The sequence below is a fragment of the Artemia franciscana genome, chromosome 10, assembly GCF_032884065.1.
Source record: "Artemia franciscana chromosome 10, ASM3288406v1, whole genome shotgun sequence".
Classification (NCBI taxonomy): domain Eukaryota; kingdom Metazoa; phylum Arthropoda; class Branchiopoda; order Anostraca; family Artemiidae; genus Artemia; species Artemia franciscana.
In genome coordinates, this window is record NC_088872.1 from 20,776,752 (window position 1) to 20,838,241 (window position 61,490).

The 61,490-nt window shown below is 35.6% G+C and overlaps 2 protein-coding genes across 3 annotated transcripts; both read left to right on the top strand.

Annotated features, from left to right (window-relative positions):
- The first annotated feature begins 1,842 nt into the window (after nt 1-1,842).
- LOC136031901 (uncharacterized) lies at nt 1,843-13,068 on the top strand. The gene is made up of 3 exons (XM_065711890.1): nt 1,843-1,987; nt 5,879-5,944; nt 10,648-13,068. The coding sequence occupies exons 1-3, from the start codon at nt 1,961-1,963 to the stop codon at nt 12,916-12,918; spliced, it is 2,364 nt and encodes a 787-aa protein (XP_065567962.1). The 5' UTR covers nt 1,843-1,960; the 3' UTR covers nt 12,919-13,068.
- Nucleotides 13,069-19,657: 6,589 nt separating this feature from the next.
- LOC136031902 (nociceptin receptor-like) lies at nt 19,658-57,097 on the top strand. Of its 2 annotated transcripts, none has more exons than XM_065711892.1 (5): nt 19,658-19,813; nt 40,364-40,518; nt 41,806-41,923; nt 50,885-51,074; nt 56,199-57,097. In XM_065711892.1, exons 1-5 carry the CDS (start codon nt 19,811-19,813, stop codon nt 56,921-56,923), a joined length of 1,191 nt encoding a protein of 396 aa, XP_065567964.1. In that variant the 5' UTR covers nt 19,658-19,810; the 3' UTR covers nt 56,924-57,097. The 2 variants fall into 2 exon arrangements, with proteins under 2 accessions (XP_065567964.1, XP_065567963.1); XM_065711891.1 differs by lacking the exon at nt 19,658-19,813 and adding an exon at nt 38,222-38,378.
- The last annotated feature ends 4,393 nt before the right edge of the window (nt 57,098-61,490 follow it).

The window sequence follows — 61,490 nt, forward strand, 5'->3', positions numbered from 1 at the left end:
TTTAGTTTTACTCATCAAAAGTTACGAGCCTGAGAATATTTGCTTTATTTTAGAAAATAGGGGAAAACACCCCCTAATAGTCATAGAATCTTAACGAGAATCACACCATCGCATTCAGCGTATCAGAAAACCCCACTGTAGAAGTTTCAAGCTTCTATCTACAAAAATGTGGATATTCGTATTTTTTGCCAGAAGACCCATCAGGGGTGCGTGTTTATTTGTTTTGTTGTTTTTTTCTCCCAGGGGTGATCGTATCGGTCCAGTGGTCCTAGAATGTTGCAAGAGGACTCATTCTAACGGGAATTAAAAGTTCTAGTGCCCTTTTCAAGTGACCAAAACAACTGGAGGGCACCTAGGCCCCCTCCCACGCTCATTTTTTCCCCAAAGTCACCAGACCAAAATTCTGAGATAGGCATTTTATTCACCATAGTCGAAAAACACTATGTCTTTGGGGACGACTTACTCCCCCACAGTCCCCGTGGGAGGGGCTGCAAGTTACAAACTTTGACCAGTGTTTACATATAGTAGTGGTTATTGAGAAGTGTACAAACGTTTTCAGGGGTATTTTTTGGTTTTGGAGGGGGGAGAAGTTGAGGCTGGGTTACATGGGATGATCTTTCCATGGAGAAATTTGTCACAGGGGAAGAAAATTTCAATGAAAGGGGCGCAGGATTTTCTAGCATTATTTAAAAAAAACAATGAAAAAATAAATATGAAAAGTTTTATCAACTGAAAGTAAGAAGCAGCATTAAAATTTAAAACGAACAGAAATTATTACGCATATTAGGGGTTCACCTCCTCGTAATACCTCGCTTTTTACGCTTAAGTATTCTTAGAAATTTCAACTATTTATTCTACGGTCTTTGTGATTCAGGGGTCCTTCTTAAGGAATTGGGACAAAATTTAAGCTTTAGCGTAAAGAGCGAGGTACTGACAAGCGGGTGAACCCCCTCATAGACGTAATAAAAACATACGAATATAGAAGTTCGTTACGTAAGTTAATTCGTAAGTTACGTATATTTTTTACTAATGAAAACGTTCGTAAAAAATTAAAAGTTCTAGTTGCCTTTTAAAGTAATCAACAAATTGGAGGGCAACTGGGCCTCTTCCCCCGCCCGTTTTTCTCAAAATATTCCAATTAAAACTATGAGAAAGCCATTTAGCCAAAAAAATAATATGCAAATTTCGTTTTAATTATTTTTGTGCGGAGAGCCAAAATCAAAACATGCATTAATTCAAAAACGTTCAGAAATTAAATAAAAAAAAACAAGTTTTCTTAACTGACAGTTTTTTACTGTTTTAAAAAGTAGAATTAAGAGAAAGAGTCAAACTTTAGCGTAAAGAGCTGGGCGTTGAGGAGGAAAAGCCCCTTTCGTATACGGAGTAATTTCTGTTCGTTTTAAGTTTTAATGTTGCTCCTTACTTTCAGTTAAGAAAACTTGTTTTTTTTTTATTTAATCTCAAAATGAGGCCAATAGCGTTGTTTTCTATTGTAAGTGATCCATATATGAACTTGTTGAGAAGCTAAACATTTACATTGGAGCACGATAAATTAGTAACCTGAAAAAGCCAGTATCACGTAATTTTTGTTTATTTCGTAATTTAATTATTATCGGCCACTCGTGAAACGAGAAAATAAAATTTCAGCATTTTGGTTGTGGGAAAGCCAGAAAACATAAAATTCGGAGAAGCAAAAAAGTGATGATGACCTAAAAATGAAATGAACGTCCTTGATCCCTTGCAAAGCAGTGCACCCCCATAGGTTAGTATTACCGTTGAGACAGGTTTTTTCTTCAAAAAGCATTTGATGCTTCACGGGTATATTTCTGGAATGACGAATGACTGGTTATATATTTTTACCGACCCGTGACGTCACAAGTTTCTTTGCAACATCTGACTAGTACTAATAGAAGGGATCACGGTTGAACTCTAGTTAGTTCTTAGTCGCTAGACATCTGTGATGATTATGATTGGAAAAAACATTTTGGTAAGACAGATCGATCTATTGTCAGGTCTCTCTCTATGCGGAAAACTTTTGAACATTCTAACTATGTCAAATAACTAATAAGAAATGCTGGGAAAGAGACCCTCTTCATTGAGAACAGCTGTAGATACTCTAAAAAAGTAAGGGCACACAGGTCAAGATTGTTGGGTCTGGCATCAGACAATAATTTTTCCCTGAAGGGGTCTAATGCGTCACAATACACTCTGTCGTTACTTTTCCGACGAAGGGGGAAATGACTATTGTAATGTGTGTTCCACAGTACCTCTTGTGCAGCTATGGTAATAAATACACATATGAATGGGGTAATCTACTTAATATTGTTCCCAAACTCCCCTTTTCCTCTGAAAAGTTGGATACTTTGGGGATAAAAAACCCTGATGAAAAAACTGCTCGGAGTTTTTTTTCTAAATGGAACTTTAAAAAGAAATATATTCTCTGAAATTAGTGAAAAGCATTTGAATATGTTTACAAAGTCAACATTTCTTGAACTTCTTAAATAAACTAGATGTGGGACAGTCAAAACAAACATGTTACTTAAGCATTAACATTTAAGTTTGTCAATACTGTTTTCGTTTTGAATCATACCCAAGACAGAGCCAATGATTTAAAGAAGGATCTCAATCTTATTTAAAAAAAAAGAATGAATACACAACGTAAGCCATGAAAACAAGCAAGTTCTTTTAATCTGACCAAAAAAAGAAATAGCTTACTGAAAACAAACGGTGCCGAAGTAAATAAGGTGGGTATACAATTAAGCACAAAAATGGATTATTTTCAATGCTTTGATATTTAAAGCTGTAGAATTTTTATGACACCATATTAATTAACAACTATAATTTTGAATTTCATAACGAAGCTTAAATTGCCACTTCCACCTTTATTGTTAGAGAGGTGCAGATATTCCTGTACATTGAAACAACAGATATTCCTGTTATTTGAAGCAACTTAGAACTTTAAAAAATAGACGTGGAAAACTGATAATCGGACGGGCTATTACGAATTTTTCGGATGTAGTCAGGATTGAAATACTATAGAAAGCAAAACTCTGACCGAAAGGTTATCTTGGTGCTTTAACCATCTAGAAAGGAAAGCGAAATAAAGGCCAGATTAGAAAGCACTATGTCGTTAATCCAGAGTCATGCTATTTTTGTAAGTTTTGATAGACGTGTTGGAATTCTACAGTTAAGCAAAAAGAAGCAAAACCGCTATTGGGTATTTTCCCTAAACCATAAAAGAGGAGAACAGGCAGTAAGCTAGTCTCTTACGACCATGATATTAAAATGCAAAAAGTTAGGGTGACTCTAGGTTAGCGACAAAATCTGATCCTGGGATTTTTGCAGAATCAGGCCTCTATCTTAGTGGCTTCAAGCTTAAACAGTTCTCCTCATCTCCTCATCTTATCCAAGACATCAACTCTTGCGCTTAGAGGAAAGCTGCTAGAGCAGTTCCAGAGCTTTTGTGGATATTTTTGTCATGTTTCGACTGTGAAACTACACCCTAATTAAAAGTGAACTTGGTTACTGCCGTTTCGTCTGTGTTTTTATTACTTCCCTTTTGAGAATATTACATTTCAAACTAAAACAAATCAATATGCACTTGCTGAATTGTCAGAAATTGTCCGAGTTCAAGAACATAAGAGAAACATCTCCCGTTTCATCGCAATCAAAATCAAAGTTAGCTCTTGCTTATCTCACTCAATTTTGTTTTATCCAAAAAATTAGTGGCACCAGTTCACGAAAATACAGATTGGGGAGGGTTGTAAGAATGTTTGGTACTTGTTAATTAAAGGGAATTCACTTAAAAATTTTGATCTGACCAAAGCCGGTTTGTCTCTCTGCAATCGATTACGATTTGCTTATTTTGAGTTAGAACAATTACTATGTAGGTATACTTTACTTAAATATTTAATATATAGAGATGGTAAGGACTTAGGTATTTGATATAATGCGTTCTGGGAGGACTGCTTTCCATAATTTTTCTGCTATAGTTCCCAGAATTCTCTTTCTAATTATTATATTTTTCATCATATTTTGGCACATTTAATTGGGATTAACCTAACCTCACTTCTTGGGTGTGCTCTGTATATTTAGCAAGTGCCACCTGTTTTTTTTTGTTTTTTTCATTTCATCTAAATAAAGGTACGAAAAAGATATTTTCCCAAGCCTAAGGATCGATTTTTTATATATTTCAAATGGAAGTGTTAGAAAAAACATTGTCTTTCAAAACATAGACCCCTTTCACACACCCGGTAAATGATACTCTTGCACAAAATTCAGCTGAAACAGTGTAAATTGTAAATTAATCTTTGGTTTTGGGTTTTTCCGATTTATATTTTTCCATTCGTTGTTGATGTTTATATCTAGCAGACACCGATTAATAAATGGGATATATTGTTTGAACTTCATTATGTTGCCCCTATACTTACTTTCTTTTTTCACACAGTTGTATTGACATTTAGCTAGACACTTGGAAAATATAAAACAAACAGATAAGTTACGTAGATAAAAAAAAAATCGACATCACTCTAAACAGATGTATACATATATTAGTTATATAATTTTTTTTTTTCATAGATCTCGTAATCATTTCCTGGACCAAAGATTTCCTCCGTCAGAGGAGACGTAGGATCGGTGGTGGTGTTAGCCCTTGATAGGTGGCAGCTGCCTCCCTCCCCTAGTTTTTCTGATATATGACATTAAATCCCTTTTCTTTTAAATTTTGACTCCCCCCCTTATGACGCCTAAAACCACTACCCATAGTCCTCAATGCTGGTGACTATACAATAGAGTAATCTTTTTTTCGTCCTTTTGTATTGTCTGTCAAGCATCTCTTTTAAAATTGTTGTACTAAATATGACAGCACTTTGTCACTAATATCTTCTCTTGCTTAGTAATAGAATTATCCAGCTTGTGGGCTTAAAAATTCCAAAAAGCGAGACATTTAAAATTGAAGATGTTCAATATTTCGTTGAAGTTAAAACGTGTATCTAGTAATTAGCCATTATTTTATCCAAAATTTCAGAAATAAGTCTTTTTCGTTTATCATAATAAATGCACAAACTACGAAGAAAATTCAGCTCTATATTTTGGAGGTTTTGCTCTCGAATCATTTTTGTTTAAGCAACATATTATACAATACCCCCCTCTAATTTTTAAAAAGAATCAAAATCAAAAACCAGCATATCGATTTTGTCTCCTTTTCTATCAAAACCAAGATTTTGAAAAAACCTTGGTTACAAGATAAACGAAAACTGTTAAACGAAAACGATATGTATCCTCTTACCCTCCCTTTTCTCGTTGTTCAAAAGGATCCCTGCCGGATAGATTTAAAACAACTACCTGAAATATACATAGTTTACTACCCTTCTCCCACACAAAATTACAGGACTGACTGCAAAACTGGCTCTGTACCAAAAACTATGTGTGTACTAAGATCTTTGACAAAAGACAATAGCCTGAATATTTCGTAGTTAAACAAGATAGATTCCCAAGAGAGTTTTTAGTTTAGAAGACTTATGGTCAGAGCTCACGATTTAGTGGCTTATAATTAATTAAGTTAAGGATAATCTATTTGTTTAGACTAGATCTAAACTGCTACTAAATAAGTTTCTTGTATCGATAATTTTATTAAATAGAAAAATTGAGAAAATATGCTTGTCCATTTTTGAAATGTTTGAAAAGAATCTAACTACATTCAAAAATAATTAGAACTTCCGAGATTTTAATCTCTAAAGCCTTCAAATAGGGATTCAAAAATTCTTCCTTTCTCGGAAAAATGAAATTATTTGACAGTTAATTGGTGACGTAATTGATTACTGCATAAGACTTTGTTGGTTCTTTTTTTTCTCAATGTTTACAGTTCGTTTCTTTTCAGGTATTTGCAGCACTTTGTGCTGTCACACTCCAACATCTTAATGCAGCACCTCAATATCGATTTAGGGTGAGTATGGAAGTTTTATTAGTGTTTCTTTTATGCCAAAGCGATATAAAATACTTATATTTTCATTTTTTTAGAAACAGGATAAAAAATAGTAAATAGAAAGATCTTAGAGAAAATGGATTCCTCAAGTAGACAAGAAAGAAAGAAGAATATATATAAACATTTGATATCAAACGAATTAGATTTACTAATTTTATTTTTAATATATTGAGCTGGGTTTTCTTGTCCTTTGTCCTCAAATAGCACAGCTTAGGTATACAATACAGTTATGAAAATCGATTTATTTTTGGGACACAGTACGCGGTAGCGATCCTAGCGGCTGGAGACAAGAAACTGGCAGTCTGAATCTAAAAGTTGGAGCAATTCACAGCTTAGATACCAATATTGGGTTCCCGCCTATGGTGTTGTAGTGCGATCTACGCGTGCGCCAAGTTCAGAGCTCTGTACCAAAAGCTTTTCATGGGTAAGATAGGAGTTTTCATAACTGTATTGTATACCTAAGCTGTGTCAAATAGACTATAAGACGTTTTCGTAATCTCACAACATCAGTTCCTCACTTTGCTACATTTTCTATATCTCATTTGCTGTTTTACCCCAAAAAAATATATTGCTTTTAGACAAACCATTCCTATTCAAAATGTTTACCATAATTGGTATGATCCGTCTGCGAAACGAGCTGTTTTACTATAGCCTCCTAAAAACCATAACATACTTGCCCGTTTTTGGGCATACAATATAACGAAGAATATTATATCTATTAAACGAGAGATAACTCTATTTCTTTTGTTTTGCATATTTCTGTGTTATGCAACCAGCATTGGGGACATTTCAAAACCATGGAATAATGACATATTATAAATGATTAAAATCTCTAAAGTTCTGTTTGTATTTATTCCATTCTGATTCTTCAAAATAACCAAACATGGATCAAAGTAAAAATTGACTAAATAATGTAGCAAGCCCATTCTCCCACTGCATGCTATTTTTCAAATTTTAGTACTAGTCTTAAAACCAGTATCACTAAGTCCTGAATGGTGACTTATAACTGCTTGAAAAACCTTTTTAGTCACAAAACATATCTATATTTTAATTAAATGTTTACTGTTTCCCTGAAATATATAATTCTTCTAATTCCACACTTTGTTATGCTTTCTTTGATTGCGGGAGGCTGTTAAGTAGTTTCAGCGCTATTACATTGAAGTAAAATAGATAGAAAGGATTAACTTAGTGTAAAAAGAAAAAATTATATAGAAAAGGCGAAAAATTTTAATTAAAAGGATTAAATTTGTCAGAAGTTTCGAATTTCCAAAAGGGTCTTTTATGTTCAGATCTTATTAACCTTTTGTGCAAAGTAATTGCCTTAATTTCAATAAACATTCCTGTTGCTACTATTGATACTTTTATATACTGAGCGTCGTAAAGAAGTATGAATCAACAGTAAAAAGAAAGATCCAATGTAGACAAAGCATGAAATTTTAATTAAACAAATTAAACTGCCAGTTGAGACTGTCATTGATACCGGAAGCAAAATAAATCTTAATTAAAAGCTATTAACCTTGCTGATGCTGTTGATGAGAAATGGTCAGTCAAGTAAAAATTGATGAGAACCGAAGTGGTATGTCGCTCCTAGCGGAAATAAGCACGAAGTTTAAGGATGACACGTCTGTCCTTCATACATGCACTTAAACCCTATTTGATTTTTAATGCACGACATAAGTGGTGGTTTTTAAGGAATGACAAATTCATAGTTTTGTCTCCTGTAGAAACCGCAGTTTTGCACCGACGAGAAAACACAAGAACCAATTAAATTTAGGTAAAAGACTTATCCTTTTTGTTGTAACCAAACCGTTCATGATGATGAACAAAAAGTAAAGTAATGAGCAATAATAACACAGATTAAACAACCAACGTTTAAATAAGATATATAAATTAGATGTATCCATGTTTTATACAGATATCGAATCTATGAATACCAGATATGAAAAAAAAATATTCCGCCAAAGTATTTCACACAACAACAATATGCCATTCTTTGCCATTTTGGGCCACAAAATGTCAATTTTAGTCCAAACATGGTTGATTCTAGGCGAACAAAGACCCCTAACTAGGCAATAATTACATACAGCCTAAATAGCTTTGTAGAAAATCTCCCAATTTTGAAAGATATGCTGTCACCCCGTTACACATTTTACCCCTAAATATATAATATCGGCAGTTTAAATAATTTCATGGCTTCATCTGATGGTGAATATTTATGCATAGTCTTTCATAAGTCTACTTCAAATTTTGAAGTAGTAGGGTCTAGATTACGTTCGCTTGGAGGAACCAATCATATTTCTTAGTATTTTATAATATCACAGACTGCTCAATTTACCCTAAAAGTTCTTAGCACGTTTACCCTCTCCCCTCAATTATTTTATTTCCTATATAATTTTCATGTGCTTTGCTTGTTTTATATTTTTCCAATTTTGCATATATCCCACATATCTATGCCCATATACCTGCGTTTGAACCTCTCCTTTCCTAAAATGAAGTATTGCGTACTCACCTGAATTAAGCTTCTGCTAAGTACTGGAATCTGTTTTCAAATTTGGTGTTATAGTAATTTTAGCACTTTAGTACTTTATCCCGCTTTTTTCTTGAGACGTGTGTGATTTTTATTTGACCCAATGCACACTTGACTATTAGTGATACTTATTCATTTACTAATTAACTCAATTCTCGCAGTTCTACCGAATTTTGATGCAGATTACTGACTATTCTAAAATTCTGGAGTCTCTTGGCTAAAATTTCAAGCGTATACATATCAAATAAATAACATTTACTGAACAAAACTGTGTTTGGCTCAATAAGTGAAATATCATATTCTAATTGAAATATTTATGCTGATTAAGAAGAGGCATTAAGAAATGTTCCGTTATGCGCTTTGCCGCATATTAAGCTGTCAGGTATTTCTTATTCCGTCATTTAAAACTATAAAGTGCATTTGTTAATAATAAGTCCAAGACAATGTTTTACAGCACTAACCTCATTTGTTTTCTAATAAGTCCAAGTAATAATAGTCCTCGTTAATAATAAGTCCTCGTTAATAATAAGTCCAAGACAATGTTTTACAGCACTAACCTCATTTGTTCCCTAATAAGTCCTCGTTCCCTAATAAGTTCTCTAACTCGTTCCCTAACCCGTTCCCTACTCGTTCCCTAATAAGTCCTCGTTAATAATAAGTCCAAGACAATGTTTTACAGGACTAACCTCATTTGTTTTCAAATGAAAAATGGAAATTCCAACATAGTACTTTCTGAAACAAGTAAAGTAATTTTATTAAAGCAAAAATCTCTCGAAGTCAGTATGGGAAAAAAGAAAGGAACTTTTTATATTTGATAAGGGTAATTTTTATCGATGGGCAACTTCTGATTTATACTTTCTGATTAGATTAAAAAATTTTATGAGAATTGCATGTCTCTGTTCTTAAACCAATAATGATTTTGTTTCAATTTATTATTCTTAGGATGGTTTATATCGTGATTTAAAATTTCGTTTTGCTTTGCACATTGCTCGACTCTAAGAAAGCTCATTTGTAATCAACCGCAAATCACGCTGTAAACCAATTAATGAAAGTTGAAATTGACAGGATAGAAGCCTTTTTTAGTTGACCTCTTAAAAACATACCATTGTCCTTTTGATGACACTTAACTACAGGACATTGTTGTTGTTCAAACCGTTCAATGACCGACTGTTTAAAAACAACTTTTTATAATCATTCCTTCAAAATAATTCGCTGAATTTATTTGAACAAGATAACGGTTCTAAATTGCCCTGAAACCTTTCCAAGCCTAAGACTGTAATGTACTGGTGCAGTTAAAAATTGTCTTCAGGGGCATGCATGCATCTTTTGGCTCGTGACTTCAAAGTTTTTAAAGGTGTCTGATTTCAGGCAACGCTAAAAGTAACTCAGCATTTGAGCATTTGAAATTTTTTAGTGCGTGCAGCTGATTAAACAGAAAATAATCCGTAATAGAATGTACAATCAAACTAAAAAGTGTAAATAAATGACATAGTTGTAGGCGAGAAATCAATTTTCTGTTATTAAAGTAAAATTTAGGCAAAGCATGAAATTTCTGGGGATATTTCATTTCCTCAAGTATAGTTGCAGTTTTTCTAGACCTTGCATTGTTTAAAAAAGTACGTATTACGAAACTTAAAAAAAAAATAGTTGTTTAGCTTAAAATGGAATTTAATGCCTGAAACATTTTACGTCTATCAAATCTTAAGATCCCAATTGTTGGCTTCTTAATAAAGTGTGATCTCGTGCCATCATTTTCATTATAACATCTGGCAAAAGAGGTTATCAAATCTCAACTAAACTTGGTATGGAAGTAGGATTAACTGTCATGTTTGGGTGTTTTGGGAGTTGGTGCTCAATCTAATATATGTGGAGGAAGAAAGTCCCTAAATTCTAGTCATCAGGAAACAAAGGGCTGTCCGATCGTAACGGCATTTGGTGGGAAAGGAGCGCTAATATTATTTTCAGGAACTTTTTATCATTATAACTCAATCTGACTTTTGTAGGCAAGACAAAGGCAAAGGGCTACTAAATTCAAGTCATCAGAACATATAGAAGGAGTTCCTTCTAGAACGGGAGCACTAATTGTTAGTTTAATTTTATTATAACTCACAATTTTAAGTTTCTTTTCCTTTTCTAGCCCCAATGGAGATACGATGAAATTGAACTCCACTATAACAATCCTAGCCCATATAAAACAGGTGAATTTGATCCCTTGAACATAAATCAAGACTATGGTAGTCGAGTATACCAGCCTCCTTATACACCAGTAGAAGTGGACTCTAATGAGAACAATTTGGATAACGATATTGCACATGGCTTTGATACAAACGAAAGGCCAGCTATTATTCCAGCTGCTATTCCTGAACGAGTAGACGAGCAGCAAATGGAAAATGACACTCCAGTTGTTAATCCAGCACTTATCCCTGAACCTAAATATGAACAAATTGTAGGTGATACTGATAGACAGAAAGATCTTTTGGAAAAAAATGCTTTTGATAATGCGCCCATAGCGGCTTCTGCAGCTATTGTTCCTGAACTGGCTCTTCAAGAGGATGAAACAAGTGCTGGAATTACTTTCTCTGAAGAAGATACTATCGCACATGAATTTAACATAAATAATAGCCCAGCTGCTGTGCTAGCCACTCTTCCTGAACAATTTGATGACCAACAAATGGAAAATGACACCCCAATTGCTGTTTCAGCACTTGTCCCAGAACCTATTTATGAACAAGAAGCAGTTGATGTTGATCAGCAGAAAGATGCTATGGAAGAAAATACTTTTGATAATATACCTGTAGCAGCTCTTGCAGCCATTGTTCCAGAATTGGATCTTCAAGAGGATCAACCAAGTGCCAGGACTACTTTTTCTGAGGAAGATGATTCAGACGAAAGTGAAGAGATAGATCCTTTTGCAATCTTTCAGCAGTCTTTTGAAGACGTTGCAGCTGACGACGTTGCCAGAAGTGGTTTCGTAGCTAACGAAGATGAAATAGAGGAAGCAGAGACAAAATCTAACATTGTTGTCGCAGCTGAAGCAAACAACAGTAAAAAAGTAACTGAAGCAGAAAATGATGAAAATCAAGTTAACGATGTAACCAAAAACATCGAAAGCATTGCAGACGCTGAAAAAGAAGCTGAAAGTAATGTTCATGAACTTCCTCTTCAAGAGGATGAACCAAATGCTGGAATCACTTTCTCTGAAGAAGATAATATCGGAAATACCTTCAATACCAATGACAGTCCTGCTGTTATGCAGCCCACTCTTCCTGATCCAGTGAATGAACAACAAGCGGAAAATGACCCACCTATGGCTGTTCTTGTGCTTGTTCCTGAACCTATAAATGAACAAGAAGAAGCTAATGCTGATCAACAGAGAAATACAATGGAAGGAAATGCTTTTGATGATATACCTGTAACTGCTCCTGTAGCCATTGTTCCAGAAATGGATCTTCAAGAGGATGAACCTAGCACCAGGACTACTCTTTCTGAAGAGGATGATTCAGACGAAAGTCAAGAAATATTTCCATTTGCAATCTCTCAGCAATCCTCCGAAGAAAGTAATGAGGTTGCAGCTGACGACGTTGCCAGAAGTACTATCATAGCTAACAAAGATGAAATAGAAGAAGCAAAGACAAAATCTAACATTGCTGTCGCAGCTGAAGTAAACAACATTATAAAACTAATTGAAACAGAAAATGATGAAAATCAAGTTAATGATGTAACCGAAAACGTCGAAATCAGTGCAGACGCTGAAAAAGGTTTTGAGCCCATAGATGAAGCTAGGCTTGCAGAAAGCCAAACTGAGATCTCTTTTAACGAGGAGGCTATAAATGACTTTGACGCTACGGAACCTAGTAATGTTTTTTCTCAAGTAAACCTTGATGAAAAGAATAGTGAATTTAATATTAATAATTTAGAAGAAGGTGCTGAAAAAATATCCGATTTATCACCTTTAAATGATGCACAAATTAACATTGAAAACGTTGATTTATCATCTAATATAGCTGAAGACACTACTGAAGCTGATGAAAGTCTTTTAATGAGATCAAGTATTAAAAATACTGATGCAGAGCCTGAAATAGACGTAAACCAAGATGAAGTAGCTGCGGATGAGACATCTGGAGACAATGATTTTGCTGTAGAAGAAGCTGGAAGCTTCACATCAGATGCAATACTGGCCGACCAAGGAAGTGGAGATGCTGCGATTGCTTTTGACGCGGTGGAAAACATGGAGGATTCTACTGAACTCCCAGACACTTTATTCCGCAAACAAAACAGTGAACAACTTTCAGCTAATGATGCTACAGAAACCACTGTTCTATTGAGCCAAGATGTAGCAGATTTCGAATTTAACCCTATTAATGTCAATGCAGATGACGGAACAGAGAACGCAACTGAAGCCGTTTAAATTGCCATTGGTAAGCACTCAGGTCTTCTATAAAATTTGAGTGAATACTGTGATAGCTACGCTAAAAGCCGATTGTTTCCTTTTAATACTTGAAGTGAAAATGATTTTATACGATGCGCCTATGTAATTAAAATTATTTATTTATTGTTATATTCGTATTTACGTCGGCCTATATAAAATAGTTTCAGGTTCTCCTAATCCACAAAATAGGATTTTATTGTCATCATCTATAAAGTTTCGTAAAAACAAAAAAAAACAACTAAAAACAAGAAGTTAGGCAGAGTGGGGACTTTTTACGACAACAAGCATTAAAAAAAACCTAATCAAATATATCAGGTATATACAGGACTATTATATTAGTCCAGCATATTGAAATAGAAGAAAGATTAAAAAATAAATAAGAAATCTAATTGACCATTGAGCTTCGTCACTTCACAAAAGTTCAGCTAAGACTGGTAAAAAAAAAACTTTCGTCAATACACTAGCTTATTAAAATATTTGCTTTTGGGCAGCTAATATTATATTATCCTGATCTTACACACTTTCAGGAGCCTATTTTATTACTTCCGTCGTTATCGCAGATTATATGATGTCAAGCTGTGTTAAAAATCAGTGATTGAATAATAGCTTAATGCAGGGTTGTCTTAATCTTGAATTTTTGTTGAAGCTTAAACTTGGCTGTAGTGGCAAAAAAAAATTGATAGGGGTGTTTGAATTTTATTTGGATGATATAAAAAACATGTCTTCTATAATATGCAAGTAAAGAACAACACTAAAACTGATAATGAAAATATAGTATCCTACACATAGGACCCAGATGGTAATTACAAGGGTTCTATTTACGAGCTGCCTTTGAAATCTTTAAACTAAGAATGTTGTCGTAAATTAAGCAAATGAAAATAAACAAGGTGTTTCACACTTTAGATAATATGGGAAAAAACGTAATGTTCGCATTTCTCTGGACTTAAAGCATCAGTATTCGAAGTAATGAAAAAAAACTTAAACTTTAGCGTAAGGAGTGGGGAATTAGGGGTGGCATCCTTCCTGATCTATTGGTTAATTTCTGTTACCTGGGGCTTAAGGGTCTTAAAGTAAAATTTGCGCTTAATACAGATAATAATCATGCTCCCAATAAATCATAAACAAAACTTTAGTGTAAAGAGAGGAGGATTTGTATGAAAAAAAGCTCTGTTCAACTTATCTTGATAACGTTTCTATTTGTTTTGATAATTAGCAAGAAAAAACGTTGTTTTTAATTTCGTGTATTTATAATAAAATGTAGGGAATCCTAAGAATTAGGGAAGTTGTCGCTCCTCAAACCCTCAGCCTGGGTGCTAAAGTTTAGCTTTTCCTTAGCTTTGCCACAAAAATGAATGCCATCGCTTCAACGAGTGTACTATTTAGATTTTTCTAAGGAATTTTGAGGAGTCAGGAATACTAAAAGTTATATCATGTTGTCATAATGTCTAGATTTTTTAAGAAGGGCTTCATCGAACCAATATTTCTGTTGAATTTTGCCACGTACCCCCTCAACTTTTGTGCAGGTAAGCAGGTAAATATAATCTTTTATTGGACTCCAAAGATACTTCTGGAATTGGAGGAGAGCTGTCATAGATTAGCAGCCATATTGCACGCTTAGTCCTAAAATATTCTTCCAAGTACAGAATATTGGATATCTGTCTTTTTCTTGAAGGACTTCTCGTGGAAAGTTAAAGATTCAGTTGTTGAAATATCCCCCAAATTGTTTATATTCCACTATATAATATTTTATAACGTTTTATAACCGAAATATGTCTTTTTTTTTTAAGGACTTCTCGAGGAAAGTTAAAGATTCAGTTGTTAAGATATCCCCCAAATTGTTTATATGCCACTATATAATATTTTATAACCGTTAGTAACTCTGCATATAGGCTCTGTGTAATAACCGTTCATCTTGTAGGAACAATAAATATGTCATGCGTAACCTAGGCGAAATGCAACGACGTGAGTCAGCTGGGTATCGGTGGTTAGAACTGTACCATCTTTGTGATGGGGTGTCCACCCTGCAATAGGCTCTTTCCCACAATCCCTATCCCCAGAATGGAAACCCTACCTGTGCCACCCCTTAGTAGCGTTTGGATAGAACTTTGCAAGCTTGACTAGTCAAGATCGTGACTATTAACGCTACTAGGAAGTAACCTTGAGAGGCGGCATCCCTTGAGAAAATAGTAGCCTAGTAAACGATACAGCATTGCACAAAGATGGGCTTTTGTTCTTGAATAGTTCCTTCGGATTTTGTTTGTTTTGGAAGGATTTTATTGCCCATTAACAATGTTCCTGTATGTATCAATGGTTATGGGTTCCCTGTTCCTCATGGTATATTTATGCAGCTGTAAATACGCAATGATTGGAAACAACGGGCTATATAATTCTTTTGCAGGATGTCAATCTTTGTTATAGGATTGCATCGTCAATTGAGAACAAGAGCTAAGAGCTCATATGGCACTTGTGACGAGGCGAGAAGAGCTAAGAGCCAAGAGATCATATGGTATGAGCTCTAACAAAATTCTATGAATCAATAGATTGATTTAAAAAGGAAAATAAGAGGCTTAATGCCGGTCAGGATTTAAAATAAGAGCTCTGAGTCACGATGTCCTTCTAACTATCAAAATTCATTAAGATCCGATCATCCACTCGTAAGTTATAAATACCTAATTTGTTCTAATTTTTCCTCTCCCTTTAGCCCCCCAGATGGTCGAATCTGGGGAAACGACTTTATCAAGTCAAATTGTGCAGCTCCCTGACACGCCTACCAATTTTCATCGTCCTAGCACGTCCAGAAGCACCAAACTCGCCAAATCACTGAACCCCTCCCCCCAACTCCTCCAAAGAGAGCGAATCCAGTACGATTCTGTCAATCACGTATCAAGGACATTTCTTTATTCTATCCACCAAGCTTCATCCTGATTCCTCCACTCCAAGTGTTTTCAAAGATTTCCCCCTCCAACCCCCCCCCCCCCCCAATGTCAAAAGATCTGGTCAGGATTTGAAATAAGAGCTCTGAGACATGGATTCCTTCTAAAAATCAAATTTCATTAAGATCCGATCATCTATTCATAAGATAAAAATACCCCAATTTTCACGTTTTCCAAGAATTCCAGTTTCCCCCTCCAACTCCCCCCAATGTCATAGGATCTGGCTGGAATTTAAAATTAGAACTTTAAAGCACAAGATCCTTCTAAATATCAAATTTCATTAAGATCTGGTCACCCTTTCGTAAGTTACAAATACCTCGGTTTTCAAAATTACCCCCCCCCCCTCCCCAATTCCGCCAAAGAGAGCAGATCTGGTCCAGTTATGTCAGTCAGGTATCTTAGACAGGTTTCTATTCTTCGCATCCAGTTTCATCCTGATCTCACCGCTTTAAGTATTTTCTAAGATTTCCAGTCCCCCCAACTGCCCCCGCCCCAATTACGCTTGATCCAGTTGAGATTTAAAATAAGAGATCTGAGTTACGAGGATCTTCTAAATATGAAGTTTCATGAAGATCCGATCACTCCTTCGTAAGTTAAAAATACGTAATTTTTTCTTATTTTTCAGAATTAGCCCCCCCCCCCTAATAGAGCGGATCCGTTCCAATTATTTAAATCACGTATGTAAGACTTCTGCTTATTTTTCCCAACAAGTTTCATCCCGATCCCTCCAATCTAAGCGTTTTCCATGATTTTAGGTTCCCCCACCCCAAACTTCCCGCAATGTCACCAGATCCGGTCAGGATTTAAAATAAGAGCTTTGAGACACAATATCCTTCTAAATATCAAATTTCATTGAGATCCGATCACCCGTTCGTAAGTTAAAAATACCTCATTTTTTTCAAATTTTTCGGAATTAACCCCTCCCCCAACTACTCCAAAGAGAGCGGATCCGTTCCGGTTATGTCAATCATGTATCTAGGACTTGTGCTTATCTTTCCCACCAAGTTTCATCCCGATCCCTCTACTCTAAGTGTTTTCCAAGTTTTAGGTTCCCCCTCCCAACTCCCCCCAATGTCACCAGATCCGGTCGGGATTTAAAATAATAGCTCTGAGACACGATATCCTTCTAAATATCAAATTTAATTGAGATCTGATCACCCGTTCGTAAGTTAAAAATACCTCATTTTTTCTAATTTTTCAGAAATACCCCCTCCCAACTACCCCAAAGAGAGCGGATCCGTTCCGTTTATGTCAATCATGTATCTAGGACTTGTGTTTATTTTTCCCACCAAGTTTCATCCCGATCCCTCCACTCTAAGTATTTTCCAAGTTTTAGGTTTCCTCCTCCCAAATCCCCCCAATGTCACCAGATCCAGTCGGGATTTAAAATAAGAGCTCTAAGACACGATATCCTTCTAAACATCAAATTTCATTGAGATCGGATCACCCGTTCGTAAGTTAAAAATACCTCATTTTTTCAAATTTTTCAGATTTTTTGCAAATTAACCGGCCCCCAACTCCCCCCCCCCCAGATGGTCAAATCAAGAAAACGACTATTTCCAACTAATCTGGTACGGTCCCTGATACGCTTGCCAAATTTCATCGTCCTAGCTTACCTGGAAGTGCCTAAAGTAGCAAAACCGGGACCGACAGACAGACCGACAGACCGACAGAATTGGCGATTGCTATGTGTCACTTGGTTAATACCAAGTGCCATAAAACCCGGTAGCAACCAAGATGGGTCACGGTTTGAACAGAATCACTATTAAACTGAACATCCAGAGGATTTCTTGTTGTCCATTTGGAAGTTGGAGTAAGCGGTTTTTACAGACTTGAGATAAAGCGATTGGTCCCTGACCTATGCCGGTGGGACCTACTGCTTTTCTTGATGCTATAAGAATCATAATTATTTCAATAAATTGAAAGTTGTTGGTAGTTCCGGAGCCTCATCTTCCGGGATTTGGAAACATGCAACTAGGTGCTAGAATATTGCTACACATTTGTAGCAATTATAATAGACTGCTACAGTTTTGGAATTACAATTATTCATATATAACCAACACGATATTTGATGATAAATTGGCCGATCAAACAGTTCATGGTGACGAACCAAACAGTTCATGTTGACGAATCAAACAGTTCGTAATAACGAACAGTAAGTAAGGAGCGACCCGTCTCAATAGTAATGGAAACTCTAAAAAACAGAATTTGAGACTAATAGATACATCAAAAGAATCGGATTTTAATGCTGATTTCATCACGTTTAGTCATACCCATCCAAAGTTACGAGCCTAAGAAAATTTTTCTTATTTTCGAAAAAGAAGGAAACATCCCCTAAAAATTATAGAATCTTACACGCCATCAGATTCAGCACATCAGAGAGCCTACTATAGAGGTTTCAATCTCCGATCTGCAAAAATGTGGAATTTTGTATTTTTTGCCAGTATAAAGATCACGGATGTGTGTTTATTTGTGTTTTTTTTGTCTTTTTGTCTTCCCAGGGGTGATCGTATCAACCCAGTGGTCCTAGAATATAGCGAGAGGGCTCATTATAATGAAAATTAAAAGTTCTAGTGTTCTTTTTCAGTGACCAAGTACAGCGGAGGCCAACTAGGTCCCCTCCTACGCTCATTTTTACCAAAGTCACCCGATTAAAATTTGGAGATAGCCATTTTGTTCAGCATAGTCAAAAAATATAATAACTATGTCTTTGAGGATGACTTAATCCCCCGCTGTCCCCTGGGGAAGGGTTGCAGGTTGTCAACTTTGCCCATTGTTCACATATAGTACTGGTTATTGGGAAGTATACAGACATTTCAGGGGGGATTTTTTCCGGTAGGGGCCGGTGGGAATAGATTACGTGGGAGGATCTTTTCAGGGAGGAATTTTTCATAGGGAAAGGAAATTTTCCATGAAGGGGGTGCCGGATTCCCTAGGATTTTTTTTAAAAACCAACTGAAATTAAATATAAGAAAACAAGTTTTTTCAACTGAAAGTAAGGAGCAACATTAAAACTTAAAACGAACAGGAATTATTATGTATATGAGTGTGTTTTTCCCCTCGTCAATCCCTCGGTCTTTACGCCAAAGATTTTTTTTAGTACTTTCAGAAGAGCTATTTATTCTAACTAAACCCTTTGTGATTCAGGGGTCATTCTTAAAAAATTGGAACAAAACTTGAACTATAGCGTAAAGAGCGAGGTATTGATGAGGAGGTGAACCCCTTCGTATACGTAATAAAAATATACGAATATAAAAGTTCGTTACGTAAGTTAATTCGTAAGTTACGCATATTTAGTACCAATGAAAACATTCTTAAATAAAATTTAAAGTTCTAATGCCCTTTTTAAGCGACCGAAAGAATTGGAGAATGACTGGGTCTCCTTCACCGCCCCTTTTTCTTAATATTGTCCGATCAAAATTTTGAGGTACCCATTTTGATACATGGGATACCCATCAGGAGCTACCATCAGATACATTGGACCGACTGTCTGGAATCCATTCCCATAGCAAGTTAAGGAATCAGAAAGTCTGCCTCAGCTGTAAAGTCGCCTCAAGGCCCATCTTCTGAACAATTAGTAATTTTATTTATTTATTTTTTGATGATAAGTAAAATAATTTAAAGAAATGGATCGTATTAGATGTCAGCTATGATTACAGGCCATCATGGCCTTTTTTTTCGATGATGAATATAAAGTTTACAGCATTTTTTCGGATAAAGTTTCCTACCTAAAAAATATAGACATATTTATTTACGACTTATTTTTTTTATTTGGATAGCCCCTGCCTCCTAATAAATATTCAGAGGATTGTATTTTTTCAGGAATGATCATCTTTCTCAAAGCCGTCTTATATGAATATTAACTTGAATGTAACAAGAGCTAAGAGCTCATATGGCACTTGTGATGAGGCAAGAAGAGCTAAGAGCCAAGAGATCATATGGTATGAGCTCTAACAAAATTCTATGAATCAATAGATTGATTTAAAAGGAAAATAAGAGGTTTAATGCCGGTCAGGATTTAAAATAAGAGCTCTGAGTCATGATGTCCTTCTAAATATCAAATTCATTAAGATCCGATCACCCGCTCGTAAGTTATAAATACCTAATTTTTTCTAATTTTTCCTCTCCATTTAGCCCCCCAGATGGTCGAATCTGGGAAAACGACTTTAACAAGTCAATTTGTGCAGGTCCCTGACACGCCTACCAATTTTCATCGTCCTAGCACGCCCAGAAGCACCTGACTCGCCAAATCACTGAACCCCTGCCCCCAACTCCCCCAAAGAGATCGAATCCAGTACGGTTCCGTCAATCACGCCTTAAGGACATTTGCTTATTATATCCACCAAGTTTCATCCCGATTCCTCCACTCCAAGTATTTTCCAAGATTTCCCCCTCCAACTCCCCTCAATGTAAAAGATCTGGTCGGGATTTGAAATAAGAGCTCTGATACATGAATTCCTTCTAAATATCAAATTTCATTAAGATCCGATCACCTATTGGTAAGATAAAAATACCACAATTTTCATGTTTTCCAAGAATTCCGGTTTCCCACTCCAACTCCCCCCAATGTCAAAGGATCTGGTCGGAATTTAAAATTAGAGTTTTAAAGCACAAGATCCTTCTAAATATCAAATTTCAATAAGATCTGGTCACCCTTTCGTAAGTTACAAATACCTCAATTTTCAAAACTAGCCCCCCCCCCAACTCCACCAAAGAGAGCAGCTCCGGTCCGGTTATGTCAGTCACGTATCTTAGACAGGTTTTTATTCTTCCCATCCAGTTTCATCCTAATCTCACCGCTTTAAGTATTTTCTAAGATTTCCTGTCCCCCAACTGCCCCCCCCCCAATTACGCTCGATCCGGTTGAGATTTAAAATAAGAGATCTGAGTTACGAGATCCTTCTAAATATGAAATTTCATGAAGATCTGATCACTCCTTCGTAAGTTAAAACTACGTCATTTTTTCTAATTTTTCAGAATTATACGCCCCCCCCCCAGTAGAGCGGATCCGTTCCAATTATGTAAATCACGTATCGAAGACTTCTGCTTATTTTTCCCACCAAGTTTCATCCCGATCCCTTCAATCTAAGCGTTTTCCATAATTTTAGGCTGCCCCACCCCAAGCTCCCCCCAATGTCACCAGATCCAGTCGGGATTTAAAATAAGATCTCTGAGACACGATATCTTTCTAAATATCAAGTTTCATTGAGATCCGATCACCCGTTCGTATGTTAAAAATACCTCACTTTTTCTAATTTTTCAGAAACCCCCCCCCCAAACCACCCCAAAGAGAGCGGATCCGTTCCGGTTATATCAATCATTTATCTAGGACTTGTGTTTATTTTCCCCACCAAGTTTCATCCCGATCCCTCCACTCTAAGTGTTTTCCAAGTTTTAGGTTTCCCCCTCCCAACTCTCCCCCCCCCCCCAATGTCAACAGATCCGGTAGGGATTGAAAGTAAGAGCTCTGAGAAAGGATATCCTTCTAAATATCAAATTTCATTGAGATCCGATCACCTGTTCGTAAGTTAAAAATAGGCCTACCGCATTTTTTCTAATTTTTCAGAATTAACACCCCCCCCCCCCCTAACTACGCCAAAGAGAGCAGATCCGTTCCAATTATGTCAATCATGTATCTAGGGCTTGTGCTTATTTTTCCCACTAAGTTTCATCCCGATCCCTCCACTCTAAGTGTTTTCCAAGATTTTGGGTTTCCCCCTCCCAACTCCCCCCCCCCCAATGTTACCAGATCCGTTCGGGATTTAAAATAACGGCTCTGAGACACGATATCCTTCCAAACATCAAATTTCATTAAGGTCTGATCAACCGTTCGTAAGTTAAAAATACTTCAATTTTTCTATTTTTCCCCCCAGATAGTCAAATCGGGAAAACGACTATTTCTAATTTAATTTGGTCTGGTCCCTGATACGCCTGCCAAATTTCATCGTCCTAGCTTACCTGGAAGTGCCTAAAGTAGCAAAACAGGGACCGACAGACCGACAGAATTTGCGATTGCTATATGTCACTTGGGTTATACCAAGTGCCATAAAAACGTGTGTTAAAGAAGGCAGTAGTGGCCTCCGTCATATTTAGGAGAGTCTTAGATCAGACACCTCGTAGTAAAAAACTGTAAGCAAAGAGCAACCATATCAATAAAAACCCAAACTCTAAGAGATGAAGTTCTGATTATAATATATGCAACAATAAAATATATTATTCATACTGATTCTAAATGTGCAAAATGTTTATGTTTTAAAGATCATCCTCACTGATATTTCATTGTCGATCACTGAAAGCACACAAAAAATTGATATAACTTACATCTATGAGAACGCTCAAATTTAATATCTACAAAATATGAATTGTATTAATTTTCCTGTGATTTGAATGGATATCCAAATGATTATGGAATTCGTTAGAGATAGATGTGAATTAATGCTGTGAAAAACTTACCTTTGATTAAAAGAATAGTGTTTCAGAGGGAGGTAGCAGGCCTTGTACTTAGTGCAACGCCAGACATGGTATTAAAAACGAACAGAAACTAAATAATAAAGCAATACTTTCCAAATAAAAGTGAAGTACAAGATAAAAAATTACACAAGCAGAAATTTTTCAAAACATGAGAATGGTTGCTCCATCTTCACTCAAATCTCCGCTTTTTATGCTAAGGTCGGACTTTTGTCCCAATTCTTTCAGAATGACTGATCAAACGCAAGGCCCCTTAGATTAGAATGAGAAGCATTTTTAAAGCACAGAAATTTTTTTAGTGTAAAGAGTGAGTGGCTGATTAAGGATGGGGCATTCGCCCTCGTATAAGGAATAATTTCTGTTCATTTTAATTCCGCTCTTTACTTTCTCTTTGTAAGCTCTATTTATGCAATAAATTAACATAGTACTCATATTATGGGAATACAACTAACGCTACTGACTACGAACTGATAATAGAAAAGTCCTCTTTCTGATGTTAAAGTTAAGGTCCACCATCTACTATCATAAGAAAATTTAAAGTCGCAATTTAGGAAGAGCAATAGAACTTAGTACTAGTACTCTTTCCTGAATTAAAAACTACCCCAAAAAGAGCGGATCCGTTCCGGTTATGTCAGTCATGTATCTAGGACTAGGGCTTATTTTTCCACCAAGTTTCATCCCGATCCCTCCACTCTAAGTGTTTTCCAAGATTTTAGCTTTTCCCCCTCCCTACTCCCCCCCCCAATGTCACCAGATCCGGTCGAGATTCAAAATAAGAGCTCTGAGACACGATATCTTCCAAACATCAAATTTCATTAAGATCTGATCAACCGTTTGTAAGTTAAAAATACTTCATTTTTTCTATTTTTTCCGAATTAACCGGCCCTCCACCCCCCAGATTGTCAAATCGGGAAAAGCGACTATTTCTAATTTAATCTGGTCCGATCCCTAATACGCCTGCCAAATTCCATCATCCTAGCTTACCTGGAAATGCCTAAAGTAGCAAAACCGGGACCGACAGACAGACAGACCGACAGATGTTGCGATTGCTATATGTCACTTGGTTAATACCAAGTACCATAAAAACGAAGTTCAGTATCCGATAATGTAATAACACTTTTTGAGAAAAACCTCTCAAGTGAGAAAAATTTGCCATTTAAAGCTGGTTTAGGAATATAAACTACAATTTCGATTAATCTTAATGGTAAGAGTTTATTGAAAAAATAAATGTTATGGAAACTAAAAAAATACAATGAACACCATGAAAAATAGTGTCTGATCAAAATAAAACTGCACCATTGAAACTGTCATTGTAGGAAATAACAGACAGGAAAGTTGTAGTCCCCCAGATTGAACAACGAGAAAAATGACTTGTATGTGATTTTTCTTTTTCTGTTACTGCTCTGGCTTCTATGTATTCTCATCTCTCCTCCTTATAGCTATGAATTATAATGAGCTACCAGAACTAGCTAAATAGCAATTGAGGTGCCACTTCTGGTTTTTACTATTGTACAATTATTTTAATTTTTCCTAGTTGGTCAAACGTGAACTTTGTATATGTTATTCAAATCCAACTCATACTCATAGTTGAAGAGCAGTCACAGGAGACAATAAGAAATTGCGCATCTGGCTCACTGACAGAATATGCTTAATTTTGCCAGAAAATTTCGCAATAAAGTATGAGGTTATACTCATATGACTAGATATATACATCTCTAGTCTTCTGTTCTGCAACTCAGTTTGTCTTTCAGTCAGCGATCAACAACAGCAAAGCAATATATGCCTTGAACTGTAAATCTATATCCTGTTATCCAGTCATTAAGAACAATTTAAAAGACAAATAAACCTTGATATTTTTCTTCTTCAAGTCCTTAGTACGTTCAGTTTCATAATTCGCTTCACAGACAAGTTGTTTACACGCATAAATTTGAGATTTATCTGTAGAATCAGGATAGGAGTTATTATCATATGCATACGGGATCCCAGATGAAAAGAACTACCAATGTTGATGGGATTTTTATTTTTTTTTTTTTTTCATCTCAAGATTTTCAAAAGTCACTTGACATGCAGCGTTAGTTTCCTTATTTTTAGATAAATAATTTTACAAATAAATACAAATTTCTTTTTTGAACCTACTGGATTTTTAAACATAAGCCGAATATCTACCAAGTGGAACTTTGATACAACCATGCAAAGTTACAGAATAAAATCTTACCGACAAATGTATGGTAAAGTTTAAACTCTTAGAAGAAATACGCTGTAAACTATTAACTTTTGTTCGAATGAGCGCTTTTCTGATCTTCTAGGACCCTTGATTTGATACGATCATCCCCGGGGGAAGCAAAATCATAAACAACACACATCCAAGATTTTTAAATAACGATGAAGACCATACTGCCTTTTCTTCATAAAAACAACAAACTTGGGACTGTTCTAATTTTTAAATTTCAGTTTTAAGGATCTCATTTTATTGTAAGTTTTTTTTTAGTTATATGCGTATTTTACTGTTTACGGCTCTTTGATATAGAGCCAAAATATTTTAAAAGTCTAAACAAATTTCACTGTTTTAGGTAAGTTCCCTGTTGTTTTATTTGCTTTTTTTTTGTCCATGATCATCCTTTGCTAAAAAATACATAATTCCAAATATTTGCATATACGAATTTTGAGCTTTTGCAATCAGGTTTTCTGATTGTTTTGTAAGAGATAGAGAGAGAGAGAGAGAGAGAGAGAGAGAGAGAGAGAGAGAGAGAGAGAGAGAAAGAGAGGGGGGAGAGGGAGAGAGAGGGAGAGAAAGAGAGAGAGAGAGAGAGAGAGAGAAAGAGAGTGAGAGAAAGAGAGAGATCGCTTCTGACTATATTCATTATATTTTCATGAAAAACGCCCCTAAGAAAATCTCATCAATTTTTGCGTTTGGGGTAATTTTTCGTGGCGGGGAGTTGCTGGGAGGGAATTTTTGCAGGGTTATTTTTCGGGGGAATTTTCCGACGGAGATGTAAACGCCAGACCACCCCTTTATCTTCTCTTATTAAACTCTAAGGATTAATTTGTTCTGAACTAAAAGTAGTATTTGACCACTGCTTTGAAATCTTAACGCCGATATTTCTTAATGTTTAGCATAATTTTTAACAAAATGTTGAATGGTGGTCTACTTAATGCTCATTAGTAGGAGAGATTCTGATTGCCACAGGAACATTCTAAGAACCTAAGAACAAAGTAATGCTCGCTGAGTAAGGAGTTTACTATTGTGAGAATCCATAATTCATTTATGAAGCATCTAAAAAAGGGTAAAATACTCATTAGCAGTAAAATGAGCTTTCTGCTTAGTCACTCATGTACTTCAAGTATATAGCTGCTTTGACGCATCCTACCGATGCTGATTTGGGATGTTTTTTTTTTTCAAAAATCTTTTATTGAGGCCTGAACCTTTAGAAGAAAATACGGCGTCGCTCTACAAACGGATTGGTTCCTACTTTTGGAAACACTCCATAGAAGAAATTATTTCTTTTCCACAGCAATAGTTGACGATAATCAAATTCGTATTGCTATTAAATAAAAAAGCAAGGTTTCTCAACTGAAATTAGGGAACAACGTTAGAACTTAAAACAAACAGAAATTATTCCGTATATATTGAGAACTCCCCGTTCCTCAGCCCTCACTCTTTACGCAAAAGTCTTAAAGTTCTTTAAAAATGCTTTTGATTCAAATTCAACGGGCCTAGTGTTTGAGCAGTCTTCCAGAAAGAACTGTGATAAAAAATGGAACTTAAGCTTAAAGAGCAAGGTTTTAGGAAAGGATAGCCTACAGAATAATTAATAATAATAATTAATAACAGTAAATATTAATAAATAAATAGACAGAACAATTTTGGTTCGTTTTAAGTTTTAATTTTGCTCCGTACTTTCAGTTGTAAAAGCTTTTTTTTACATTTAATTTCTGATTATTTTTCAAATACTGCAGGGAGATTTTCTTCCTCCTCCTCCTCCTCAACAGGAAATTCGCTCTCTTACCACAGAAAATTCATCCATTTAAAACTCCCCCCGCGTAAAATAACCCCCCTCCAAAAAATAACAACAACAAAAAAACACGCATCTCTGATCTTTCTTCTAGTTAAAAGTAAAAAAATCCACATTTTAACAGATAAACACTTGAAACATCTGCAATACGGTTTTCTGATATGCTGAATATGATAATATACTTTTCATTAAGATTCTTTGGCTTTTGCGAGGGTTTTCCCCCTTTTCTGAAAATCTAGCAAATTCTCTCAGGCTCGTAGGTTTTGATGGGTAACATTAAACTTGATGAATTTAAAATATTAAGAATTACGATAAAAACCATTTCATTTGATGTATCAATTGTTCTCAAAATTACGTCTTTTAGAGTTTCGGTCACAATTGGACCGAGTGGCTTTTATATATTAATTTTATATATTAAGAATTTACGATAAAAACCAATTCATTTGATGTATCAATTGTTCTCAAAATTACGTCTTTTAGAGTTTCGGTCACAATTAGACCGAGTTGCTCCTTATACAGTTCCTTACCACAAACCGTTGGCAGAAACTGTCTTTGCATACCTATTCATAACTAAGGAGATTTTAAAGAGCTTTTGAACTATATTGTTACCAACCACGAACTTTTTGACAATACAGTTCGTTACCATGAATTGTTTGACGAAAAGAAACCTTCTTTCCAAACACTTGATTCCAAATAAAAGTAAACCCACGCCAGCTCTGGAATTCTGCTGACTGAAATCTTCGCTGGTAGCCTACCAAATTGTTTAAAGAAATATTAGGCTAGCTTAATGATGATGGACAAATTGGATGTATCTTCTGCTTGACAACTTAGTCCCCTACGTATTCTAGTTTTGACAACTTTTCTCTCAAGAAATAATCTTGATAAGAACATCCACTGGCTACAAGATTGTTTACTTATTCCCGAAATGTGCCAAACATCTTTTACGGACAGAAAATTCTTTTTTCTTTCTTTTTTTTTAGCATAAACGGGGGGTGCTCTTTAAATACTCTCCGCCACAGGGGACAAAAAGAGAAAATGTATTTACTCGTAAAATCGGTTCAACAAAAATTAGATGAAACAAAAAACAATGCTTTTTTCAAATGAAGGCAAAGGGTGACCTTAAAACTTATAAGAAGTACACTAAAATAAACAAGCATAGATAGGCCCTGACATATTTAAGGTTTTATATATTTAATGTTGTTTGATCTTGATATTCTAAACAGGGAATCCTAGAAACGAGGGTAAAAGCTGCAAATAGCAATTAGTTGCATATGAAGTGATTATCCGGAACATGGGTTCAAAATAAAAGGTTAGACACAATAACTTTTAATGAAACATCGGTAATGGTTATTAGCCTATATAGGAAGTAAGGTATTCTTGACGACACTAGAAATTTCAGACGAAACACAGTTTTATACTAATCTTCAGGGGGCATTTGTACCTTAAGATGGTCTGGGGCCAGTACCCCAAAACATCTACGTCACTGAATTTCATGGGGTAGGATCACAAAACCCCGTACAGGGTGCTAATGCATTTATTATAAAAATATTTTTTGTCATGAGTTAAAAATATTTTTTTGTCATGGAATCTATGGCTATAAAGAAGCTACCGTACTAAGTTTAATTTGTCAAGTGAAGAAACCAAGGTAGTAAAGTTTCTTTAGGAGCGAAATATAAATTTTATACACCCGAAATCTCCCGAGGAACAGGTATATAAAAACATGCATATATGATTAGCTTGTCTTGGACTAAGTTTACATGTAATAAATCCACAGATATTTCAAGTTTTTCTAGAAAGACCGTTATCTCGCAATTGACAAATAAGCTGTAGCACAAGTTTTTTTTTATATATACAGGTTTGATTCGACCCATAAAGGCGTGTTGCCAGGCGATACGCAGTTTACTTAGGAGAAAGCACATAAAACAATTAATCACTTTTTTGGATAAGTAAATAAGAAGAAACGCATTTCAATGACTAATCTCACTGTTTATTCTTAGCAGCCTGTCTTGCTATAACTGTATGATGGTTGTTTTTACATTAAACAAACAAATGAATCAGCCGTCGTAACTTGTTTAAACAAAACATCACTCTGAACAGCATAATACATCACTTTCAATCAGCAGAAAAAAATAGATAAAAGAGGGGAAATATATGACAAATGTCAATGTCCACCCGAAGAGCTCCGGTAATATAAGGCAACACCATACTGCTCCAGTGATGCATTTGAAACTATATCAGTTAGTGTCACTTGGGCCTCAAATACAAACTCCTATTTCTAAGGGAAGGAAAGATTTGTTGCGCAAATCAAAGCAGTATCTAGAGGGATCGCAGGGGTATTTTGAATCGGGGTATGCTGTCAAAATCGGAGTTGGGTACAAGGCAACCCTGTCCGTAATTCTAAGCCCGAAGGCTGAAGAGACCTGGAGAGCACATGAATAATGTTGAAACTTTATTCATTGATTTAATGTGGTAAAAAGCTGAGGAACAAATCTGGTTGTATTGATTCGTAACATCCCATTTTGTAGTTATTGAAATTTTGCTATTTTGGTTTATTTAAATATACCACGAAAAACTTCTTTTAATAAAACGGTGGACTAAATATTAACCCTTAAGAATGTCTACAGGATGAATGAAAATTGATAAGAATAATGATTGGGCTCTAAGCGTTTAACCACCCACCCCGCGGAAAATACCACCTGGAACCCCTCCCCCAAAAGAAAATACCACCTGGAACGGCCCCCTCCCGTCCGTGGAACACAGGGTTTTCTAAATTTTAGAATTTTATTTGTGTTGTGTTTTATTTTTATTTTTTTCCTTGACAAGATCTAAGGAAAGTGAAAAAGAGAAATTTACACACCATAAGTATCTTAAAAACTTAGAAAAAATTCGCAAATCTATTTTATGTTGAATCTGAATTTTCGGGATTTTTGGCAGTAGTGGGTGCCAAATAAAAAAAAGACGAACAAAAACTATAGGTGAAAAATCATTAAAATTAAGCTAAAAACCATAAAGTCTTAAGAAGGTTTAGCTTTCCTTTGAAGGTATTCGAGAACCTTTTCCTTTGGGAACCAACACAATATTATTGTTTAAATTTTTACGGACAAAAGCATCGTCAAATTTTACGAGTTAATCTTCCCTATCTTCCAAGGGTAGAACTACCACAAATCGCCATTAATAAATAAATGAAACCCAAAACGAACAGAAATTGCAATAGATAACCTAATCAAACTCAAAACGCGCAAAAATTAAAAGGATTGGGCTCGAAACCCCCAGGTCTTTTAAAGACCAGAACATAATTTGCACTTTATTAAAAAAAAATAATCGTGGATTGTCAGTTTAATATACAGATTCTTCTGTTTAGTTCTTAAAGTCTTAATGCTTCATTATTTATTAGAAGTCAAAAAAGTGAAAACATATAAAATGTATCTTGTTTCTAGTTATGTGAAAATTGTGTTCTGGTCTTGAGGTGTGGGGATTGGGGATTCTTTTTGCTGGTTTTGAGTTTTAGTCGGTTATTTATTGTTATTTCTGTTCTTTTTGGGTTTAGTTTATTTTTTATCGTGATTTGTGTCAAATATGCTTCTGAAACTTGGTATATGAGTAACACACAAGAAAGACGAATTCTAACTTTCGAGAATACATGTCTCCGGAAAATACTAAATATTCATTGATCACAAAAAATCTCTAATGAGAAGGTGAGATGGATGACCGGACAACCGACAGTGACAGATGTCATTGGGACACACGTGGGTGGAATTATCTGGAGTGTGTATTTCGTATGAACAAATCCCGGATCCCAAAAGTGACGTTCCAGAGGCAACCAGAAGGAAGAAGGGGAAGAGGCAGGCCGCACAATACGTTGAGACGCAACTATGAGACCGACCTGCGAAAATAAATGCTTCCCTTAAGCCGGCGTGGCAAGATGTTCTTGCTGCGGCGCACACGAGGGATGACTGGCGGCTTCTAGTGGATGCCCTGGGTGCCTCTTGAGGCACAAAATGATGTAAGGTCTAAGATAAGGTAAGAATTGTGGTAGTTTTACGCTTAGAAAATTATTTGAATTTATTTCTACTCATTTTTGGCTTGATGTAGCTCTTCACTTTGCTTTCACAAACTTGTTTTTGTTGAAAAGTCCCCAGACAATTTCATTCTAGCTGAAAATTCCACCAAGAAAATTTCTTGTGGACGGTCTCGGGCGAGAAATTTTTCTTAGAGTACTTTTATTTGAAACAGACTTTAATTTCTGATTCTTTTAAAAATAATGCCGGTAATCCCTTCTTCCGTGGAAGTTTTCCAGCAAAAAACATTCTCCCTCACCCATCCCCTAGTTGAAAGTTGCTCCTGCAAAAAGTTTTCTCTGGAAAATACATCCCATGAAAAATATCCCTCCCACTTACAGGAAGACACTATGCAATCCCGACCCAGTGAAAGCATCCCCTGAATGATTTCCCTTCATACTTCCACATCTAAAATTGAGTCAGTAAGATGAATAAAAATAGTTTTGTATAGGAATTTTAGCAAATTGCCCGCAGTGTAAAATTTTACCTGGAAAGTTTGGCCCCTAGAAATTTCCCTCCCACGAAGAATTCTTCCTGTGGAAAATCTCCATAGCTGAAAATTCACTGCCTCTCCTCGAAAAGTGTCTGTCTACTTCCCAATAACAAACGCTATGCATAAACAATGGACAAACATCCTGACTTACAGACCTTTCTCCAAGGACTGTAAGGGGTCATGTTATCCCCATTAATGGCAATCCATCTGCCTATTCACCAATAACTATATTGCAACATTTTTGTTAAACATTTATTATAAGAAAACTCTTACTTTTCGGAAAATTTGAATATTCTAATTTTGTCCTAAATTCCAGTTACAATCCAACATCTTATTTCTTAACTAGAGAAAGTGAAATTCACTTTAAAAGTACGGCTAATATTAATCAATGCTATAGCTACGATATACGAAATCGAACTGTAACTATTAAAAAAAAAAACGCTACAGATCGAGTAAAGGTGATTATGAAAAACGGTGGCTGGCGTTTACTCCCTCCTCCCCACTCCGCGGAAAATGCCCCCGATGTTTATCCCACGGAAAATTATCCCCCCTCGCTTCGATAAAAATATTCCCCCTGATGACAATTCCCCCAGGCGTTTCCCCCGGAATATACCCCCTCCGCGGAAAATACCCCTCTGGAAAATACCCCCCATGGAAAACACACCCCCCCCATTGAAAATAAGGCTTTTTAAATTTGAGACTTTTATTTAAGTTTTGTTTTTCTATTTTTCGTAGGGGGAAGGAAATTTGGCACTTTTGTATTATACGCTACTCAGTCAAGTTTACTCTGTGTAAAACTCGAGAGCAAACCAGCTTCTTCGATATTTTCTTTCAGCTTAGCGTGAGACAAGACAAAGACAAGTAACAGAATAGATGGGAAATATATAGTTGGGGCTATATATCTGGACATAAGAGGGGAGGGGCTAAAGAATTTGGACATTTTGAAGTCAGAAAACAATTCTTACATAATAATATACAGAATAATCATACCTAATACATTTTGCATGCAGACCAGCTATACTATACCCTAATGTGCAAACATATAGCCCAAATTTGTCTCTAAATTAACGAAGAAACCGGTTTGTTCTCAGCTTTTACATATCATAAATTTGAGTGGGTGGCGTATAATACACAAGTAACGGAATTTTTCATGGAAAGAAAGCTGGATTTCCCAGTATAATATAAAAACGATCAGAAATTACATTAAAACACAAGTTTTTAAATAGAAAGTAAGAATCAATATCAAATCTTGAAATGAACAAAAATTATTACGTAAATGAAAGGAGTTGTCCCTTCTACAAGATGTTGCTCATTACGCTAAAGTTTTGACTTTTTGTCCTAATTCTTCAAGAACGATTCCTGAAGCATAATGGCTGTTTAATTAGAATAATATGATTTGTTTTAAATTGTATAAAAAAGAGCTTTAGCGTAAAGAGTGAGGTCTTGAGGAGGACGCAACACGTTTTATATACGTAATAATTTATGTTCGCTTTAAGGTTTGATGTTGCTCCTTACTTTCAGGTGAAAAACCCTGTTTTTTATATTTAATTTCTGATCATTTCTAAATAATACTGGGGAATCTGGCTCTATCTCCATGAAATATTCTGGTACTTGTGTATTATACGCCACCCACTCAAGTCTACGATATGTAAAGTTCGCGAACAAACCTGTTTCTTCGTTAGTTTCTTCTTTACTTTAGTAATAAATTTCGGCTATATATTTGCACATTAGGGGGGGGGGAGGGTCAAATATAGTGGGTCTGAACGGAAAATGTTTCAGGTACGATCATTCTGCATATTATGAAGAAAAAATTGTTTTCTGACTTCAAACTGTCCAAATACTCCCCCCCCCCGCTTCATGTGCAAATCCAAATTATATATTTCCCATATACTCTGTCACTTGTCTTTGTTTTGTCTGACGCTAAGCTGAAAGAAACTAATGAAGAAACCGGTTTGTTTTCCAGTTTTACACGGTGTAAACTTGAGTGAGTGGCGTATAATACATAAGAATCAAAATTCCTTCCCATACGGAAAACAAAAAAAAATCTCATATAAAATTTTCAAATTTGGAGAGCCTTATTTTCTAAGGGGGTGGGGGTATTTTCAGGGGGGGGGGGGTAAATGCCTGGGGTATTTTCCGCAGGGGGTATTTTCCACGGGGGGAATTATACGGAAGGAAGGGTATTTCCGTGGGTAAAAGCGAGGAATCGAAAAAACACAGAATAATTTTCATCGTTTTAAATTTTAATGTCACTTTTTGATATCGTTTGAAAAATCACATTTCTTAATTTAAGTTTGTTTTAATTGTGTCGCAGATTTGAACTGTTGGGATTAATTCGCCCCCGATCATTATGATTCTATGCAAGTACAGAGGTTGAAAGATATTATTATAATTCTGGAGTGCATATGATAAATGCCGTGGCGTTTTACAAACGAAAAGAAAATAAGCATGAATAAAAATTTCTCCGTCATCAGAAACACATATTTAAAAGAGTGTTCTGTGATGTGTTATGGAATAGCTTATCTTTTGTACAAAAAAATAATATGAAAGATAAACTTATTAGTCGTTAATCAGATTCCGTTTAAGTTTGCTTCATTATAAGACTTTATTTCTGCTAGTCTTAAATTTTGATTAATAAAAAAAAATCAACAAAAGAAGTTTTCAACAAAATTCAACAAAATTCAACAAAGAAAAGTAAAGAGCTATAATAAACCCAAAAAGAGTTGACATAAAGTCAAACAATTTTCCATACGTAAAACCACCACAAATCACGGTCAATAAATAAATGAAACCCAGACAGCAAGTAACCAAGTTGACCTTAAGATAATCAGATACTAGATGATTTGGGCTTACGATCTCCATGTCTTGTAAAGACCAAAAAATAATTTGCACTTTGAGCGACTCAGCCAAATAGTAACCGAAACTCTTAAAAAACGGAATTTTGGTAGCAATATATACATTGAAAGAACTGGCTTTTTAAGCTGATTGCAAGTATATAAAATTCATTAAGTTTAATGTTACCCATCAATGGGTACGAGCCTGTTAAGATCAGAATCATCCTATAAGATCAGAAAGGAGCTCTTTTGAACGGAAAACAAAAGTTTTAGCGATCTGTTTTAGTGACCAAAAAGATTGAAGGGCACCTAATCCCCTCCCAAGTCCATTTTATCCCTAATGACATTCGATATAAATTTCTAGATAGCCATCTAATACAGTTTAGTTGAAAGTTCTACTCTATTTTTTGACCAAATGGCTATCTTAAAACTCAAAACAAAAAACAACAAAGGAAAATTACAAATCAAACCGAATAAAAATTATTCTGCGTATGAAGGTTTGCCCCCTCCTCGATATCTTGCTCTTTACGCTAAGACTGTTAGTACTTTAAAAAAAGCTTCCTATCAGAGGCAACGCTATAGCATTACCCATAGTAAAGGCCATAAGGCTCCAATGATTTTTTTTTTCCACAGGCACTTCATATGGAGGAGGTCGTCGCACAAATTTTGGAAGGGGCTACTTCTATTGGAATTCGGAAGCTCTAGTGCCTTTTTTAAGAGTTAAAAGTGATCGGAGGGCAACTACGCCCCCCTAACGCCCTTTTCCCCCAAATAAATTCTATAAAAATTTTGGGATAGCCATTTTTTTAAAAAATAACTCAAAGATTATATAACAAGAAATCCGGTATCAACACAATCCCCCACAGGGCCTGGGGGCAGGCGCAGTAAGCTATTCCGTGGGGGCGTATGCAGTTCTTATGGAAGGGGTGCTCGTATAAACTTCAGAGAAGGCTCATTTGATTGGAAACTGATCCAGTTCAGTTTTTAAGAGTCAAAAGAGATCGGAGGGCATCGAGCCCCCCTCCACGCCCTTTTATCCTCAAAACCATCTGATAAGAACTTTGAAACAACCGTTTTTTCAAAATAGTTCAAATATTATATAAAAAAAATCCCAGGGTCGACACAACCCCCCAGAGCCCAGGGGCAGGTGTTGTTAGTTATGCCCTGGGAGCATATATCGTTTCATGGTAGGGATGCTCGTAAAAACTTCAGAGAGGGCTCATTTGATTGGAAATTGAAAGTTCAGTTTTTGAGAGTCAAACGAGATTGAAGGGCAACTAGCACCCCTCCACCATGCGCCCCTTTTACTCCGAATGTATCCTATAAATATTGGAGATAGCTATTTTGCTATAAATAGTTCAAAGGTCAGATTACAAAAACTCAGGTGTTGACAGAGACTGGGGGCAGGCGTTGTAAGTTATACCCCGGGGGCATGTAGGGTTCTTATGGAAGGGATGCTCGTATGAACTTCAGAGAGGGCTCATTTGATTGGAAATTGAAAGTTCTAGTTCACTTTTTAAGAATCAAAAGAAATCGCGGGGCAACCAGCCCCCCTCCACTCCTTTTATTCCTCAAACACATCCGATGAGAACTTTGAGATAGCCATTTCTTTAAATTACTTCAAATATCATATAAAAAACCTCGGAGTCGATGAAACCACCCAGGGACCGGGGACAGGTGTTGTTAGTTATGCCCTTGGGGCATATATCGTTGTTATGGAAGGGTTGCTCGTGTAAACTTCAGAGAGGGTTCATTTGATTTGAAACTGAAAGTTCTAGGTCAGTTTTTGAGAGTCAAAAGAGAATGGAGGGTAACCAGCCCCGCCACACACCTTTTTCTCCAAATGCATCTGACCAAAATTTTGAGATAGTTGTTATTTAAAACAGAAGGCATTTAGGACGGGAGGATTTTATGTTTATTTTCAGCTTTCTTTTTATTACTTATGATTATTTTTCAAGGTTGTTATGTTTTATCATGAGATTTACGCACATGTTGCCAGAGATCCAATCCTTTTCCGGGTACTCCGAGGGAACGCTCTGCGGGAACCCGCCACTTCAACCAGTCTATAAGGGGGGTGTTTTAAAGAAATAAGAAAATCATTTTTTTAATGTCTTATTATAATGAATTTATAGAGCATTTTACGAGAGATTTTCGAACCCCCTTCCCTTTCACTCAATTTCAGAAGTCTTTTAAGACAGGAGCAATTTATGTTTATTTTCAATTTTTTTTTCCTTCCATATTGTTTTTTTTTTCAAGAGTGTTATGTTTTATCATGGGATATAAGGGGTATTTGGAGGGGTCTAAAAATTTATGATGCCCCATGGGCATACTAAGTATATAAACGGGATTTTCTATGGAGAGCCACTTTCATTCTGTACTTTAGTATTTAAGGGGGATATTTAGTATTTAGTATTTTTAAGGGGAGTGTCTATACCCCTTCTTCGGTCTTTCTGGGGATTTAGGGAGGATATACAGTTCAATTTCATTAACACATCGTGCACTCCTTTAACACTCCTAAGCTTAGTCTCAACTTTACTTACATTCCTACACTGAGCTAAATATATCGAAAACTTTGTAATGTTAATATCCGATAATTCATTCTTTTATAGCTCTTTAACCTTATTTTTTACATTTTCGTACAAATGTATTTTCACTCCCAACATTATTTTTCAATTTTATGCGTGCCCTTCTAGGGCTTGGGAGGCCAACGTACAGTTCGATTTCTTTAACACATACCTTATAGTTACATTTTATCATAAATCAAGATGATCAAAAAGTATTTATTTTCCGATGCGAAAGCATTTCAAGATATACTTCGAAGCCAAACAGTACTTTGAGACGATGCATTTTCATTTCCATTTATTGGATTTTTAAAAGATTATTTTTCCATATTTATAAGCCTTTTTCTTAATTTTTATATTTTCTCGGGTTTATTTGGTCAAGCCCATGAAAAAATTCAACTTCAAAGGACAAATCGGCAAAGCACTAGAGTCCTCGTTGCTAGGCGTCTCAATTGGAATTGCTTGCTAAAAGTTCCCCCGTTGGATTGGTTGCTAGGGCCCCCTCATGGCATAGGATGCTAGGCCCCCTCTTCTAGTTGAATTGATTACTAGGGGCCTCGGTGAAATCAGATGGTAGGAACCCGATGGAGTTAAGCGTTAGGGCCCCTCCTGTTGGAATGGAATCCTAGACCCTCGGTTGCATAGGTTTCCAGGGCCCCTGGTGAAATTGGATGCTAGGACTCCGTTGGAATTGGTTGCTAGGGATACCTATTGGAATTGGATGCTAGAAGCCCTTCCAATTGAATTGGTTGCTTGGGGGCATGGTGGAATTGGATGCTAGGGGCCCAGTGGAATCACGCTAGGGCCTCCCCTCGCCACTGGAATTGGTTCCTAGGGTCCCTCGTTTAAATTGCTGGATATGGCCCCCTTATTGAATTGGTTGCTAGTCCCCTTAGAATTGGTTGCTAGGTCCCTAAGTCAAATGGGTTGCTAATGTCCCCCCGGTGGAAAAGATTGCTAGGTTAGGTTAGGGGCAACCCCCGATAAAAAAAAGTTGCTAGGGGCCCGGTGGAATTGCTCGCTGGGGTTTGGGGTCCCCACTAGCAGGCCCTGAAGGTTTTTTCTGGTCCTCTTAGGTTCTTAAGTAATTAAAACATGCATCGTTTAGAAAACACTCTCTATTACGTTAAATCTTAGGAACGTTTACTATGCCGTTACAGGTGTGCTGTAGTATTGCGTAAGACCCAGGTGTGCATAATAACGTCGTGAGGGGCTAGTAGTTTCATTTGTACGCCCCGTATGGGTGTCATGGAATCCAAAAAGGCATCACTACTACTAGGAAACTAGTATACAATATGAGGCGGCTCTCACCGCATCAATTTTTTTTCTCTATGAGCTAAATTATAAATTGTTTCCTCAATTCTTCAAGAATCGATACCTTTGCACAAAACTGATTGGATAAAAATTTAAACTTCTAAAATTTATGTTATAAAATTTCTTTACAACACTGGGTGAGTTGGTAGCCGCCTCATAAACAAGACAATTTCTGTTCGTTTTCAAAGTCAATATTTATTTTCATTTAAAAAAAATGATTTTTCAATCTGAAGTTAAGCAAAGATCTGTTTTTAAGACCATTTAACATTGTTTTAAACTTAATATAAATTATTTAGCAGCTGTATTTATGAAGAAATTTTGTGTAGTTTTTTCAGTGACTTACTTTGTGAAGAATTGCTAAGAATGACTTGGCTCACGTTTTGACAATGGGCACAAATTTTCTAAAAAAATCTATTGCCATCAACCGTCAGGTTTATATTCAAACTTTATCAGAAGGCTTCTTTGATTGTTTTCTGCGTACTAAAACGCTAAAATTAGAATAGGCTTCATGAGTTGGGAATTACATAGAATGTTTAACTTCCGGGGATATTACATAGCTTATCAGAGTGTAAATAATGTTTTTAGTAATTAGCTAAAAACATAAGGCTCCTGACAAAATTGCTTACACTTTGTCCAAATAACTTTCAGAAAATGCTTGTTAGTTATATGCCTATTTACCACAGTCCGGTGGAGACTTATGGCCAATTTGAGAATATATCACTTGACGACCTATGCAGCTTGCAACAAAATTATACTCTCTTAGAGGTATGTTTTTTTTTTCTTTCATTTTAGTGACTGGTGCACTTTCCTTTCTAATGCAATCAAATAATAAATAAAGAGATTGGTAATCCTTTAAATTCTTGGTAGCTTACGGATAGGCTACTTTTGATCGTGTTGACGACAGAAATGAATGATTTAGTCTAGTCTTTAGATTCTTAAACATTACTTGATTCGTATACCGACTTACTAAATCGTTTAGCAAAAATTAAGGCAATTTCTTTCATAGGCAGCGCAACAGCGTGCCTAATCAAAGAGCGAAGTGGGCACAATATACGATTTTTTTTCTGACCATGGCACTTCGTATAGAAGGAGTTATCGTAGAAATGTCGAAACGAGCTCATTCGATTGGAAATGAAAGTTATAGTGCCTTTTTTAAGAGTCAAAAGTGACGGAAGGTAATTGTTTCCACCCCCATCATTTCCCAAAACACATCAAGTCAAAATTTTGAGACAGCTATTTTGTACAGCATAGTCGTAAAGTCTAGTAATTATGTCTTTAGGAATGTTAACCCCTCGAGCCCTCAGGACAAGGGCTGTAAGGAATGTTGTGCTAGTTACTCGTTATTAAAATTTTAAGTTTTTATGAAAGCGCTGGTCATATGAGCTTCAGAAGGAGATCGCTCGATTGGAAATCAGGAGTTCTAGGGCCTTTCTTAAGAGTCAAAGGTGATATGATGGCAAATAGTCCCCCACGTACTCTTTATCACAAAGTCATCCGACCGAAATTTGGAGATAAACATTTTGTTCAAAATAGTTCCAATATTATATAAGAAGGCCTTTGGGGCTCTAAAACCCCCAGAGCCTGGGGGCCAGGGTTGTAAGTCATTCCCCGGGGTCATATAAGATTATTATGGAGGGAGTGGCTATATAGCCTTTGGAGGAGGCTCATTGGGTTGGGAACTGAAAGTTTTAGCTCCCTTTTAAGAGTCAAAAGTGATTGGAGGGCAACAAGGCCCTCCCCCACAACCTTTTTTTCAAATTCATTCGATAAAAATGTTGAGGTAAGTATTCTGTTCACAATACTCTAAAGATCAGATAATAATGCCTTCAGGATTGACAAAACCCCTAAAACCCTTGGAACAAGAGTTTTAAGTTGTACACTGGGGGCATAAGAAGTTTTTCTGGAATGGGTGTTATAAACTTCCGAGGGGACTTATTTCATTGGAAATCGGAAATTTTAGTGTCTTTTTAACAGTAAACAGTGATTTGAGTGCAACTAGCCCCTCACGCCCTCTTTTCTCCAAATACATCCGATCAAAATTTTGAGATAACTATTTTCTTCAAATAGTCCAAAGATCATATAATAATGCCACCAGGGTTGAAACTATCCCCTAGATCTGGGGGGTAAGGATTGTAAGTTATGCCCCGGGTGAATACAAGGTTTTTATTGAAGTTGAAAGTTCTAGTGCTCTTTTTAAGAGTCAAAGCGACGGGAAGGTAATCAGCCCCCCCCCCTCCTGCGTGCCCGTCATTTCCCAAAACACATTCAGTCTAAATTTTTAGACGGCTATTTTATTTAGTATAGTTGAAAGGTCAAGCAGCTATATTCTTGGGGATGTCAACCCCTTCACAACCCTTAGGGTAAGGGCTGTAAGTTAGCCCATCCCCCATTGTTTACACATAGCATATGTTATTGAGAAAGGTGGGCATGTTTGACCCTTACTTTACAAAAAGACTAAGGACATTCAGGTGAGCCTTTCAGAGAATGTTGAAGCGAGTGTTGAACTAAATCGAAACACGTTATGTTGGAAGGGCATATGATGTTGTATTTTATTTTGTTTTGTGTTTGACCTCTTTTGTGTTTAATATAATTCTTTTGTAGATTTGTTTGATTATCCCTCCTCAATATCATGCTATGGCATTTGGAGGGTATTTGGTTTGTTATTTTTTTTAATAATTTATATTAAATAAAAAATATCATCAGTGTTCCTTTGAGACTTACTACGTTCTTAATCATATATGTTTATTTAGAGTGAAGATGATTATGGGCTTATCATCCTTTTACCTGCTGGAGAAAGAGTCGTACCTACATGGTTCAAATGTTTGCTTGGTTCACTGTATATACTTTGCATTTTATGGGCGGTACCTGGTAATCTACAAACAATCTATCGAGCTATTTCAAATTCGTGAGTAATTCTTACGTTTACTTTATTTTATTATGTCATCATTACATGTTTCACTTCTGAACTAGGTCCCCAAAACACTAGATTTGCAATAGGGCCGATCTAAAACATAATATAATGTGTAGATGATTTGCGATTCGTGAATCTGGAGTTAAGCGTATTTTGTATTGTCAAGACCTATTTTCAACGATTAAACAGATTTTAAAGGATACTAAATCTCAAAATCCTGAGTTTCATCGTCTGTTAAAAAACAAACATGTTTCCTTTTTGCGTTTTCAGTTTTTCCAGTATAGTTACTTTTTTCTTCTTCTCCCTCCGTGGTACCGTAATAGGAAGAGAATGTGAAACTTCCGATGAATGGTGTATTTAGTAAAGGTCTTTAGCAAACATGTTGTTTTGTAAATTGTTTGATTGTTTAGTAAAGGCGTTTAGTAAGCTTTCTGATGTCAGTAAAAATAAAATTCCATCGTTCCACTATCTTGAAGGTATGTATTTTCATAGTTTGCGTTTTTCTTGTGTTTGTCAAACCCATTGCGATTTTCTGTGATTTCGAAAGAAAGAAATTTTGAGGAAAATTTCTTTCAAGGAAAATTTCACCCGTTCGGCAATAACGATCGTATTTTTATATTTATAAGTATTTGGGAAATTCCTCTTGAAAATTCCCTCCACGCAGAGTTCTCCCCCCAATAAATTCCCTCTGCAGAAAACTCATGCCGCAAAGGACACTCCCTCCGAAAAACTCCCCGCGAACAAATTTTTCCTAAGAATCCCCGGGGAAATTTTCACCTGGAAAATTTTCCCTCGTGTACAATATTGATGACAAATTTTGAAAATTTCGAAAGTGTTTCAAGAAAGTGATATTTAATTTCTAGAATAACATGAATAAGGTCAACGAAAGCAACTATCAATTGTTTCTCTTAGAGCATTTCAATTTTCAATTAGCACAAAAAGTCATCAAAGGGTCTGGGGGGGCAAAACAAATTTATACGCAAAACCATCGCAAGAGTGTACTGAAATACTTCTGAAAGTTTCTTGACTATCGGCTGAAGAGTATACACACACAAATATTCGATTGTATGTATAAAGAATAATGATTGTATTTTTAAGCGTGAAACTTTGCGATAAATTAGAATTATTGATTTACCCATACGTTTTTGGATAATAAATATCCAGAAAATGTGAACAATATCACAGAAGTAAGTGCCAAGCAGTTTTGTTCAGGGGTATTTAATTTCAGTAAGCGCAAAAGCAGTATAATTCTATTACAAATTACAAAGAAATGTTTTGCAGAAAAAAATGGACGTCTACCAATATTTTGGTTGCAACTCTTGCAGTCACTGATCTTCTCACATTGTGCAGTACTGTTCCCACAGAGATGACATATTTCTTAACAAGATATCAAGCATGGGTAAGAAATTTCTTGATTTTTGCTACGCGAGCTGAGATTGATGTTTACATTCTTGTAAATTCCCAATATACGAGAATTACAAGACTGACAAAATTATTACGGTTTTAAAATATATAAGGAATTGAGAGTTTTTTTTTCAGAGTTCTCAAAAGTAAATTTAACTTTCTAGAATTTTTCACCCATACACTTCTAGGGAATATCCCGAAGGGCAACCAATTGCGAGGGGAAATCTATAAACACACACATACGCAATTATTACTTTTTTTTAATTAATTTAAAAAAGACTTATAAATCGAACAATAAGACGTTTATTTGACAGTTATCAGGGCTTCCTTCCACACTGCATTGTATGTTCATCATTCATTTTCATGTGGTAGCAAAACTTTTAAGCTACGTTGTCTTTTAACACGAGAAAATGTAAAATACAACATACAGTGATTAAAACAGGAGAACGGAGTTCGACTCCAACAAATTCAGGTGTCGTGTGACTTATGTATAGCCATGACAAATGCAGGCCGAAGTAGAAATTGATGTCGTTAAACAGCATATCCCAGTTGACATTTACTAAAGTCGAGCGTAACTCGGAAAATGTGAACTTCGTTTCCTGATCTTTCGCCAGTGATCATCCGTGAATTTACATTCTTCATGTCGTCCTCTTAATCTTGTCTTGTTTGATGGTCCAGTTTGTTGATCTTGAGCAATTTTTTAATTTATATTTTTGTCCTCTAGGCATTATGAAGCTTTTTAAAAATCTTCTTTGTTCTTCAAATTCACTTTTGATTTTCTCTTATCCTTGTTATCGCACGTCTTGCAACCGTATATTCCTTTGTCCTTCGCAGCTTTAACTCATTGTAAGTGTCGTTTTGCAAGTATTTTAACTGCAAATTTCTTTGTTCTTTTTCCGTTTATCATTGCTTCCAATAATTTTTCAATGCCCTTTGCCCTAGCTGCTTGGATTGGTCTTGCCATGCTTGATAGTCACGGCCAAAAAAGGATGATTGGAACAATTGGGTCCAATCGTGCCCCAAGTTTGAAAGAGCCCCGAGCCACCATCAAAATGAACAATTGATTTTCGGAATTGTGTGATGTTCTTAAAAATTGCAGTAAGTGTTGATTCTGGAGAGAGATCATTCTGATTGATTCTGGAGAGAGTCCTTTTTTGGCCGTGACTATCAAGCATGGCAAGACCAATCCAAGCAGCACTATTGGAAACACATGCGTGCGTTGTCATGACAGTAAGCGATTAGATTCATTTCCACGACCGAAACAATTCAACATTGCTGATGGTTGGATATGCAGGAGTAGTACTTATAGAGAAGTTAATACTCAAAGTGAATGCAAGCCCAAAATTAGTAGTTGATGATGAGGGTAGCTTCTTGCTAGTGGTTCTGGAAACACCTTATCTGTTGACAGATCCCATCGCCATCTTTCTGGTATTAGTATTCAAATGAAAGCAGACCAATACCATAATGCGTATCTTGTCTTTGTGCCAAAACTGTATTCTTTGTAAAATAATGTGGTAATAGACAGTGGAATCAAAAGCAAAATAAAAAGGTTATGGGTAGAATATAAAACAGCGGGGATATAAAAATGAATCGAAGAAAAACAAAGTTCATTTGAATATTATTTCTACCATTGATTATACAGTTTGGGACAGTTTGAACAACCAATTGTTCAGTTTGGGACGGTAGTCAGTGGTGTGACTCTATAAGCTTAGCCAGAGTCGACCCAGCTTTAAATGGGTACCTGGAGAAATCTGGGGAAGGTAAACAGGAAGGGTGTGCGAAAGCACAGGATGGTTGGCCCCCAACCCCCCATTACACTTCCTGGCTGAAGGGCCAAGAAACGGAGATCAGTACCGCCGGTAGGGACTGTAAAGTCTAATGCCGTATCCTTTACCTTTTTTTATTGATTATACATCAAGAGATATAGTTAATGAATCCGATGATACCAATGAGGAAGTGTGTGATGTCATTTCTGCTGAAACCATGTTAAAACTCGTTTATGATCCCAAAATGGAATAAATGCCATGTCAAGAGAAAACGTAATGAAGTATTTTATGGAATGGATTCAAAGCATTTATTTTTATTTTTTATGATGATATGCTGCATGTCGCTATTTCAATAAGAATGTTTTATTCATTTTTTCGTCATGTTTCTATTATTTTTTGGGGAGGCTAGATTGTCAAAACTTTAAAAAGTTCATTAAAAAGTCAGAGATGTAAGAAAAGGGATTTTCAGAAACATATATAATACTAGCGGGCTTCTAGGGTGCTTATTAGAATAAGGGATAGTTTAACAGGGCTTTTACCAAGTCTGAGAGAGATGAGTTGCATTTTTTCCCAAATCAATATAGACTTGCTAAGCACCCACTCTGACATACGAAAATAATTAAACAGCCGTTCAGACAAAGATGAACAGTGAGAGAGAGAGAGAGAGAGAGAGAGAGAGAGAGAGAGAGAGAGAGAGAGAGAGAGAGAGAGAGAGAGAGAGAGAGAGAGAGAGAGAGAGAGAGAGAGAGAAATACCCACAAACACACAGGGTTGAACACACAAACATACAAAGATAGACACGGGGACAAACAAACAACTACTCAGAAATACAGGCAGAGAGAGATAGAAACGCATACAAAGATACAGAGTCAGACAGACAAAGAGACAAAAGCAAACATCCACTCAGACACACAGACACAGAGAGTGAGAAAGTAAAAAGACGGAGAAACACACAGATTCAGACACAGAAGCACACAAAGAACGAAAAGGGGACAAACAAACACCAACGCATACATATAGTCACAGAGAGAAAGAAGTAGTATTATAAATATATGTTCTGAACCACTCCTCGTATCAACTAAATTTACCCCTTTTTCAGTCGAATTTACACTATTTTAAACGAAAATTCGAAATTTTTTTATAATTTTCCATTCCTAATTTCAAAATGAAAACATATCTTTGGAAATTTCGTCTCATTTTTTACTTTTCACAATGTGAACAGAGGGTCTAGACCCCACCTAAATCACCCGTTCAATTCAACCTATTTTCAATTGAGTTCACACCATTTTAAATGAAGATTTCTCACATTTTTACAATCTCGCATCCAAGGTTTTAAGATCAAAAAGGTTTTGTGAAATAAAAATCTTAGATGTAATTAGAAAGATAGTTTAATTGAATTCTATTATTCCTATACTACTGTTAAAGTGTAATAATTTAATATGGTATAATATTTAGTGGATATTTCGATATCAATATCTAAATAATTTATAATATCTTTATTTTTTTCAACAGCCTTTAAAATCATATCTTTGCTAATTTTTTTATTTCTTTTCAAGATCAGCTGCTATAGAATCAAAACGCTTAGGTTCAAATAGATAAACCATTTCACCTTTCAAAAATAATATTAATAACGATTTTCCTGCCATATTTATTTGTAACATATTTAATTCCTTTAATCGTATATTCCATTCCAATGTCTAAATCTTCTTTCCTAATAAAACGATTATATTTATTTTCCGCTTGCATTTGCTTAAAAAATTTATCATTGGTTAGTTGGTAATTTTATTAAACAAATTTCCAAATCGAAAATAATTTATAAATTAATATATTACTTAGTTTAATTAATTTAATTACATTAATATATTACTATCAATAAGTTCCATGGCTGCTTTTCTTTCTGAAAATATAACGCAGTAAATTTTATATGGATTTGGAGACACTAGATCTAATAAAAGTTTTATTTCTATGTAAGCAGTTGATCCACTTTGATAAATTTCGATTCATGCTTTGAAAAATCAAAATCAAATAAAGAATATGCTGTTTCAAAATCATTGTAACTTACAACTGTTCCAATATCAACATTTTTATGTTTATTTCCTAAATGTGAAAATCGTTGATAAATGTTAGAATAATCTCCATTAGTATTATTAAAATCACATTTCAAATCTTCTTGTGGATATTCATATCAATTTACTCTCACTTCAATTCTATCAGTGTTCATATGGTCAACTGTCATCTTTTTTAGATTTCTGTAACGTAATAGCAATTTTAGCTGTATTATAGTGTTCACTGACTACCCTTCATGTTAATTCTCTATCTGTATTATTATCACTTTTATAGGTATTATACGCTTCCCATCTGAAATCAAATGAGCTATCCTTTCCTAATACAGCGTTTAATTGTTCCGCCTTCTTCGTTAATCCGGCTTCTAATTGAGTCACTATGGGTAAACTGGGATGTAATACTGGTAACATCCATGATAAATGAATTACATCAACTTTAAAATTTTGAGCTCCAGATTTTATAATCATATTGGAAAAAATCGTTTCTTTTTAATACAATATTATGTGTAAAACCACTAAAAACGCGATTAATATTTTGACAAAGTCAAAATAATCGTGATAATGGTAAATGCATACAAACCACATGACTTTCTTTAGTTTTATTCTATCTTTTAAATAGACCACTATTAAAAGTGTTATTTTATTTTATTGTAATGGTTCCACCACCTGCTGCAGCAGGTTTAAAAGTGTTTTCAAACTCATTTTCTTTTTTAAAGGAAAAGGTTTACTCTAGTTCGGCATTATGGAGTGACATGCAAAAGAGGAAAATTTTCAAGTACAGTTGAAAATTTTCAAGTATACTACTGTCAACCAGCGTGTTTTCCCCGGGGAGACCCTCCCAAAAGCTTGACTCTAGTTTGGCATTGTGGAGTGACATGCATGAGAGGAAAATTTTCAAGTATACTTGAAAATTTTTCAGTATACTACTGTCAACCAGCGTGTGTTCCACGGGGAGACCCTCCAACAAGGTTGACTTTAGTTCGGCATTGTGGAGTGAAATTCATGAGAGGTATAGCATAAGTGGAAGACGGTAACAACGGCAATGAAAGGGGTAAAATTAACCTTGACATGATGCCCACCTAATTGGACTACCTGTCTTGGCTTTTTCTACAATCGAACACGACTTGACTTTTCCCACAAATATTCCATTTTTAATTCAAGGTTAAAAATTAATATACCCAACAATTTTAAACCTCAGAGTTTTACCAACAATTAAAAGTTTACCTTCAATCAAAAATGAATAAGGATAATGTAGGAGCAATTTACGAAGTGTATTTAGAATATTCAAGACAGTTACACAATTTACATAAAGATTTACCACTAGCTCCCGAAAATTTCAAAATAAATTAAGTGCTTTAAATAATAAAATTTATTATGTTGTTCATTATAAGAATTTAAAATTTTATTTAAAATATGGCTTAGTATTAAAAAATGTACACATAATACTAGCACTTACTCAGTCACCCTGTTTAAAAGGATATATCAATCATAATAGTAAATTACGACAAAAGGGAACGAATGATTTCAAAAAGGATTTTTTTAACTCATGAATAATACTTGTTATGGGAAATCCATGGTCAATGTTAGAAAAAGAACTAGCAGTAAATGATCACTTGTGATGAAAAAAAGACAAAAAAGTTAAAAAACATAACTTTAGATCGAAAAAAATCTTTAGCAAGAATTTCTCTATAGCCACAATGGCCAAGTCAAAAAATAAACCTTGATGAACCTATTTATACTGGATTTGCTGTATTAGAGTTATCTAAGTTACTGACGTATAAACTTCATTATGAATTCATTTAAATTATTTTAAACGAGTACCACGAGGGCAGCCACATAAAAAAACTAATAGAACCATGTTCACCAGTCTAAAAAATTCTATGTCACAAAAATTATAACTCCCAATAAAAATTCTTAAGTCCAAACAAATCTAGGTCGAAGTCCAAAAAAGTGGTGGGGGTTAAAAATTGGAGGGAGGGGCATTCGGGCCCTTGGAGTAGGGACATGGATGACCACAAGTTCTTTTGAAAAGATGCATTGGGGAACACAAGTTTACTTGTTAACTATACCCAAGCGCGTGTCATAATACCAATTTCATTCCACCCGAAATAATAATATTTGTTCATTTATTGTCATGGGTTTACTGAATATTAAGTATTGTAAAAACTGCTCATTCCTCTTATTCGGCGAAGATTGAAAATATGTTAATCATGTTCTGACAGGTATAGTGGGTGATCCTCCCTTCAGTCATAATCTGGCTAGTCTGAAATTCACAAAATCCCTTGCAAGAAGATAGTTTTGAGCACGGTGACAAATCATAAGGCCGACTCCTTGGTTACCAGATCCATCATACATACTAGTGTTGAGGAAAAAGGGCAAATTTCGGACTCATGGACTGGCATAGTTTCTTCAAAACGACACTGTTTAATCTTGTTTCTGAGAGACAAAAAATGTCTGCTTGGTTACAATACATTGCCATAGGCATCGCTTCTCTTTTTGCATATTTCATTCTAAATATTTTCAATGATTACGACTCAACCATTTATGACTATTTGTCCACCATCAAACAGTTCGTGGTAACGAACTGTAGTAAGGAGCGTCCCGGCTCAATAGTAATCGAAACTCTAAAAAAATGGAATTTTGATACCAATAGGTACATCAAAAGAACTGCATTTTAATGCTAATTTTAAATATATAAGTTTCATCAAGATCACTTATACCCATTAAAAGTTACGAACCTGTTTCTTACTGTTTTAAAAACAGAGTTAAGAGAAAGAGTCAAACTTTAGCGTAAAGAGCGGAGCGTTGAGGAGGAAAAGCCCCTTTCATATACGGAGTATTTTCTGTTCTTTTTAAGTTTTAATGTTGCTCCTTACTTTCATTTAAAAAAACTTGTTTTTTTTATTCAGTACATACTAGTGTTGAGGAAAAAGGGCCAATTTCAGAGTCATGGACTGGCATAGTTTCTTCAGAACGACACTGTTTAATCTTGTTTCTACAATACATTGCCATAGGCACCGCTTCTCTTTTTGCATATTTCATTCTAAATATTTTCAATGATTACGACTCAACCATTTATGACTATTTGCTATATAAACCTTGAAATATTATGAGTCACAAGGGGTGCATTATGCCTATAAGTTTGAAGCTTGGGAGGGGGGAGGCAATAGTCAGAGTACTGACCTACGTCCCCTATTTTTGGGCCTTGTCTCTACAGATAAAAAAAAAACTCGCAAGACTCGGAATGAAATGACCGCCATTTGTGAAGTACGGATTTATCATGTTTTAATACTAAACATTCATATTGTATCACAAGCTTAGGATTCGCAATCACCAAGATCAAGATTCTTACGAGCAAATCTTGGTGGATTGGTTTAAACTAGTATTTGTGAAATATGTAATAAGAGTATTTTGATTTAGCACAATCGAATAGCTGTCTTAATTGTTTCGATGATTACCATTTAGCCATTAGGGACAATTCCTTAAATAATTCCTGAAATATATTCGGCCAAAAGAGGCACGGCATGTCTATATGTGAGAGAGGGTATGAGGTATTCAAGGGGGCAACACTTGCTCAAGTGGCTTTTCTTTAGTTCCTCTAATCACGCAAATCAAAAATCTATATAGGACTCAATTTTTCAGAAAGGAGTCACATACACATTATTGTTAAATCAGCCTGTGAGGAGGAGCAATCGTTCATACATGGAATAATTTTTGTTCGTTTCGAGTTTTAATGTTGCTCCTTACTTTCAGTTAAAAAAAACTTTTTTTATTCAATGTTTTCTTTTTTCCATTAATGCAGGTAAATATGACCCCCCTCCATGAAATATGCCCCCCGCCCCTACTCAGCAAAACTCCTCCATGAAAGTTTCGTCCTACATAAAGTACAACCCTCCGTCAAGTTCCTTCCAGACATTTCCATTCTCGCTGAAAATTCCCTTCCCCGTAAAATTTCTTGCGGACGATTCAGGCTGAAAAATCATCCTAGCATACGTTAGTTTGAAAAAGACTTTAATCTCTAATCGTTTTCTCGATTACACCAGAAATGCACCCTTCCGTAGATTTTTTTTTCCGGAAATTAAAACTCGTGGAAAACAACCCACGGTTACCTCCTCCGGAAACATGTCCACATGCAAAGTTGAGTTGGCAAAGAGAATGTAAGATAATTAAAGAATGTTGAACTGAATTTCTGTCAAATCTCCCCAGTGTAAAATTTTCGATGGGAAATTCACCCACATACCCCCAGGAAATTCCCCCCGGGGAAGATTGCCTCAATAGAAATCCTCCTCAAGCCCAAAATCTTCCCTCCAAAAGAAGATGTCTGTATACTTCCCAACAACAAATACTATAATTAAACAAAGGACAATTATCATAACTTACGGGCGTCTCCCACGAGCTGTATGGGATCATTTTACCCCTAAAGACATATTTTTTTTTATCTTCAAACTATACTGATCAAAAGAATTATCTCAAAATTTTGATCAGATAGCTTTGGAAATAAATGGGCGTGGGAAGAGGAGGAGCTGCCCACCAATCTTTTTTTCACTTATTATGGGCACTAGAGCTTCTAATTCCTGTTCAAATGCACCCTCTCCTGACCTTCTCGGACCATTATTTCAATACGATCACCCCTGGGGAAAAAAAACACGCATCCATGATCTGTCCTCTGGCAGAAATGGCAAATTCCACATTTTTGTATGTAGGAGCTTAAAACTTCTACAATAGAATTCTCACGTACGCTGAATCTGATGGCGTGATTTGTATCAAGATTAATTTACTCATAGGGGTATTTTCTCTCTATTCCAAAAATCAGGCAAATTTTATCATGTTGATAACCTTTAATGGGTAGAACTAAACTTAATGAATTTTATACATTTAGAATCAGAATAATAAGCTAACTCATTCGATGTATCTAATGACATCAAAATTCTGTTTTTTAGAGTTTCGGTTACTTTTGAACCGAATCAATCCTTACTTACAATTCGTTACACGAAATGTTTGATCAGCAAGCAGTGAAATCCTTATAAGCCAAATTTTTCGAATCCAAAGGATGTCTAGTGATTATTAAATATCCTTATCTGTCGTGTTGACAGTGGTGTTTAACGATTTATCTATCTTTCTTTTCAGGCTTTTGATTCAGCTGCTTGTCCAGGCTTGACTTTTCTTCAAAATAGTGCAATATTACTAAATGCAGCTGTTCTATGTCTCATTGCGTGGGATCGGTATAGAGGAGTTGTTAACGCATTAACAACTGGTAGTACAAGAAACCCACGCCTGATGCTCATATTGATTGCAGCATCAGCTGTTGTATGCTTTGGTATGACTCTATCATTATCTTTAAGTTCATTCAACAAAAGTTGGTGTGAAAGATTCAAGACAACAATCATTTTGTTTGTACTACTCCTCCTCACTCTCTCTCTCTCTTTTCCTCTCTCTCTTTCTTTCTCTCTTTCTATCTATTTCTCTATGCCTTAAATAACCCAAGACAAGGGGTGCCAACCTCATTACTTTTTCTTTTTTTTTTGATTTGCGAAGGAAAACTGAATAATGATGAACTTGTAATGCATTCATAAAAAGAAAACTGAAGAATGAAAAAAAGAAAAAAGAAAACTGAAGAAAATTAAAAGGAAAACTGAAGAATGATGAACTTGTAATACATCCATAAAAAGTTGGCTTTTACATTCTTTTATCCTAAGCCGAATTCCACCAGTGCTCCTGCAGGATAGGAGCGAAAATGAGCAAATACTGCTTTTCACAAGATTCAAAGGGTTTGGATCAAAATCCATTTGTAAAGGCCTTCAAGAAAACCCTAAACAAGAAATATATTGCAATTACATATAGTTTTATTTTACAACGCTAGTAAATATTTTACAGGTTACCTTGTTCATTATCAATAAATAGCAGAGGTGTGGTGAAAAGACCTTTAGTAAAGATTGATTTTACACATTCTGGCATTTTGAAATTCTGGTTAAATAGATATTAACAAATTTAAAGCATAGGATTACACTGCTTCGAACCTGAAAAAAGCATGCATTTTGAAAAACGCTGCTGTTTTTTGGACCATTTCAAATGTGTAGTTTTGTTAGAGTTATTAATTAGATGTAAGTACCAGAAGATTATTTGAATATTCCTTAAACTACAAAAAAAAACTGCTCACAAAGAATAAGGATTCTCCTTAATTTGGGGGTTTCACTTCTTAATTGGGGGGTTTAACTAGGGTTTCAGCGGGATATCATTTATTTGTACCAAATAAGACATGATAACTTTGGCATTTTTATTTACCGAGGAATCATTGTCTTCACTGTTTCAACTCATAATGCAGATGTTTTTTTTTATTGAATGGATTACGTATGGAATACTTAAAAAATAAAATGAAGAACAAGTATATGAAAAATTTCAAACCCTCAACCCATTTCCCCCAGCTGCATTTAATTTTCCTTTTCATTTAGGCATTAGAATTCAAAAGTTTCAGATATGGCAAAATCTTGCACAAGTCCTAGTTAGTAGTCCTAAATTTATCAAAAATGATATTGAACAGTAAAACTTTTCTTCGACATTTTGTGACTCAGGTTGTTTGATCCTATTATCGTTTTTATAGAACTAAGTAAATTGCTAGAAATACCCGGGAAAGGGAAATGAGAAGATAGATCTGCCTTTTTATTTGTAAGTTGTCTTCATCAGTAATTTTTACCATGTAGATTAATCAAAATAATGGTTAACAATCCTGAATCAGCTTTAAAAGGCAATTCTTCCTCAAATGACAGTTTTCTTCCAGACGTGTAATTATATGTTTGGCTACTTTGGGCTAGAAGTCGTTCTTTTTGGCTGATATGTATACATATCACAGAAAAGTCAAGACATTGTAGCTAACTTGTTTGTAGCTCTCATGGTTGCCGCGGCGGCTGCAACCTAGGAAAGATTGAACCACGGCCCATAGTAACCAAAAATTTACAAACGTGTTTATAAAACTGCCTACTGAGAAACAAAGACACCTTTTTAGCTGATTCAAGAGTGATAACTCTTATGTCAATTAATCTTCAAAGCCAAAGTTTCTGCGAAAACAAATCTATGGGAATTTCAAAAATTAGTCTGAAACCTGTTGAAAATGGCGTCAAGTTTATGCCGTTTTTGATAAAAATTAAATCGTTTTGCTAGCAGAGCCGGTGTTGACAACCTAGACCGTCGTCTTTTACTATGTATTTACTAAAAAAGCCGAAAGATTTCTACTGTGCGATCTAATTACTGAAAAATCCTAAAACCTAGTAAAGAACAAACCACAGTGCATAGTAACCAAACATTAAAAAACACGTTAAAAAAAAGCTAGTGACAAAAAATTGCCATTTGTAGCTGATTCAGGAGCGGTAGGGCTCATTTGAAAGGAAACTGCTATACCTATATACTTTTGCAAGTACCAAAACATAATAAAGGGTAAAGGTAAAGGATACGGCATTAGACTTTACAGTCCGTACCGGCGGTGCTGATCTCCGTTTCTTGGCCCTTCAGCCAGGAAGTGCAATGGGGGGTTGGGGGCCAGCCATCCTGTGCTTTCGCACACCCTTCCTGTTTACCTTCCCCAGATTTCTCCAGGTACCCACTTAGAGCTGGGTCAACTCTGGCTAAGCTTACAGAGTCACGCCACTGACCCCCGTCCCAAACTGAAGAATTGGGTACACTGGGATTCGAACCCGCGTCCTCTCAGACAAGGGATCCCGAATCCAGCGCACCAACTCACTCGGCATAATATTAAAAATAAAATCAATATTTGACAAAAAGTTCTTCTTCTAAAAATTCACAATCGTAGGTTACATCCATCAATTTCGTTACAGTAAAACTATATAATGATTTCAGTCGCATTGAGGATATGTACTAATATAAAAGGCTGTCTGGTCAAATAGCTTTAAGAGTACTGAACGGAAGAAAAACTCGGAAAAATATTAAAGCTAGGCAACTGAAGAATCTCCTGCAAGAAAACGGTACTATAGCGAAAAAAAGATAGCATCCGCTAAATTGTGAAAAAACTCAACCGAGACAAACAGGCTGCTGAAAAGAACAGTACTCAAAAATACACTTTAAGAATGAAAAAAACAACAGAGAAAAAAAGAGGTAATCAATAAACATAGGCCATAAAGAAGCAAAAATCTAAATAGAAAAACAAAGGACCAAGGAACGTTATTATTTTTTTTATTAATTTAATGGGAAGAAATAGAGTCAAATAATTTTCCAAACGTAAGACTACCACAGATTACCATCAATACGTAAATAAAACAAAAAAAAGAACATAAATATAAATAAATAACCGAGGTAAAACTCTTAAGATGGGTAGGGCAGACACCCGCATGCCTTCTAAAGACCGGCGCATAATTTACACTTGTCATTACATGCAGTGTTAGTTGCAAGTAGTCACGGTCACAAGTTGTTAGAATCGCAAATAGTCACAGTAGCAAGTAGTCGTAGTCGCAAAAAGTAGTAGTCGCAAGTTGTTACAATCGGCCTTAGTTGCAGTCACCAGTAGTCACAGTTGCAATACAGCATAGTTGCAATACTACTAGCGACTAGCAGGTAGCTGTTGCAAAGAGTTTACCTCTGGGAATTTCAGAGGTATAATCATTACACCTTTCAACTATTTTGAACAAAGTTGTTATTTCATAATTTGACCTGGGTTGAGAGGGGACATTTGAAAGGGGCACTCTTTGTCCTCCAGAAACTTTCAACATACCCTAAAAGTTTTGAATTAATACCTTCAGTACTTTCTGAGATATTGCTAATACACACTTTTCATAGCCGGCATGAGCATAATGTATTTTTATTTCATTTTTTCAACATCCACCTCAACATTTCCTAAAAGCAGCTGCAATCAGAAATAATCGCAGTCACATTCGCAAGTTGTCACAATCGGAGTCAAAGTGGTCACAGTTACAGTCGGGACTTGCCATAGTTGCCGCCACAGTACTAGTAGTAGTAATGATCCTGTAAGTTTCAGATTAATATCCTTATTACTCCCTAATATATTGCAGACACGCCCTTTTGATAGCTTGAATGCCTTTTGATTTATTTCAGCGCCCCATCAACAATCCATTGAGTTTCAACTTGATACCCTGAGCTATTTAGAACATGAACAAATGAATGATTTTATTAGTTGAACCTGTGCAGAGTATTTCACTATCAAATCTACAAACAGAGCTGAAAATATCGGAAGCTGAAGAAAATACCAAATAGTACAAAGGAACAAAGAAAAAACATGTATAGACAAAATTTACTAATAGGAAAGAAATGAAGGAGAAAAAAGAAAACAACATTTATGCCTTATCCAGTCTTTGTTTAATTCAAGTATGCTAAAACTGCATGCCGAGTCCCTCTAATAAACCAAATAATATCAATATAAAAATTATCAGTATAAAAAAACTCTTGTAGTCAAAATTGTATTTCAGTCTTTCATTTTCGAAGAGTTTACACTCAAAAAGAAAATGATAAAAAGTCTCTTCATCACCACAATCACAAATAGAAAAATTACTTTTGTTAGTTGAAAGTGAAAATGAATTCAATTTACATTTTTAGGACATATCCACAATTAAAATTTCCTCTTTTTGCCCGTTGAAATAATTTGTATGTTAACAAAGTACATACTGCATAACCTACAACCCTTTCCCCACGGGTTGTGGGGGCTTACCATCCCTGGAGGCATGGTTATTAGAGCTTTGGACAATTTTGAACAAAATATTTTTTTTATTTTGATCCGCATTTAGGTGGGACCACCTGAAGAACGGAAGTGGGGAGGAGCTGGATGCCCTCGGATCACTTTTGAACACCTCCCTCAGTATGCCCTGAAAGTTTCAAGTTAATACCCTTACATGTTCCTAAGATATTGCAGATTCGCCATTTCATAGGCTGGATGCACATAGTGTCTTTTAACGTACCTTGACATACACTTCAACATTCCTCAAAATTTAACCTTGATATACTTCTCGTTTTCGGACATGATTTACAGTTCTTAACCCAGGGGCTATGGGGGGTTATGTCAACCCCGGAAGCATTATTATTTCATCTTTGGTCTATTATGAACAAAATAGCTAACACAAAATTCTGAGCTTGTTTGAGAGGGGGGCTGGATGCCCTTGACTCTTAAAAAGGGCACTCTCAGTCGAATGAGGCACCTCCGAGGTTGTTATGACCATCCTTTCTATTATAAGTAGCCGGGAAAAAAAACAAAAACACACCGTTTTTCGATAAATGTCTCCCTGGGCCGAAGGAAATTTTGATAATTTCCCACTAAATTGAAAGTGTCGTTTGGCTCTTTCAGGAGCTATGCCGTAATGTAGCTCTAAAAAAGGTTATGTTTCTCTTATGTTGATTATATTTTATTCGCTTATCTATATACAAAAAATATCTAACCTTTATAATATTGATATAATATAGTATAGAAAATTATATTTTTTCTTTACAGTCGTATCAGCACCAACGATTTTCTACTGGGAGACATATGAATTCCTTGTTGCGACAGAGAAACCGCCCTATATAGACTTCTGTGGCGTCTATCGTTGGTGTGCTGCTAATCAAAGGATAAGACAAACAGACCCAAACTCCCTTCCGGCTTATTATACCAGTCTCTTTGTTTTCATTTTTGTCCCTTTAATGTCGGTCTATATCGTTTTTTATGTCGAAATTATCAGGTTTTTATGGCTCCGTAAACCAGTTGGTAACAACGCAGTAGGTAGGCAACGCAAGAAACGAATTGCCACAGCGCTGTTTATTTTAATAGCTGCCTTTTGTATTTGTCGAATGCCAATTTGGATTTTCATTTTAATAACAATGGTAACAACAGTGCCTAATTCAATAGAAAACATAATCTTGAAATGTTGCCTAGCGTTTCTGTCTGTGGTAAACACAGGCCTCAATCCCCATCTATACATGGTTATTGGTGATCCCTTAAAAAACAAACGGAGAAAGAAATGTATGTCTGCATTTTGCAAAATTGTTTGCTTTTGCTGTTCTGAGAACGCCGTTGGAGAGGGAAGTACATCAATATCCACTAGTGGAGATAACTCGGGAGCCAAAGCTGGGGATGGAAATCCTGGAATGGACAGCAATATTCAAAAGGAAACGGTTGTCCAAACTTTGAGTGCTTCAGCTAGCTCTGAAAAAGACGCTGCTGAACCTGCTGCTGAATGACAGAATAACGTCTTAGGCAGCTTAAGCTGAAAATCCGGGAACATATTATTTCAAATGATAATTTTAAAAAATATATTTAAAAAACAATTGAAACATGTCTAATAGTTTTGATCTTTTCTTCGTATCTATAAACCACTGTTTTATGTGATTGTGATTAAAAATTATCAAACAAGATCATTCTTCTTTTTCTTTTGAACTTCTTGATTTTTGTTTACGCCTATAAAAGACTACTTTTTTCCCAATCTTATTTCTTTCTTTTGTTACCTTTAAACATTAACGCATAAGAAATTGGATCCATGAAAAAGTGTAATGAAGAACACTGAAAGGACAGCCTTCCGCAGTAGCAAAGTGACAGGTGGTAGCATCCCATGGAGACAAATAGTGTAGCAAGATGAATTTCGGGGGGAGGGGTACTTGAAAAACATAGAAAGAAATGAACTTTTATAATGAACTTTATAATAGAAAGGAATGATTTTTCTTTGTCTAAGTTAAATTATGTAACTTAAATGTGATAAAACCCTTCAAAATGTTTCACATGCGTCTTACTAGGGCTTTGCCTTATAATCCAATGACATAGAAGTCTGCGTCTTCTGTTTAGGCTCCCTGCGTACTTAAGCACTGGGGAACCATGACAAGTGATAATTGTCATTTAACTATGCTTCCTCCCATGAATTACCTCAAGGAGAGGAATTAAGTTTGTGAAGTTAATAAAAAAGGCAAACTAAATGAATACGTTTAGAAACAATTTCGAAAATTTTTAATTTTTTTTTTTGAGCGGGTTCTTTGTGCCTACCTGTAAGAAGGATGTACCCAAGCACAATACTAAGGGATTGGTATACACAAACCATATTGTATGATATTGGTACACTGTGTTTTATTTGAAAACAAGAAAGGAAATAGTAAATGAAAAGAGAAAAATCAAATAGGTGAAAAACGAGGATTTTGTCAGCCAGTAGCAAAATATGAAGATGAAAATCAAGCAAATATTTCGACAAGGACATCCGCCAAGTCGTCCTCAGTACTAAAAAAATAAGAAAGAGGAAAAAAAAAACAACAACAAAATCTAACCTTCTTAATTGAACTCTATGAGAGGAGAAAAGACACTGAATCGAACAACAAAAACCAACTTGAGATCAATGAAAGAGAAGTTACCAATTAGATTGAATAGTATCATTTGCCTTGCAACATATTTTGCCTGTCTACAATTTCTGTTTTCATTAGATATGCAGACAGGCTGTCTTAAATTACACTGGGCGAAAATATTCATAGAGTCTTTTAATATTAAGTTGTTATAAATTGGGCTTATGGAAATATCTCCCTTGTCTCTATTTATAGCCAAATTTCTGTTTAAATGTTTTTCTTCTTTTTTTTATCTCAATTGCCTCTTTAAGAAATTGCGGTAGACAATTACAGTAGACATTAAAGTTCCCTCTTCAAAACGAACAAAATGGTCAGGATTTTCGTATATTTACTGGGCCAGAGCTCAATCAAAGTTGTCATTTTTATTTCCAAATCTCAGGGACTTATCTATTGAAATCTTGTGTTCATGCAATCATTCCCCTAGTTTTTGATGGGTCCTGCCAATGTAAAATTTTTCACATGAACACGGAACTCTGTAGATACCACTACCTAGTATAGGATCCATTTTATCCTTTCCCGAGTTAAAAAAATGTTCAACTTTTCGTTCAGTTTTGAAAGAAACATAGAGATTATGCTTTTTTAAAATTTTTCCAAGTTTGTCGCTGAGTTTCGAGACGTATGGTAATGTAGTGAAAGTTTTGTTCTCAATTGCCAGTGTAACTGAATCAAGGGGCGTGAGCTCCCTATTTTCCTGTTTTACCTTTTTTAATCGTCTGTCTATTATGTTTTCAATGAGATTAATTGGGTAGTCATTGCAGAATAGAATGTTACATGATTACATGAATTTTACATGATTACGTGAACATATTTTTAGAACCCTGTCGACTAAAGAAATTACTACCCCTCTTTTTACACAAGGAGGGTGATTTGACGAGAAATGTAGATACCGATCATTATGGGTCGGCTTCCTATATATAGAAAATTCAAGGCTAGGAGTATTTTTTACAATCAAATCATCCAAGAAAGGGAGCTGTCCTGAATCTTCCAGTTCTATTGTGAATTGAAGATTCGAATCAAAAGAGTTCAAATGTGCCAAAAAATCTTTTAGAGAGTCCTGATCATGTTCTCAAACAGCAAGAATATCATCAACGAAGCGAAATCAGAGAGAGTGTTTTAAGGGGAAACTATTCAAAGCAGATTGTTCTATGAAATCCATGTAAAAATTTGCCAAAAAAGGAGACAAAACAGTGCCCATGGGTAGGCCCTTGACCTGAAGGAAAAATTTTTCTCGAAGCATAAAATACAAAAAGAACTTTTTGCAAAGACGCACAAGCGTCATTATTGTGTCAATTTCCAAGTTTTTATAATCTGACCAAGCCGAATTTTCCTCTAATTTTCTTTGTAATCCCTGTTCACATTTATGGACATTGCATGAAGTTTACATGAAAACTGCATCGAAACTAGATAAGATAGTTTTTTCTGTTATACTATGATTTTTCAGCTTCTCAACAAGATCTATGGAATTTTTTATATAAGATTTCTGCGTTGTTAGAAGAGGCTTGAAAATTGTAGCAAGGTAAGATAACAACATTTCTGCAGCAAGAGGGGTGCTCTCTATTTCCTCAGTACCGAAACTACAGGTTTATTCAAAAAAATATTCTCAATGATGAAGGGAGACTAGACATTACATTCTACCTCTCACCCTCCGAACACCATTTATCTGGACTCACGAAAACGTAGAAAAATCGGCAGAAAAATTCATTTTTTGTGTCCTCCGGCACACTCCCATATCTACACAAGGACCCACCACCCGTCCTCCCTAATAGCTGCAACACAGGCAAACATCACCGTACATAATTTCATCGAGTCTCAAATGAATCAACGACATTAAGTGACAGTTTAAAATAAATATTAGTTGTAGTAACCGTTTATTTCTTTTGTATTACGAGCATCTTTAGGAGCGAATGTGCTACTGCACGGCATTATAGCCTCTGAAACTGGAACACTATTAATTTAAAATCGATTGTCTGTTTCAGCATACTCAATCCATAGGCCTTTCGCCTTCTTTGGGGCAAAATTGTTATTTTGTACAGCATAATTGCAGAAAATTCAACTTTGCGGTGGCAAACTACATTGCTACTTACAAGGACATCAGAACTGTTAATTTCCTTTCGAATAAATCTTTTCCCGATATCTAGGACTGTTGATTCAAAATGATGTGCCACTGTGAAAAAAATAAATAAAATAAACACACATTTGTAATTATTCTCCTCAGAAAAAAAAAATGCAAAATTTCGCAGTTTTATATATTGTGGCTTGAAACCTCTCTAATAGCGATCTATGATTTGTTGAATTTTATGGTGTAACTTTTCTAAAGTGCTCGCCTTTTGGGGAGTGTTTTGCCCCTTTTGTTTTGAATATTTTCTCAGTATCATACCTTTTGGTGATTGTCCATAAAATTTAATGACTTTAATGACTGATTTAATGAACTATACATAATGAGAAACGCCACAGAAAAATGATTCTTTTGATATATATTTTACCGTGACTGTCCGCGCCGCAACTCGTGAATGTCGACAACCACTAGTGAATGTCCGAAATACCTTTTTTTCCTTGGATTTAGTCAGCGTTCCCAGTCAACTTTTTCAATTTAACGCAAGGTTTGATGACGACAGGTTATGTTAGGTTAGTTTAGCTTAGGTTTTAACTCATTTCTGATATTTATAACCAAGTTTAACCTAACCTAACTTTCGGTTTTACCATCATAGCGGCATAAGGTACACAAAGCTGACTCGCAAAGCTACTTGAATCCAAGCACAGAAAAGGGAATTTCAGATATATACCAGTGAATGTTGACATCAATCAGATATCAACATTCACGGTAACATTTATATTGCTACTAAAACTCTCTGTTTTAGATTTTCTGTTCCTATTACCAGAAGTTCTAAAGAACTTTCAGTTCTTACACAAACTTTTTGAAAAGATTGAATTTAGCCACAACTACCATAAACCTTATTTAATGCTTCAATTATCATTGACCGTAGTCCAAAGTCACGAAGAGGGAATTTCTAACATGCTGGCTAAGTACTTAAGAACAAAAACTGCTGAACCCATCCTCGGCAACATAAGTATATAGTCTAAATAATTATTTTCTAGTCTAGAGATTTGAACAAACAAATGTGAACGATATCTTAATAATGTTTCTCTAAATTCTACAATTGCTAAAATGGGTTTCCTTTTATTTGCATGCAACCCTTCCATGAAGGCTAAATCCATTCCAATGTGAATCCCGACGCCTTCATTACTTTACAACATTTAGGAAGAATAATAAGATAATGATGCTGACCAGCGTCATATCAAACAGTTCGTGGTAATGAACTGTAAGTAAGGAGTGACTCGGCTCAATAGGAACCAAAGCTCTAAAAAGCGGAATTTTGATATCAATAGACAAAAAAAAATCCGCTTGTTATGCTGATTCCAAATATGT

Coding starts and splice junctions, on each gene's coding strand:
- LOC136031901 (XM_065711890.1), top strand. CDS start 1,961: ATGATTATGATTGGAAAAAACATTTTG. Junction 1,988..5,878: donor TGATTGGAAAAAACATTTTG/GTAAGACAGATC, acceptor GTTTCTTTTCAG/GTATTTGCAGCACTTTGTGC. Junction 5,945..10,647: donor CACCTCAATATCGATTTAGG/GTGAGTATGGAA, acceptor TTCCTTTTCTAG/CCCCAATGGAGATACGATGA.
- LOC136031902 (XM_065711891.1), top strand. CDS start 38,265: ATGCTTGTTAGTTATATGCCTATTTACCACAGTCCGGTGGAGACTTAT. Junction 40,519..41,805: donor TATCGAGCTATTTCAAATTC/GTGAGTAATTCT, acceptor AATGTTTTGCAG/AAAAAAATGGACGTCTACCA. Junction 51,075..56,198: donor ATCAGCTGTTGTATGCTTTG/GTATGACTCTAT, acceptor TTTTCTTTACAG/TCGTATCAGCACCAACGATT.